The sequence below is a fragment of the Pavona decussata genome, unplaced genomic scaffold (assembly GCF_977016875.1).
Source record: "Pavona decussata unplaced genomic scaffold, jaPavDecu1.1 SCAFFOLD_114, whole genome shotgun sequence".
Lineage (NCBI taxonomy): Eukaryota > Metazoa > Cnidaria > Anthozoa > Scleractinia > Agariciidae > Pavona > Pavona decussata.
In genome coordinates, this window is record NW_028145528.1 from 3,307,177 (window position 1) to 3,374,906 (window position 67,730).

Consider the following 67,730-nt stretch of genomic DNA (forward strand, 5'->3'; position numbering starts at 1 on the left):
AGTAGTTAGGAACTGGCCTTCCATTCTATTCTCGCCTCGGTCATACAAAGAAAATAAAAATACCACGCAAATTAATCTTTCCATGTCTTTTTTCATTTTAATCTTCCTTGTTGAGATGAAAATACTCGAGCAATTGTGGGAACGACGGCGAATTGAGTGTTCTACTCTTCCTCTTAAAAGCCACTGTCCAAATATGTGCACTCTCATCGTTCATCACTTCCACACCTCGATGATTATTTACATTTTCTCATAACCTTTATTATTTGAGTTATCATCTTTTAAAAGCAACAGACTTTTTGCATTCAAGGCCATAATGAATTAAACTTCATATTCTAATTATCGATCGCTAGAAAATTCTCCAAAAATGCGCGCTCGAAATGTACAAGACGGTGTATTCTTCTAACCTACATAAATACAGACGGGCGTCTTAAGGTTCCTGAGAGAAAGTAAAAAAAACTCGGCACACAAAAGACATACAACCTGTGTATTACTTTTATAAAGTGCATTTCTTAACACACCTTTGATTGCGACGGAATATTCCTTTCGGGTGCGTATGGTTGGAGAGGGTTTATATGCTAGAAATACAAACAAAAACGTTTATGTCTTTCCAGAGTTCTATTGTTTCATTTTGAAACATTCAGTATCTCTAGGTAATTTTTTGTGCAATTAAAGAAATAAATTGTATAAGCTCAATCGGTAGTTAGAAATGTTAACTGTTCATATGCAGCTTTGCACTTTATCATGTGTAAACAGACTGGTTGCGCAACAAACTACGTTTGCTATTTTGGATACACTATATATCAATAACTCATATCAATATACAAAAGGGAAAAGGATAAAATACTGGAACCTTATTTTCTCTACTTTTTTCGTTGTCCTGAGATATTTCTGAAACAATTCTTCACAAACCACTTACTGCACTTTTCCAAAAACAACGAGTGATTAAGAGAATGTGTACAAAGTACGGTTAAAACTTGCATGACTTTGTTTCTTAAAAAAGAAGACACTAGCGCTGTTTAACTTTTCTGAAAACTGGGGCCACTTACATTCATACATAACCTTTATTTAACTTTTATTTAGTAGCACATATGGCTACTGTCTCAGAGGAAACTTAACAAAAAACTTACATGACAAAATAAATAAACAAATACAAATTACAAAGATTTCTTGTGATATATAGTTATAATGTACGTATTACGAAAGATACGGTATTTCCCCCGATGGGATTTGCGAAATAATTTCTCCATATCTTTTATTTATGTTAATAATTAAAGAACATCTCACCACTATGCTGTAAGGTCAAGCGGCACTCAAGTAATTATCAGGTATCTTGTTTGTGGGGCCAATAGAAAACAACCTCACAGGCTTGATTTGCAAGAGCGTTTAACAAGGGGGCGTAGTTTACCAGTAATAACATCACATTTTCCTGCCATAGTATACTTAAACTATCTCACAGCTATGATGTAAGGTTAAGAGGTACTCAAGTAATTATCAGGTATCTTGTTTGTGGGGCCAATAGAAACCAAGCTTACAGGCCTGATTAACAAGAGGTTTAACAAGGGGCGTAGTTTACCAGTAATAACATCACATTTTCCTGCCATAGTCTACATGCCCCTTGCCAATACTTGTGATGTCATACTTCCTTATGTTCCTTTGTTCTAAAAGCACTTGTGTTGTTAGATTTTTATCTTCAGAGTTTAGGTCGTTGCCTAGTTCATTGTATACACCATTATGTATTTGAAGGTAATAACATTTGCGTGCATCGCACTGGGAACTCTGGCACTGGTGAATGGAAAATCCATAAACACAGCAAATGGTAATTCTGACCTTTAAACGAATTTTTGAGATGTCTTACCATTGGTCCGATGGAATTCTATGTTGTCTACTTGAAGACGATTTTAAAAATCTGAAACTAAAGGAAGAGATAAACGAGGAGCAACATAGTGAGTTAGTCAAAGAATCAGAATCGCCAAACGAGAAAAGCGAGTCCAAAAATCGATACTAATGTATGGACAATGTAAATTGCCAATGCGTTTATAGGATAAGATGAGACCGTCATTTTCCTTTTTTGTAGACGAGTTTAAATGTATCAAACCAAATGAAAAGGTACGCAACAAAGCAACAACGAGTTGGTCCAAGAAGAACCAGAATCGCCAACTGAGAAAAGTGAATCCAAGAATGTATTCCATAGCGGACAAAATGTATGACTAGAGCGTGATTCAGCGTTTAAGAATCGTGAAAAGGACTTAGTTTGTCCAGTTGAACCAATAAATGGTTTTCCATTACTACTGGTGAATAAACAGGAACTTGATGGAACCCATAATGGTACAAAAAGCACGAAATTATATTTACCAGTTTGTCGAAAACCACCGCCATTTACAGACTGAAAAATAGTCTCTTTGGCCCAAGGGGGTGTAAGGGTTTAATGTTTTCGTTTTCGGTAGATTTCTTTTTCATTTTAGCTGCAACTATGCGTGTGAAACATGTAACTGCGAGGCGCGGTGTTGTAGTGGTTAGCACGTTGGACGTCAGATCTGAAAGTCGGTGGATAGACTCCTGGCTTCTGCCGCTGCACCCACCTCATATTTTTGAAGGCGAGGGGAAGGGGGGGGGGGGGGGTATCCTTCGATGCACTAGCATTCAATCCAGAGGGTAGGGAGGGAGTAGCAATACTTTTGTTTCCTTAATGCTAGAGAAACAAGGTTAAGCTCCAACCGTATGCGCCACCAAATCATTTTTTTAACTCGCTGAGCAATGAGGTGTCAATCTGTACTTTTGCAGACGAGTTAAACAATCTGGAATCAAAGGAAGATGCAGACGAGCAATCCAACGAGTTGGTCCAAGAAGAATCAGAATCACCAAGTGAAAACAACGACTCCGAAGACGGTTAGTATTTATGACGGTTCAGGCCTGATTTGTCATTTTGGTAACTTGAGAAGTTAACACCCTGTAGTTCTAAACCAGTAAAGTTAAATTAAATATTCACTGAATTGAAAACTGTATTCGCGTCTCTAGTCAATTAAAGGTATCTACTCTTGCGGTCAGAGAGATACAGTAATGATGGCAATAATGCCATAAATTTTGATGTAAAGGTCTTGTGAAATGCTCGAAGAATCCTGTCAGGATAGTGAAGTTTAATCCATTCATTCCTGCTGACAATCGGAATGGCCTTTGTCCTTCATGAAGAGAAAAGGGTTTTTAAAAACAGTAAAAAAAAAGCATACCACCAAAATCTTTCTCAGAAAAAAAATTCCCGAAAAAAACACTTGCAAGCTTTGTTTTCTTGCGACGTTGCGTATCACATTATAACGTAACCTTAAAACTAGGAACAGGTATTTTGGTGAATTGTCTAGTGAGGTCCAATCCGTGTGTTTTCTTAAGAATCTTAAATCAAAGAAAGAATTAGAAAAGCGAAAAGTTTGATAGATATAAATGAACCGTTTGTCCCTCGATTGTGTAGCATAGGTGTTGATCGCGACGCTTCGACCGCTATACTGCTGGTCTTCATCAGGCGATGGTGTCGATTGGCTGCGTATTTATATCAGTGGCACCGTGCTTGGTGGTGATTATCGATTTCGATCCCTACGTCGGGTGTTAGCAGAGTTTTCGATAGTATTTGAGAGTACCGGATCTATTCTGAAAATCACCGGATATAGATGTTCACGTCGTGGGGCGTTAAGCGAGCGCCGAAGGCGCGCAGCCGAACTTGCTAGGGAGGTTCGGACGCATGCTCCCCCGGGAAGTGTTGCGATTGATCGAACACTTTGAAGCGTTGTTTTCGACGTTCCTGAGACCGGAGAAGCAGCTTCCTATCCCTAGCTCTGGTCCTTTCTTGAAATAATTTATGATAAGAAATCCTTTTGGTTGGTCATGTTTTAAACTATAAATGTTTTTCTGATTGCACGTTAGTGAATAGCGAATTTTGTAAATCTGGTGTGCTGGGACTTTGTGTTTCAAAACTCTCAGATATTAAATTAGTCTTCATCAAGGTCTTTATCAGACTCAAAGGTTGAATCATCACATCAAAGTACCGGACATCATATAGCCTCCGGTCTCAACTGAAAACCCATTGTTAGTGACTGAAGGGTTTCGATCCTCGTTATACAGAATCCACGCTCTTCCCTCAAGGGTCCGCTGTGGCAACGATCGGCTGTTGCGCTGGTTGATCGTGGGCATCCCCGCTCCAGGAATTTCAATCAAAACTGCAGAAGCATGGATGCCCTTGATCAAACAGCACAACACCTATGCTACACAGTCGTGAGATAAACGATTAATTTTTATAAATCATTTTAAACGACGATGGTGACATATTTCGTGACATCTGCGCAGGCTTATATCTCGAGGCGAAATAGCGAAAAGTTGATCATTCTTGTAAACGGAAGTCAAAGGCTCGAGGCCCATACAAAAAATACACAGAGTCTTCCAAATGGCTGCAAAAAGGCATTGAAGAGGAAAGACTATATCAATTAAATTATGCACTTCAACTCTGAGAAACTTGTTGTCCTCAACTAATTACTCAAATTGTTTACTTTTTTAGAACAAAAAGAAAAAGATCCCTGCGTGTGCAACGGGAAGGCCCTAAAGGGAAGTAATCAAGCAACGAAGAAATCTGAATGCAATAAAAAATGCAGCACTCCTTGCAAAGACAGAGGAAAGAGAAGCCAATGTAAATGCCCAGACCAACTGAAAAACAAGTGCAACGATCTTCAAAACTCCGGGAGTGAGAAGAAAAGCAACTGCAAATGCAAAGATGGAGAAGGAAAACAGAGAGTCAGAGAAGCCATTCCTTATCCAGCGACGGCTACTTCTAGGACGAATGCCCTTGCGCCTTTGCTTGGTATAGGCAAAAAGGTCAAATCCAGCAAGAAATGTTGCTGCGATTGTTGTCACGACTGTTGCTGTGGCGACTGTTGTCATGACTGCTGCTGTGACTGCTGTCACGACTGTTGCTGTCACTGCTGCGAACCCTGCTGCTGTTGTCACTGCTGCGAGCCGTGTTGCTGCTGCCACTGCTGTGAGCCATGCTGCCACTGTTGTCATTGCTGCCATTCCTGCCCGTGTTGCGGTTGCGGTTGCGGCGGCGGTTGCGGTGGCGGTTGTGGTTGCGGTTGTGGATGCGGTTGCGGTTGTTGTAAGAAGTCAAAGGCACAGCTTAACTCCGCAGCTTTGGCGGCTGCCGCAGCGATTGCTGCCAAAAGCCCAGTACGCCATTAAAAAGCAACGTTTCACAAAATTTTTAATGATTTAACTACTTTGCTCCACGAACTCCGTCGAGTGAATTTTGCATTAAGGAATTAAGACATCGCAAATAAGATATATTCTCTTTGTGTGTTCTCTCACTGAAGAAAATAACACACTTAAAGAAAAAACGAGAGAATATAAATCTGCAAACTCCGTCGACAAACTGCAATGTTTAAAATACCATTTGAGTTTTTCAATAACTACAACAGACACTGAACTGTGTTTGCTTTTTTGAAGTAATATCCGCAAAAAGGTGTTCACCCAAGCTTCGCGTTTTGTATGAAAGAGCAAATGTACATGATTTCATGCACAAGGCTCATTCTAATAAGCTTCAAAAAGACACGTGTAAGCAAGGAAACTGACTAAAATAAATCCAAGTTAACGTTGTTCAGCTGCTTAAGATATTGAGTTAAATAAACTTATGAACCGATTACTTTACTTAGCCGCCTCTAACAAACGACTACCCACCACCCACCTTAATTAAGTAGAGTTCCCGAGAAAATGTCAGTTCGGCATTGTAAAGAATACTCAAAGATCACCTCTATTAAGCCACCGCTCCCACCTTCGCGTCGTTCCCGGCAATGAGTTATTTCTTGTTACGTTGTTTTGTACCCCGCGGACATACAAGCGAAGTCACATTGATGCAGTGAGGGATTTTGTAAAGGCATAACCCATAATTTCATCTTGTGATGATGTTTGTTATAATGGCTCGTATTTGAGTGGCACTGGTGAGGGTCTGTAGCGTTATCGAATGGGAAGGGGGACATACTAGTTGGTTAACACTTTCTACTGTAGCCAGTAACTCATGCATCCGCCCAGAAAGCGGGGTAATGCCGATAAATTATGGTAATTACGTAAAGAATACCGAAAATAGTACACATTTAGCTGAAGTATTTTTTGTTCCAACATCATCTAGACATGTCTCACATCAAAAGTAAAACGTCCGCAATGAAATAAATGCGATGGTATATTTTAAGCCTGGTGAATAGATGAGAATGATGTATTGTTAAGTGAGTGACATAGGCGGGTTTCCTTTCTCCGAGTATGCCTGTGTCACTCACTGAATAATACATAATTCTCAAAAGTAAAACACGTTGTCCCATGCCAATTATGAATCGAACCAACGTCTCCCCCGTATCTTGTCGGGTGCGATAAGCTGTACACTATCGAGGCATTACTATGCGGGCATGCGCGTAGTTATGGTTGTAAAAATGGCTTGTTTATGTATCATACCTGATACAACTGTCATCCGATTCTCGCAAAAGTTTGAGATGTGTCTCAGGGGTAAACAAATGCTAAAACCACAGATGTTGACGCCCCCTCCGCAGGGGCGACATACTAACACCTAGTGCGACCGACGTACTCTCAACGATCACCAGAAGCAATTATTGCTGGCTGTCATATTCGTGGGGAGAATACGAGTGAGTGTTTGTTTTAAAATGGCATAAATCCAAGTTTCTTTTTCCAAGCGACAATATTTCCAGTCCTCGAAGGTGGCCGTTCAACTGGTTCAATAGCACGTTAAACTGTATATAAGACGCCCTTCCCTCCCCGCCGAGCCTCCAGACTTAGTCACTAATTAGTCATTAGCGCTCGCGCAGACTTTGCAAAAAAGCCAAAAACAAAGCTGGAGAAGCATTGATTTGAAAGTTTTACGGACCCTAATATTCTTGTTGAAGCACACAATCTTTTCTCTTCAATTTTATGATGCAATAGTTTTTGTTTTTCATCTTTCACTTAATCTCACAATTTTTAGACAATTTTAAGAGACAGTAGTAGATCTTGATAATCGTACTGTCATTATAATTTATTCGTCGAGAGACGCCAAAATTGGCAGGCGTCAGACTTTAAAAATTGTTATGAATGCTCCATGCGAAATCTTAGTTCATTTTTTAGATACTCTAGAGGCTAAAAGTATAACGTGAAGACTATTTAGTACCCGGCAGCCTATCCCTTCCCCTCATCCTGGTACCAAGAGGTCACAAAACGCGCTCCCACAAAAAGATTTAGATGACGTCTCGTACTCCCGTAACTCCTAAAACCTTTTACGTGGGATTTCTTGTCATCGTTGTATGTATTACTATTCCGGAATAGGGTCAATCGAGCGCATCCTTAAATGCAGTGCGTACCTGCGCGGTACGTAGTGCTGTTTTCGTAGAAATGCCATGGTATGTGAATGCAAGATGTCACCAAGCAATTGTTCCAGAATCAGCTAAACTCCATGCAGGGAAGAAAAATAGAAGACTCGTAACCATACACATATGATCAGCGAGTAGCTTTATTGATCTAAAATGCTAAAACGAGACTAAATACAAACACTTAAGAGCGGCGGTCAGAAAATATCAAGCATTTGGTGGCAGAACTCGTGAAATCAATTTCGCTCATTTTTCTGGCTACAAAAAGCCCTTAAGTAGAGAACAAATTAGACGCCTTTAGTTTTCTTTAGGAGCGCTTAACGTTCTAGAAAACTGAGATAAACAAATTTAACCCGCGAGAATCCCGAAAGTACCCGCACGGCAGTGTGAAATTAATATTCTGAACTGACTCTTCCGTCTGGAAAGAAAGGAGATCCATGGTATTGTTATACTCGGTATTGACAGAGGAAGCACCGCACGTTTATAGCAGAGTTTGAACAGGACTTAACCATTATTAATTAAAGCAAACAGAGCTTAGGAAAATGTCCCTTTTCTAAACAGGAAAAATCCCGCAAAAACGGATAAATTTTAAAGATGGTCTTCGATATGTGGTATAAGGCCGATTTTTCTTAAACTTTGCCTTTTAAGTAATGTAACGTTGTTCTTGATAATGTATTAAAATCACCCTGGGTTTTGAATTAAACACTTCACACGACCGTTTTGAAGTCACCATAATTCGTTTAGAATTCCGACAACGGCTAAATAAACAACCGTTGTTGCGTTACCGTGGCAATGAACAGACTAATTTTACATATATCAAAAAAGCGTAATGAAAACGCATTTCTTTTAATCTTTACATCTTTTTTAATTACAATAAGGAAAAGTCCGGTTTTGGAACCGATTTTTCTCTTTTGCGGTGTGAGATTTTTGCTTATAAAACCATATCTAGTAAGGACCAGTAAGCGTCTCGATGTCCATTTCTAGAGTTCGCTCAGGTGTCAGATTGCCAATGAAACTGCATCAAAAGGAAATCTGTGGGGTTGAAGTTCTCCCCTATGGCTATGGTAAAATGCTCGCCGAAATAAAAATTGGAGACCGGTCAAACTTTCCTATTCTGTTTTTAATTCGCTAAATAGTTAGGGTTGCGTTTTACAAATTCCGAAATCAACAATAATCAGTGAATGTTAAATATCACGCATTGGTGTTTACTAAAGTAAATTGAATTAGTAAAGTTAAAGTAAGATAAATCCAATTACGGAAACTTGAAAATTTGTCACTTTAAATTTGGTTTGATATTCTTGTGTTGTCATGGAAGCATGGAGGTGTTCTTTTAGCTCCTTGGTCGTAGGTCCTTGCTCTTACGACCCCAAACGCTTTCCAAACTATTTTCAGTTTTTCCAAAATCTGTAATTCCGCTAGAAAATAAGATTAATAACCTTTTTTGCGTAATCATTCCGCAAAAACTGTATATCTTGATAGAAAAATTCGTGAAGCCATTAATATGTCGCAAAAAGTAACGTTATCTGACGTTTTTGGTGAAAACTAAACACTAAAAGTGACTTTCAAATTTTCTTATTTCTGAGGACGGCAGTTTTTTTACAAATTTGTCTCTATTGAATTTGTTAAAACTTGCGGATAGCGAAAAAATGTAATTTTAAGGTATGAAAAGTTCTTCTCTTTTAGCGGATGAGGAAATTCGTTCCTCAGAAACTGATATAATAGGTGATTAATCAGACGTTACCTTTCAACCATAAAAAAGGCATTGCCACATGCATAATTTTTCATGCATCAAAACCAAGGGTCCGAAATTCGGACCCTTGGTTTCGACTCCGCTAAAATCATCAAAAAACAAAATGCTGAATTTATTCAGAAACCAAGGGTCCAAAATTCGGACCCTTGGTTTCGACTCCGCTATTAAAAATCATCAAAAAACACCATGCTAAATTTATGTAGAAACCAAGGGTCCGAAATTCGGACCCTTGGTTTCGACTCCGCTAAAATCAGCAAAAAAACACCATGCTAAATTTATGTAGAAACCAAGGGACCGAAATTCGGACCCTTGGTTTCGACTCCGCTAAAATCATCAAAAAACACCATGCTGATTTCATTCAGAAACCAAGGGTCCGAAATTCGGACCCTTGGATTTGACTCCGCTAAAATCATCAAAAAAAAAAAAAAAAAACCATGCTGAATTCATTCAGAAACCAAGGGTCCGAAATTCGGACCCTCGGATTTGACTCCGCCGGCTAAAATCATCAAAAACACCATGCTGAATTTATTCAGAAACCAAGGGTCTGAAATTCGGACCCTTGGTTTTGACTCCGCTAAAAATCAAAAAACACCATGCTTAATTTATTTTGGAAAGCAAGGGTCCACAAATGTGGAAATACATTAATTTAGAAAGCCGTATTGCTAAATTTGGACCCTCGCATGTGACTTGCCTATCAATTCACTAAATACAGGGTGCCTTTTGATTAACGTTATTTGCCATATGATGCAGAATGCCCACTGATTGTTAGATAATTTACTTTCATGAGAATACTAATTCAAATGTCATCAATAATGCAAAATGTGCTAAGTTCCAATAGAATTAGATTTAATCACTGTGTCCCTGTTAGGTTCTCCTCTCTAGTCTTGTACGCTTTCCTTAAAAAGGCTTTAGTTCCTGGTAACAATTTGGAATTTTCGTCCAGTGAAAATCCAAAGCACTTGATACAGGTTTTTGGCAGTTGCTGCGTCCAGAGCTGGTTCTCATTAGACCCTCTGCGTGCAGGAAGTGTGTGTGGCCGCCATTCCTTATTATAAGAGCCCCTCCAGTAACAGATAACGAACCCATCCTCGTTAACTTCAAAAACCTTTCCAATAACTGGATGCTTGTGATAATTTTCGAGTTCCACTGCAACAAAATCTCCTTCTTGCAGTAGGTCTACATCGACGTTTTCTTGGACATCTTGTGCTCGCCTGGCAGGGTTCAGTTCTGTAAGGGCCTGTGTAAATCTGCCAGCGGTAAAGTAAGAGGAAGTGAAGTTTACATCTTATTTTATCATTTTTTTTAGTAATAAAAATGTACAGCAACATGATTATTAGACAAAAATCGTTACTTGCAGTCAACGCCATAAATAAATTTGTCTCAATATTTTGCCTCTATAACATTGACACGTTATTTAAATTTACCGAGGTAGGTGGTTTTTTTTTATTCTTTTATTTTTGCTTTCTTTTCTATTGCTGTTCCCCTTTCCCATTGAGCGAGTTAGAACGTAATTCTTCTCCCTGCTTATATCGTATTCTGTGGGTTTTATAAGAGCCGCTACAGAGAGAACACACAGTACGGTTGTTTCGCTTTTCACGTCACGGAAAACGGAATTTAAGAGAAAAGTGATATCGTGCTTAGAATGTTTAGACTCAATTATTATTGATTATGAATGATATCTACCTCTTCAAGAGGTGCAGTCTCCTTCTCTCGCAGCTGGGAAATATCATGGCATAATGGGGTTGACAGGCCTACGCGACTCTCATGCATGTGCGTGTTTAGCCTAAATAAGAGTTTTTCCCTCACGGGTTATGTCTTCCAAAGAATACCCTTTTCTCTATGAAAAGAGCGGTGCTTCCGCTAAAATTTTCTTTCAGCGCTGGATTTTCTTCTTATTAAATGCCATCTATGATTTGGAGGATTTGCGCGATGAACACTGAGCAAAGCCATGTGTTTAACTGTCGCATGTGTTATAATTGATCTCAAAGGTCATTTTGACCTCTTGTTGTTACGTTTCCGTTTAGCGACTGTCGTTCTTATGCCTTTGTGGCATTTAGTTTAGGCTTGGTATGGCTCATTTCAGTGCGTCTGGTGACAGTATAGCCTCTCTTTTTGTCGTTGTAAGGATAGGATTTGAACCGTGTAATAACTATACATTATCTTGCAGCTTTTGTCAGATTACCGGGCCCGGCTATTTGCTTTTGTTGCAAGATGCTGTGCTTCTTATCACGGTTATTTGTGCTTATAGAGCTGGCTATCCAACTAAACCAAGAATTTTGAAATAAAATGAATTGCCGAATTTTTAGCGCTGTTTTCTCGAATAATTTTTTTTCACTTGGAGGAGCCACTTCAAATTTGTTCGTTTGCCTTAAAAAAAATTTGGACAGTGGCTAGTGTAAACAACAAAAACGTGTCTGCGAATTTTTTCATTCGAAATATTTTTTCTCCGAGAGAGATTTTTGTACGATTACTCCACATTTTTTTCATCCTATTTCGAAAATGCTCTATAACTTTTCACTGCGATTGAATATGGCAAAACGCAGACACGTTTTTTTTAGCGCTTTGGGTCCGGAAACTGAGGAGCAAATTTTAAAAATTAGCAAAAAACAAAATTCACTTTGACTTGTAGATTTAAAAAAGGTGATTCGGACGCTCGCAATTAGAGGTCGTGAAAAATTCGACAATTCATTTTATTTCAAAGTTCTTGGTATAGTTTGATAGCCAGGTCTATAAGCTTTAATTTGATATGGGGGTTTAGGTATCTACAGTTTAAACTGGACGCGCTAGATTGCTTAAACGCGAAACACCTCTGAAGGTACCGGGTAACCTTAGTAGTAACAATTATAGACTTATCATTCTTGCTAACACACACAGATAATGTTTTTGTTTGTTGTTTGAAATGTTGGTGGCCAAGTCATTAAATAAGGTAGGGAGGATTCCGAGCGGTAATTGTAAAAGATGTTGTTGTTTCCTGCCGCAATAAACTTTGGCGGCGCGGAAAACAACTAACGGAAAACCACCGGCGTTTGCGGCGGGCTATTTGAATAGCTGCCCTAATTAATTTTATCTGTTAGAATTCTTGCCAAATATTCTTAAGCTCTCCCTTTGTCGTCAAATCAGTTATTATCATAGACTGTTTTTTTTTTGTCATACAATCGAGTGCCTCGATTCATTTATTGATAAAAGAGGCTAATCATGAAATAAACGACATATTTTGCCAGACAGAGGCAGCAAGCGCTGACTGATCAGCAGTTATCAAATTTAAACGGTGCGAGTGTACATTATACTCAAACACGGAAAGGCCTGCAGTAAACTCAAAATGAGCACAGTTTTGCTATTCTCGTAGATGACGGCCACGCCGGCTACTCAATTTTGTTAAATTAAAGTACTGATACGCGCTTGTAACACCATCTTGAAGAAATCAGGAGCGATTTCCTACCAGAAGTTTAATTACGTTCAGGATGAGAGATAGTTAGCCAGGGCAGAGTTACTCTTGTTTCCTTTATTTGTTTTTGTTTTTGTTTTTTTGTTTGTTTTTTTTTCCCCTCTTTGCGTCTTTCACTATACTTCTAGAGCGATTCGTACATAGCTTCTGTTTATTGTTTTCTCTTAAGCAGTTATTGTTTGCGTCAACATGAATCCTGAATCGCTATACTGAGCAAAACTAGAGAAATATGATTTTACCAACTCACACGTACGAGAAGAACTCAGTTTTCCTTGATCCCCGCTATTACTATCATCAAACCCAATTGCGTGCTCGCTCCCTAACAAAAAAAAAATGAATAAAAAAAGGAAAAAAAAATCAAATTAATGAAATGAAACAGTTACAAGAATAAAGCTCAACGTATTTAAAATTTTCTACAGAGTGTATACAAATACTTCATCCTGGATTTGAAGCACTCGACATGAAACATGCTAAGAGTGAACATGATTAAATAAAAGAAAGATCCTATTAATTCAATTTATTCTTTCATCTGCAGTTTAAATATATGTTTTATATATTCATTTTCCTTTATTCATACTTCAAGTTTTTATTAAGAAATCTGCAGCTCCCAGATGGCTTGACAGCTCAGTTGGTAGAGCATTGGGAGGGTCTTCTATTTAATCTGTCATCCGCAGTTCAAATTTATGTTCCATATATTCATAATGAGTAAAAACGATGTACGATGGAGGTGCAGAACTGGTTTTATCTTATAATATATTTTTATAGGATAATTTCTTTTATTCCATACAAACTAGCGTTTTGAGGTATAAAAAGAGTACTCTATAAAGATAGCCGGGACAGAGAATAGAAAACTCACTTATTCCGTAATGTGGAAACAAATTTAATGAACTTCATGACAGACTATAGAGACAAATGCAAAACACATACCGGGATATGATGATGACCTGGAGGAGTCACTGGCGTCATCAAATCCTATTGCATGCATTTCTGCTACAGAACAAATATTTCAGTAACAAATTCATTGAAAAAAACTCAAGAATTTATTTGTACTGACGTTAGTCCTGTTTTAAATTAAAGCTTTACTATGAACACAAACCACGCGAATGCGTAATTGTATAATTTGAAATTTCAAAAATGCGGTGCCAATCTCCTGCTCCGCACGCATGTTACACTCAAAGAACTGTTTATCGTTTGTGTCAAATAGAAATAAATTTTGCGAGACAACTCAAGGCATAAATCCTAATCCAATCATGGTCTACAGTGCTTTTAACTCCCTCAAAAAATAAATAAAATAAAATAAAGTAAAAAATGGAAGGGTATATATACCGGACTGTGTATTTGGTATTGATGAGTCCCGGCTGGAGTCATCGAACCCAATGGCATACTCATTTTCTGAAATAAACAACTGCACTTTAGTTTAAGGGTAACTCAAGACGATTCAAGACTATCCTCTTTTAAAACTGAAATGAATACACTGTTTTGTTTAGTAAGTAAACAACATTTTAATTTTGACCAAATGTTTTGAAAATGAACGCATTGAATACGAATAAAATAATATACTCGGAAAATTTTAAGGCTAACAATAAGCCAAATGAAGGTTATCGTGGTCAAGCCCGCATAGATTTATTGAAATACCGTACTATAGCAGGTAAGAGAACTTTACAGGCTCAAATTGCCCCAAAAATATTTAAATAAGAATTAGAAGCGCTCAGCCTTAGGCCCAAAATTAGGCGTTCTTACAAACAAAAAAAGAGTGTATTATAGTTACAGCATTAAATGAAAGGACAAAGATCACGATGCTACATAGTTACCAGATTTAACAGGAGAGCACGTTTTACTGGTTCCTTCTAATCCAACGGCACATATATCCTCTAAAATTGAAGTCAGTGTCAAGAACAAATTTTGATGTGAGAACATAGTTGTACGTTAATTAAGAGAATTCAAAGCGTTCTTGTCCCAATATAAGAAAACTTAAGCCAACAAGAAGTCATCAGATTAATAATGATTGAACCTTACCGTCGTCTTGAAAGAAAGTGCTACTTTCCACATTCAAGCATCTTCTGAAAGAGCAAGTAGCTGTTTCTGGAGCTTCTCTAATTCCCTTATTCACTGGCTCTTCCTTGAAAGGAGACGGGAAAGAACTTCTCGTATCCGAGTCTTCATCCATGATGAAAAGAAGCTGCCGCGTGGACCTCTAATAAGTCATTTTGTTGAGCAGCCGTTTTGGCAGCAAACTGTAACTGCTTTTTTGGTATTCAACAAACGTAAATTTGGTTACTCTTTTTCCGGCCACATCCGGTAGCACTGCGCCCGCGGGCCTTACAGAAAGGCTCGGTTGTCAATAATCCTGCCGCGAATAGCGACCGCATTCGCTTCCGTTCAGTGCTCTAGAAAAAGATAAAGACTGCTGCGGTCAACTGAAACCACGACAAAAAAGAAAAAAATGTTTGTGGCAAACGTGTTATGTCAAGATATAAAAGCATGAGGTTCCTGAACTTTTGTCCATTGGCCACCGCCCAATTTAGTGTAGAGCATTTTTGATCGACGGCCAAGTTAATTTGCAGATCCTACCCCCGGTTGACGAAACTGAGATCAGTATAGCTCGACAACACTTCATTCGCGATCGGTTAGCAGAAGATCACAAAAACGAGAATAACAATGCCCGAAACTTCAGTATGGTCCGATCGAAGGAGAAGATGTTTTTATTTACCTCGGTAAAGATAGACTGAAGTTGCAACAAGTTTATGGGAAAGTCTTGAGTGTTGAGAAATCCACATATAAGGGAGCGACTACCTTACAGGTAAGGACCTACCTCTTTCAGTTATATGGCAGTAATTATTCAACTGCATGCTCCTTGTCTCATGTTTGCAATTTTTTGACAAAAGTAAGAGCCTATGTGATTTGTGTTTTGTAGTTCCGTTTTGAGCCATGCCCAAAAGGATCTCATACAAAGTGCCATTTGAAACTTAAATATTTCAACCGCCATAACAGCGATGGAAATTTCAAGAAAATAGTAAAGGAGACCAGTCATGACGAATGGGTATTGCGATTCAATCAGGAAATCGAAAGGTTGAACTCCGTGAGCCGTACCGCTACCACTGCTGTAAATCAAGTTATCCAAAAACGAGAGAGGTCTCCATGAGCGCACGCGGCTGCGAAGATAATGAAGGTGACACTTCGTTGAACACATCTTCGGACAGAAGTTTAAGTTTACGTGAAAGCACCGATCTGGAAATCACCCACATAACAGGAGAGGCCAGCTTATCAGGTATGAAAACAAAAATATTATTAAGAACATCAAGAAGGCGAAACCCTTCCCATTTCTATCGGAATTACAAAGTGACATCATTATTTTAATCTTCGAGACAGTATAGTGCCATATAAAATAAAAATAACGGGACTTTTTGATCACATTTAAGATGCTATTAACAATTATTTAGAAAGACTTAGCAAAGGCTCTGAAAGAAGTCAAATTTCTGGATGTTTTGCGTTGCTGCCATGGAACTACACCGAGTGAAATTTTTCTGTGTTCACACGAAAGAATCGGAGGCATCTTAAAAATGTGTTATCTGTTATAACAGATAACTCCTATCCTGTCAGATGACTGATGAACAGTCTAAACGAAATCCAGGCTGAAAATTTGAAAGTTAACGTCACGGCTATTAGGCTACTGGTTGCGAAAATGGAATGTGGGGGAAAAATGGAAAAGTTGCGAATACATCAAACAAGTCAAAGAAATTTCGCTCGATTGTATAGTTCAGTTTGTCCTCGGCTATACAACAGGAAAAAATTGCTTTCCACGGACTTTTTTTTTATTTTGTTTAATGATTTTGGCACATGTCTGTTATGGAGTTATCCGGCAGGGAACACTAGCCAGCCAATTAACTGCTTTCTTGCTGTTAGAAAAAGAAGGGGGGCACCGCCTTTTCGATACTCGTTCTTTTTGAATGAAGACGTAGCGCTTCCTTTTGATCGAAAAAAAAAAATGGTCGTTTTGGTAGGACAACAAATGGTGCAACAGTCCTTCCGGTTTCCTTTCCACTGGATTTTTTTGTGAAAAAAAAGGAATAATTGCAAACGGATTCCTCTTTCTCGTTCTTGCCGAAATAAACGGAATATCACCGAACCATTTGCCTCATCACACTTACGTACCATGCTCCTTGGTGAGTTACGCGCTTTTTTCCCAAAATTTCCAGTGGAAAGAACCGTTCCATTTGATTCCCCAACGGAACTACTGTTTTTTTTCATATAAAATGAAAAGCACTTGAGAATTGTACTGTTACATTTGGCGGAAATTAAATTTTCACCGGTTATTCCTTGCAAATAGAGAGCGCTCACGGGAAATGTACGATAAAACATAGTTGCTGTAAACCTGGTTTAAAGGGCGCAAAACATAGGGGTGAGCGGTCTCTTCTCGACTGATTTGTCACATTTGCAATCAAAATCCTTTACTTTTAGTGGAGAACAGTAATTACAGTCATTTCCTGTACTTTAATATGTGGTCAACCAAGGTTAATGAGGTAAAAAAAAAAAAAGCCGAAAAGCCAGCAGCCAGACCCGAAGAACAAATTGGATAAAAGATAATTTAGATGTTAACATGAGTTTGGTTAGTCTCCCACGCGACTGGGAATTTGTCTCGATGAACGTTGGGTGACGAGACAAAGAACTGCAACGTGGGAGACAAGGGAATAGTTTTGCAGTAAACATAGATGTCGAATGGGTTGAACTGGCTTTGCCTTATAAGTTTGCAAACAAAACGCATCCTGTAAATCAGACATGATCCTAGAGATGACTACTTACACAGGAAATTTCTTATCTCTTTTAGCCGATCACACCAGCTGCGGTGGAAATGAAGATCCTCTCGCCTGTTCTTCTCCAGTGGCAACTGCGCAGACAAGTCGTAAAAGAAAAACTCTCGAAATCTCGCCAATACACCGTATTCCGAGTAAACGAAGAGATAAAGCGAGCGACAGCGAAGAAGAAGCCACTAGCGATGGACAGTTCGCTGAAATGCAGAAAAGATGTGAAGAATGTCGAGTCGAGGGTAAATAAATTTCACTGTTACTGTCAACCTTTGCGTGCCTGAAGTAAAAAAAATCAAGAAAATAAAAATGCTTATAGCCGAACACAACACAGCAAGCCTTTTAAACGGCAACGTATACTCCGGAAAAGCTAGGCTTGACTCTACATTATGCGAGCAGTTTTAGTGTCGAGGCAGAAGCATAAAGCATTTAACGAGGCATTTCTCCGACAAAAATATTTGTTAGTGACTTTTGTAATAGACCGATCTTTTTAATGAGAATGAAAAGCACAATGTGTAAAAGCCTCAGTAGAAACAGGCTTGTTTTAATAGTTCTAACAGTTTTAATATTTCATTTCAGGAATTCATTTCTTACTAATAGAAAAGCTGCAAACCCCGAGAGATGAAATCCTCATTAGGAAAATTGATTCAATTTTCCTAGAAAAGCTCCAGAAGGACATGGAAATGGAACCTGAAGTACGAGTGGATCGTCAACCATTTTAGTCGCTCTGGTGATTATGTGGTAGATCTTTTTTCGCATAATGCGGCTGCAATAGTTGCAACTATGCAGAGTGGCAGAAATGGCTTATATTTCGGTAAAGAGGAGGTGCAGGAAAACGTAAAATTCCACCTGGCTTCCAAAGTCCAGCCTCGTAAAGCCCAGGAAGGAAAAAATAAACCCGGTTCCTCTACGAGAAACTCATAAACAGCATTAGAATTTTTTATAGACGCCGGTGGTACAAAGGGTGAATATATAAGGGTGGTCTGTTTGATAAATTATTATCGATTGAAGTACGCAAATCATTTTGATAGAAATTTTTTTGTAATTAAATGACTTATCCTTATTCATCCTTTGAACAACTGGAAACAGTTTTTTTCCCTTAAAGAGTAGAGTTATTAAATGTTGCAGAATCACCTCTTATAAATAGTGTGTCAAGTAACCCTGCAATTTTGTTGACGGATAGCACTGAACTCACTTTTCATCGTAAGCACAAGTCATTTAAAAGAGATTTGAGGTTTGGCTTAAGGCAATTGTTCTATCTTCGGAGTTGAAGCGTTTTGTTTTTACAATAGATTTTTTAATCGAAGCAAGGGTCCGAATTTCGGACCCCTAGACTTAAAGTAAATTGTTTTGAAAAACGCATTTTCTGCGGATTTAGTTGAACCAAGGGTCCGAATTTCGGACCCCTAGACTTAAAGTAAATTGTTTTGAAAAACGCATTTTCTGCGGATTTAGTTGAATCAAGGGTCCGAATTTCGGACCCCTAGACTGAAAGTGAAGAATTTTTAACAACGCATTTTCTGCGGATTTAGTTGAGCCAAGGGTCCGAATTTCGAACCCCTGGAATTAAAATGAATTATTTTTAAAAACGCATTTTCTGCGGATTTAGTTGAACCAAGGGTCCGAATTTCGGACCCCTGGAATTAAAGTGAATTATTTTTAAAAACGCATTTTCTGCGGATTTAGTTGAACCAAGGGTCCGAGTTTCGGACCCCTGGAATTAAAGTGAATTATTTTTAAAAACGCACTTTCTGCGGATTTAGTTGAGCCAAGGGTCCGAATTTCGGACCCCTGGAATTAAAGTGAATTATTTTTAAAAACGCACTTTCTGCGGATTTAGTTGAACCAAGGGTCCGAATTTCGGACCCCTTGATTTAGACAAATAAGACTTAAGATTACTTAAATGGCTAATTTGTGAGGACAATAAAAATCACTCCGCTGAAAAGAAGTTTTCTTGATGTGTTAACTTTTTACTCCGTAGGAATCGACAAAAACTTAACTTTAAAAATTCATCTCCGCACAAATAGCATAAAAATGACACTTTCTTTGGAAAATTGAAACTTTGGAAAAACTGAAAATAGTTTGGAAAGCGTTCAAACGCTTTCCAAACTATTTTCAGTTTTTCCAAAATCTGTAATTCCGCTAGAAAATAAGATTAATAACCTTTTTTGCGTAATCATTCCGCAAAAACTGTATATCTTGATAGAAAAATTCGTGAAGCCATTAATATGTCGCAAAAAGTAACGTTATCTGACGTTTTTGGTGAAAACTAAACACTAAAAGTGACTTTCAAATTTTCTTATTTCTGAGGACGGCAGTTTTTTTACAAATTTGTCTCTATTGAATTTGTTAAAACTTGCGGATAGCGAAAAAATGTAATTTTAAGGTATGAAAAGTTCTTCTCTTTTAGCGGATGAGGAAATTCGTTCCTCAGAAACTGATATAATAGGTGATTAATCAGACGTTACCTTTCAACCATAAAAAAGGCATTGCCACATGCATAATTTTTCATGCATCAAAACCAAGGGTCCGAAATTCGGACCCTTGGTTTCGACTCCGCTAAAATCATCAAAAAACAAAATGCTGAATTTATTCAGAAACCAAGGGTCCAAAATTCGGACCCTTGGTTTCGACTCCGCTATTAAAAATCATCAAAAAACACCATGCTAAATTTATGTAGAAACCAAGGGTCCGAAATTCGGACCCTTGGTTTCGACTCCGCTAAAATCAGCAAAAAAACACCATGCTAAATTTATGTAGAAACCAAGGGACCGAAATTCGGACCCTTGGTTTCGACTCCGCTAAAATCATCAAAAAACACCATGCTGATTTCATTCAGAAACCAAGGGTCCGAAATTCGGACCCTTGGATTTGACTCCGCTAAAATCATCAAAAAAAAAAAAAAAAAACCATGCTGAATTCATTCAGAAACCAAGGGTCCGAAATTCGGACCCTCGGATTTGACTCCGCCGGCTAAAATCATCAAAAACACCATGCTGAATTTATTCAGAAACCAAGGGTCTGAAATTCGGACCCTTGGTTTTGACTCCGCTAAAAATCAAAAAACACCATGCTTAATTTATTTTGGAAAGCAAGGGTCCACAAATGTGGAAATACATTAATTTAGAAAGCCGTATTGCTAAATTTGGACCCTCGCATGTGACTTGCCTATCAATTCACTAAATACAGGGTGCCTTTTGATTAACGTTATTTGCCATATGATGCAGAATGCCCACTGATTGTTAGATAATTTACTTTCATGAGAATACTAATTCAAATGTCATCAATAATGCAAAATGTGCTAAGTTCCAATAGAATTAGATTTAATCACTGTGTCCCTGTTAGGTTCTCCTCTCTAGTCTTGTACGCTTTCCTTAAAAAGGCTTTAGTTCCTGGTAACAATTTGGAATTTTCGTCCAGTGAAAATCCAAAGCACTTGATACAGGTTTTTGGCAGTTGCTGCGTCCAGAGCTGGTTCTCATTAGACCCTCTGCGTGCAGGAAGTGTGTGTGGCCGCCATTCCTTATTATAAGAGCCCCTCCAGTAACAGATAACGAACCCATCCTCGTTAACTTCAAAAACCTTTCCAATAACTGGATGCTTGTGATAATTTTCGAGTTCCACTGCAACAAAATCTCCTTCTTGCAGTAGGTCTACATCGACGTTTTCTTGGACATCTTGTGCTCGCCTGGCAGGGTTCAGTTCTGTAAGGGCCTGTGTAAATCTGCCAGCGGTAAAGTAAGAGGAAGTGAAGTTTACATCTTATTTTATCATTTTTTTTAGTAATAAAAATGTACAGCAACATGATTATTAGACAAAAATCGTTACTTGCAGTCAACGCCATAAATAAATTTGTCTCAATATTTTGCCTCTATAACATTGACACGTTATTTAAATTTACCGAGGTAGGTGGTTTTTTTTTATTCTTTTATTTTTGCTTTCTTTTCTATTGCTGTTCCCCTTTCCCATTGAGCGAGTTAGAACGTAATTCTTCTCCCTGCTTATATCGTATTCTGTGGGTTTTATAAGAGCCGCTACAGAGAGAACACACAGTACGGTTGTTTCGCTTTTCACGTCACGGAAAACGGAATTTAAGAGAAAAGTGATATCGTGCTTAGAATGTTTAGACTCAATTATTATTGATTATGAATGATATCTACCTCTTCAAGAGGTGCAGTCTCCTTCTCTCGCAGCTGGGAAATATCATGGCATAATGGGGTTGACAGGCCTACGCGACTCTCATGCATGTGCGTGTTTAGCCTAAATAAGAGTTTTTCCCTCACGGGTTATGTCTTCCAAAGAATACCCTTTTCTCTATGAAAAGAGCGGTGCTTCCGCTAAAATTTTCTTTCAGCGCTGGATTTTCTTCTTATTAAATGCCATCTATGATTTGGAGGATTTGCGCGATGAACACTGAGCAAAGCCATGTGTTTAACTGTCGCATGTGTTATAATTGATCTCAAAGGTCATTTTGACCTCTTGTTGTTACGTTTCCGTTTAGCGACTGTCGTTCTTATGCCTTTGTGGCATTTAGTTTAGGCTTGGTATGGCTCATTTCAGTGCGTCTGGTGACAGTATAGCCTCTCTTTTTGTCGTTGTAAGGATAGGATTTGAACCGTGTAATAACTATACATTATCTTGCAGCTTTTGTCAGATTACCGGGCCCGGCTATTTGCTTTTGTTGCAAGATGCTGTGCTTCTTATCACGGTTATTTGTGCTTATAGAGCTGGCTATCCAACTAAACCAAGAATTTTGAAATAAAATGAATTGCCGAATTTTTAGCGCTGTTTTCTCGAATAATTTTTTTTCACTTGGAGGAGCCACTTCAAATTTGTTCGTTTGCCTTAAAAAAAATTTGGACAGTGGCTAGTGTAAACAACAAAAACGTGTCTGCGAATTTTTTCATTCGAAATATTTTTTCTCCGAGAGAGATTTTTGTACGATTACTCCACATTTTTTTCATCCTATTTCGAAAATGCTCTATAACTTTTCACTGCGATTGAATATGGCAAAACGCAGACACGTTTTTTTTAGCGCTTTGGGTCCGGAAACTGAGGAGCAAATTTTAAAAATTAGCAAAAAACAAAATTCACTTTGACTTGTAGATTTAAAAAAGGTGATTCGGACGCTCGCAATTAGAGGTCGTGAAAAATTCGACAATTCATTTTATTTCAAAGTTCTTGGTATAGTTTGATAGCCAGGTCTATAAGCTTTAATTTGATATGGGGGTTTAGGTATCTACAGTTTAAACTGGACGCGCTAGATTGCTTAAACGCGAAACACCTCTGAAGGTACCGGGTAACCTTAGTAGTAACAATTATAGACTTATCATTCTTGCTAACACACACAGATAATGTTTTTGTTTGTTGTTTGAAATGTTGGTGGCCAAGTCATTAAATAAGGTAGGGAGGATTCCGAGCGGTAATTGTAAAAGATGTTGTTGTTTCCTGCCGCAATAAACTTTGGCGGCGCGGAAAACAACTAACGGAAAACCACCGGCGTTTGCGGCGGGCTATTTGAATAGCTGCCCTAATTAATTTTATCTGTTAGAATTCTTGCCAAATATTCTTAAGCTCTCCCTTTGTCGTCAAATCAGTTATTATCATAGACTGTTTTTTTTTTGTCATACAATCGAGTGCCTCGATTCATTTATTGATAAAAGAGGCTAATCATGAAATAAACGACATATTTTGCCAGACAGAGGCAGCAAGCGCTGACTGATCAGCAGTTATCAAATTTAAACGGTGCGAGTGTACATTATACTCAAACACGGAAAGGCCTGCAGTAAACTCAAAATGAGCACAGTTTTGCTATTCTCGTAGATGACGGCCACGCCGGCTACTCAATTTTGTTAAATTAAAGTACTGATACGCGCTTGTAACACCATCTTGAAGAAATCAGGAGCGATTTCCTACCAGAAGTTTAATTACGTTCAGGATGAGAGATAGTTAGCCAGGGCAGAGTTACTCTTGTTTCCTTTATTTGTTTTTGTTTTTGTTTTTTTGTTTGTTTTTTTTTCCCCTCTTTGCGTCTTTCACTATACTTCTAGAGCGATTCGTACATAGCTTCTGTTTATTGTTTTCTCTTAAGCAGTTATTGTTTGCGTCAACATGAATCCTGAATCGCTATACTGAGCAAAACTAGAGAAATATGATTTTACCAACTCACACGTACGAGAAGAACTCAGTTTTCCTTGATCCCCGCTATTACTATCATCAAACCCAATTGCGTGCTCGCTCCCTAACAAAAAAAAAATGAATAAAAAAAGGAAAAAAAAATCAAATTAATGAAATGAAACAGTTACAAGAATAAAGCTCAACGTATTTAAAATTTTCTACAGAGTGTATACAAATACTTCATCCTGGATTTGAAGCACTCGACATGAAACATGCTAAGAGTGAACATGATTAAATAAAAGAAAGATCCTATTAATTCAATTTATTCTTTCATCTGCAGTTTAAATATATGTTTTATATATTCATTTTCCTTTATTCATACTTCAAGTTTTTATTAAGAAATCTGCAGCTCCCAGATGGCTTGACAGCTCAGTTGGTAGAGCATTGGGAGGGTCTTCTATTTAATCTGTCATCCGCAGTTCAAATTTATGTTCCATATATTCATAATGAGTAAAAACGATGTACGATGGAGGTGCAGAACTGGTTTTATCTTATAATATATTTTTATAGGATAATTTCTTTTATTCCATACAAACTAGCGTTTTGAGGTATAAAAAGAGTACTCTATAAAGATAGCCGGGACAGAGAATAGAAAACTCACTTATTCCGTAATGTGGAAACAAATTTAATGAACTTCATGACAGACTATAGAGACAAATGCAAAACACATACCGGGATATGATGATGACCTGGAGGAGTCACTGGCGTCATCAAATCCTATTGCATGCATTTCTGCTACAGAACAAATATTTCAGTAACAAATTCATTGAAAAAAACTCAAGAATTTATTTGTACTGACGTTAGTCCTGTTTTAAATTAAAGCTTTACTATGAACACAAACCACGCGAATGCGTAATTGTATAATTTGAAATTTCAAAAATGCGGTGCCAATCTCCTGCTCCGCACGCATGTTACACTCAAAGAACTGTTTATCGTTTGTGTCAAATAGAAATAAATTTTGCGAGACAACTCAAGGCATAAATCCTAATCCAATCATGGTCTACAGTGCTTTTAACTCCCTCAAAAAATAAATAAAATAAAATAAAGTAAAAAATGGAAGGGTATATATACCGGACTGTGTATTTGGTATTGATGAGTCCCGGCTGGAGTCATCGAACCCAATGGCATACTCATTTTCTGAAATAAACAACTGCACTTTAGTTTAAGGGTAACTCAAGACGATTCAAGACTATCCTCTTTTAAAACTGAAATGAATACACTGTTTTGTTTAGTAAGTAAACAACATTTTAATTTTGACCAAATGTTTTGAAAATGAACGCATTGAATACGAATAAAATAATATACTCGGAAAATTTTAAGGCTAACAATAAGCCAAATGAAGGTTATCGTGGTCAAGCCCGCATAGATTTATTGAAATACCGTACTATAGCAGGTAAGAGAACTTTACAGGCTCAAATTGCCCCAAAAATATTTAAATAAGAATTAGAAGCGCTCAGCCTTAGGCCCAAAATTAGGCGTTCTTACAAACAAAAAAAGAGTGTATTATAGTTACAGCATTAAATGAAAGGACAAAGATCACGATGCTACATAGTTACCAGATTTAACAGGAGAGCACGTTTTACTGGTTCCTTCTAATCCAACGGCACATATATCCTCTAAAATTGAAGTCAGTGTCAAGAACAAATTTTGATGTGAGAACATAGTTGTACGTTAATTAAGAGAATTCAAAGCGTTCTTGTCCCAATATAAGAAAACTTAAGCCAACAAGAAGTCATCAGATTAATAATGATTGAACCTTACCGTCGTCTTGAAAGAAAGTGCTACTTTCCACATTCAAGCATCTTCTGAAAGAGCAAGTAGCTGTTTCTGGAGCTTCTCTAATTCCCTTATTCACTGGCTCTTCCTTGAAAGGAGACGGGAAAGAACTTCTCGTATCCGAGTCTTCATCCATGATGAAAAGAAGCTGCCGCGTGGACCTCTAATAAGTCATTTTGTTGAGCAGCCGTTTTGGCAGCAAACTGTAACTGCTTTTTTGGTATTCAACAAACGTAAATTTGGTTACTCTTTTTCCGGCCACATCCGGTAGCACTGCGCCCGCGGGCCTTACAGAAAGGCTCGGTTGTCAATAATCCTGCCGCGAATAGCGACCGCATTCGCTTCCGTTCAGTGCTCTAGAAAAAGATAAAGACTGCTGCGGTCAACTGAAACCACGACAAAAAAGAAAAAAATGTTTGTGGCAAACGTGTTATGTCAAGATATAAAAGCATGAGGTTCCTGAACTTTTGTCCATTGGCCACCGCCCAATTTAGTGTAGAGCATTTTTGATCGACGGCCAAGTTAATTTGCAGATCCTACCCCCGGTTGACGAAACTGAGATCAGTATAGCTCGACAACACTTCATTCGCGATCGGTTAGCAGAAGATCACAAAAACGAGAATAACAATGCCCGAAACTTCAGTATGGTCCGATCGAAGGAGAAGATGTTTTTATTTACCTCGGTAAAGATAGACTGAAGTTGCAACAAGTTTATGGGAAAGTCTTGAGTGTTGAGAAATCCACATATAAGGGAGCGACTACCTTACAGGTAAGGACCTACCTCTTTCAGTTATATGGCAGTAATTATTCAACTGCATGCTCCTTGTCTCATGTTTGCAATTTTTTGACAAAAGTAAGAGCCTATGTGATTTGTGTTTTGTAGTTCCGTTTTGAGCCATGCCCAAAAGGATCTCATACAAAGTGCCATTTGAAACTTAAATATTTCAACCGCCATAACAGCGATGGAAATTTCAAGAAAATAGTAAAGGAGACCAGTCATGACGAATGGGTATTGCGATTCAATCAGGAAATCGAAAGGTTGAACTCCGTGAGCCGTACCGCTACCACTGCTGTAAATCAAGTTATCCAAAAACGAGAGAGGTCTCCATGAGCGCACGCGGCTGCGAAGATAATGAAGGTGACACTTCGTTGAACACATCTTCGGACAGAAGTTTAAGTTTACGTGAAAGCACCGATCTGGAAATCACCCACATAACAGGAGAGGCCAGCTTATCAGGTATGAAAACAAAAATATTATTAAGAACATCAAGAAGGCGAAACCCTTCCCATTTCTATCGGAATTACAAAGTGACATCATTATTTTAATCTTCGAGACAGTATAGTGCCATATAAAATAAAAATAACGGGACTTTTTGATCACATTTAAGATGCTATTAACAATTATTTAGAAAGACTTAGCAAAGGCTCTGAAAGAAGTCAAATTTCTGGATGTTTTGCGTTGCTGCCATGGAACTACACCGAGTGAAATTTTTCTGTGTTCACACGAAAGAATCGGAGGCATCTTAAAAATGTGTTATCTGTTATAACAGATAACTCCTATCCTGTCAGATGACTGATGAACAGTCTAAACGAAATCCAGGCTGAAAATTTGAAAGTTAACGTCACGGCTATTAGGCTACTGGTTGCGAAAATGGAATGTGGGGGAAAAATGGAAAAGTTGCGAATACATCAAACAAGTCAAAGAAATTTCGCTCGATTGTATAGTTCAGTTTGTCCTCGGCTATACAACAGGAAAAAATTGCTTTCCACGGACTTTTTTTTTATTTTGTTTAATGATTTTGGCACATGTCTGTTATGGAGTTATCCGGCAGGGAACACTAGCCAGCCAATTAACTGCTTTCTTGCTGTTAGAAAAAGAAGGGGGGCACCGCCTTTTCGATACTCGTTCTTTTTGAATGAAGACGTAGCGCTTCCTTTTGATCGAAAAAAAAAAATGGTCGTTTTGGTAGGACAACAAATGGTGCAACAGTCCTTCCGGTTTCCTTTCCACTGGATTTTTTTGTGAAAAAAAAGGAATAATTGCAAACGGATTCCTCTTTCTCGTTCTTGCCGAAATAAACGGAATATCACCGAACCATTTGCCTCATCACACTTACGTACCATGCTCCTTGGTGAGTTACGCGCTTTTTTCCCAAAATTTCCAGTGGAAAGAACCGTTCCATTTGATTCCCCAACGGAACTACTGTTTTTTTTCATATAAAATGAAAAGCACTTGAGAATTGTACTGTTACATTTGGCGGAAATTAAATTTTCACCGGTTATTCCTTGCAAATAGAGAGCGCTCACGGGAAATGTACGATAAAACATAGTTGCTGTAAACCTGGTTTAAAGGGCGCAAAACATAGGGGTGAGCGGTCTCTTCTCGACTGATTTGTCACATTTGCAATCAAAATCCTTTACTTTTAGTGGAGAACAGTAATTACAGTCATTTCCTGTACTTTAATATGTGGTCAACCAAGGTTAATGAGGTAAAAAAAAAAAAAGCCGAAAAGCCAGCAGCCAGACCCGAAGAACAAATTGGATAAAAGATAATTTAGATGTTAACATGAGTTTGGTTAGTCTCCCACGCGACTGGGAATTTGTCTCGATGAACGTTGGGTGACGAGACAAAGAACTGCAACGTGGGAGACAAGGGAATAGTTTTGCAGTAAACATAGATGTCGAATGGGTTGAACTGGCTTTGCCTTATAAGTTTGCAAACAAAACGCATCCTGTAAATCAGACATGATCCTAGAGATGACTACTTACACAGGAAATTTCTTATCTCTTTTAGCCGATCACACCAGCTGCGGTGGAAATGAAGATCCTCTCGCCTGTTCTTCTCCAGTGGCAACTGCGCAGACAAGTCGTAAAAGAAAAACTCTCGAAATCTCGCCAATACACCGTATTCCGAGTAAACGAAGAGATAAAGCGAGCGACAGCGAAGAAGAAGCCACTAGCGATGGACAGTTCGCTGAAATGCAGAAAAGATGTGAAGAATGTCGAGTCGAGGGTAAATAAATTTCACTGTTACTGTCAACCTTTGCGTGCCTGAAGTAAAAAAAATCAAGAAAATAAAAATGCTTATAGCCGAACACAACACAGCAAGCCTTTTAAACGGCAACGTATACTCCGGAAAAGCTAGGCTTGACTCTACATTATGCGAGCAGTTTTAGTGTCGAGGCAGAAGCATAAAGCATTTAACGAGGCATTTCTCCGACAAAAATATTTGTTAGTGACTTTTGTAATAGACCGATCTTTTTAATGAGAATGAAAAGCACAATGTGTAAAAGCCTCAGTAGAAACAGGCTTGTTTTAATAGTTCTAACAGTTTTAATATTTCATTTCAGGAATTCATTTCTTACTAATAGAAAAGCTGCAAACCCCGAGAGATGAAATCCTCATTAGGAAAATTGATTCAATTTTCCTAGAAAAGCTCCAGAAGGACATGGAAATGGAACCTGAAGTACGAGTGGATCGTCAACCATTTTAGTCGCTCTGGTGATTATGTGGTAGATCTTTTTTCGCATAATGCGGCTGCAATAGTTGCAACTATGCAGAGTGGCAGAAATGGCTTATATTTCGGTAAAGAGGAGGTGCAGGAAAACGTAAAATTCCACCTGGCTTCCAAAGTCCAGCCTCGTAAAGCCCAGGAAGGAAAAAATAAACCCGGTTCCTCTACGAGAAACTCATAAACAGCATTAGAATTTTTTATAGACGCCGGTGGTACAAAGGGTGAATATATAAGGGTGGTCTGTTTGATAAATTATTATCGATTGAAGTACGCAAATCATTTTGATAGAAATTTTTTTGTAATTAAATGACTTATCCTTATTCATCCTTTGAACAACTGGAAACAGTTTTTTTCCCTTAAAGAGTAGAGTTATTAAATGTTGCAGAATCACCTCTTATAAATAGTGTGTCAAGTAACCCTGCAATTTTGTTGACGGATAGCACTGAACTCACTTTTCATCGTAAGCACAAGTCATTTAAAAGAGATTTGAGGTTTGGCTTAAGGCAATTGTTCTATCTTCGGAGTTGAAGCGTTTTGTTTTTACAATAGATTTTTTAATCGAAGCAAGGGTCCGAATTTCGGACCCCTAGACTTAAAGTAAATTGTTTTGAAAAACGCATTTTCTGCGGATTTAGTTGAACCAAGGGTCCGAATTTCGGACCCCTAGACTTAAAGTAAATTGTTTTGAAAAACGCATTTTCTGCGGATTTAGTTGAATCAAGGGTCCGAATTTCGGACCCCTAGACTGAAAGTGAAGAATTTTTAACAACGCATTTTCTGCGGATTTAGTTGAGCCAAGGGTCCGAATTTCGAACCCCTGGAATTAAAATGAATTATTTTTAAAAACGCATTTTCTGCGGATTTAGTTGAACCAAGGGTCCGAATTTCGGACCCCTGGAATTAAAGTGAATTATTTTTAAAAACGCATTTTCTGCGGATTTAGTTGAACCAAGGGTCCGAGTTTCGGACCCCTGGAATTAAAGTGAATTATTTTTAAAAACGCACTTTCTGCGGATTTAGTTGAGCCAAGGGTCCGAATTTCGGACCCCTGGAATTAAAGTGAATTATTTTTAAAAACGCACTTTCTGCGGATTTAGTTGAACCAAGGGTCCGAATTTCGGACCCCTTGATTTAGACAAATAAGACTTAAGATTACTTAAATGGCTAATTTGTGAGGACAATAAAAATCACTCCGCTGAAAAGAAGTTTTCTTGATGTGTTAACTTTTTACTCCGTAGGAATCGACAAAAACTTAACTTTAAAAATTCATCTCCGCACAAATAGCATAAAAATGACACTTTCTTTGGAAAATTGAAACTTTGGAAAAACTGAAAATAGTTTGGAAAGCGTTCCCAGAGACAGGAGCAGATCAACTGAAGTAAACTAGTGCAAAAGGAACATCGCCGGTCACAAGTCTTCCTTGTCAATAGCCGATGTAGAAACCGAAATTGAACTTATTCTGACAAGAATGTGTATCTCCTTCACCACGAATGTTTATCTCCTTCACTTTTCGGAATTGACGATTTGTCTTCGACACCGTTTGTCTCTGGGCATTGGCTGGCGTCGAGGTCAGTTCAAATAAGTGTCAAATTTCTCCGCCGGTATCGAGCCATGACAGCCAGGCGCAAAAAGTTGCAAAACTAGAACGAGGACTTGGAAAAAATTCGTGGCATTTGCTATGGAAGAAACTAGGACTATTTATTCCAGTTTGTTCAGGTATGCATTTACATCATTTCCATTATCTTTTATGTATAGTAAACTGAAAAAACATTCGGTCTTTTCCAGCACAAAATATTAGTATTCAGATGTATTTTCAGTTCATCAGATGCGGAGAAAGCCGTTAATTAGATTACACGTGAAGTTTTCAGTGCTATTTATTTATTATTTTTATTTTTCTGTGCTTGGAACCCTAGTTCTAGTGCTACTGACTGTGGTGGACAACTTTTTGTTCACTACCTCGTAAAAAGGTCCTTTTCTTGAGCAAAGTAAGACATCATAGTTAGAGCTTTTCAAGCTTGTGTAACGTCCACGCTAAAGACTTATTTTCCTTATTAAAGGAAAGTATTGAAAACTTTTCAATTGACGGAAAAGAAGCCTGATCCCAGCTCTAAAAACTGAGTGTGAGGTTTGTGTCTTCGCCACGCCCTAAAGAGGCCTAATGCTAGGAGTTTTAGGTCTGCATGCACCGTCCTTTAATCTTTAGAACAAGGGAAGCAGCTTAGGATGGTCTAAGTGAAATGAAGAGGCTGAAATTAAAAAGAAATAAGGTTATGTATCTAATTAAGCCACCCCACCCCCCTTCCCCCTCTATCTTAGGAAGAAGTAAATTTTCGCTCTACACTTCAATCAGTGAGTGTAGGTTTTTAAGTCTGTTCCTCCGGTGTATCTTTCGCATTGACGGTTTTTGTTGCTGGTCGCTACGAAAAAGAAACGTCAAAAAAAGAACTACGGGTATTAGTCATTTGCGCAAAAGTTGTCACAAAGAGTTCGTTATTCTAGATAAGCAGCTGGTAAACGCTTCCGTAACAAGGGGAGGGGCAGGGGGGCTCGAGCCCTGACCCCCCCCCCCCCCGAATTTTAAGAAGTATAAAAAAAAAACCAATGTGTCAAAAAATAAATAATTAAAAAACAGTAATAATGTACAACAATCAATCTTAAATTCTGACGCTGCAAGTGCCTTCTCACAACCTTTAATAAATTGTTTATTACCTGACAGTTTCCTCCGCTAACATTTGGCTTTTATACAACAGCAGCAAAGGCAGTCCTTCCTTATGAATCGGAAATAAGAACCAAAATCCTCATGACCGATTTGTGTTAGTTAGTAGGGAGTTAAAGATAAGATGACGGTGATGGTAGCGAATTCGAAAACATCATAAAGAGAATTCGCGTTCTTTTAAACTTCATCGCGATAATTCCAGCTCCCACCTTTTTTTTTTTTTTTTTTTAATTTTGGGCGAATCTTCCTGCGGACGGATTCTTACTGCCTGATTCCAAGTTCACTGGAAAAATAGAAAGGGAAAGTTGTCGTCGTCTTTTTACGTCCTCCTTCAAACGTGAACAAGTTAGGCAATTTTACGTAGTAGTCCGTACAGTGTGGAGGGGGACAGGGGGGCGGGAGCCCGGGAGAATAGGGGGCGGGAGGGGTACGGGAGACGGGAGAGGAAAGGGCGGGAGGCGGGAGTTCTAAGAGGACAGGAAGCGGGAGAGCAATACAAAACGGTGAATTTCTTTACTTATTAGTGCGTTAGAATACTATCAAAAAAAGAACTCAACAATGTTGTACAATGTTATTTGTCTTCCATATAGCGTCCTCCAAGGCTTTACACAATATTTTATATCCGAGGGCACACGAAAATTCGTGCTCAGGCGATAAACAGGGTTACTTCCGGTGAAATTGTAAACCCTTCCGTGGTGTTACGCCATAGCTCATGAAATGTCAAGCGTGGCATGCGTACACGTGTGAGTGCCGCGCAAGTTTTTAGAAGTCTCAAAAGAGGTGAGCAAGGCGAGCAAGTACGCGTCTTGTAAATTTAGTATCAGAGATATAAAAAAATTAAATGTCGTCAAAGACCATTTTAGTAGTTCTTAGTATTTCACAGTGCGGTAGTAAGAAATCTGGGGCATGGACGACCTTCTTGGGAGTTAGCTCCCAATGACCGTCAATCAGACTGTACAAAAGATTTTGATGCATGGTGTATGGGAATTTGCGAACGGAATGCTGTTTCAGTGAGCACGTGGAGAGTGCGGAGTGGTTCGTTTAACGACACCGTTTTTCGTTTTGGACAAGGCAAAATCGATTCCTATTACAATAGGCAGCCAAATAGCATGGGAAGCAGTCAGGAGCGACTCTATAGAAAAGAGGAGTAGGATTAGGAGTAAAAGGAGATCAGTGCAGCCTCCTCTGCACATTGATGAAGACTTCTTTTTGATGAACAGTTTGTCCGGCCTAATTTCGGATGCTTTTTGCATTTCATGCAGTAATTCTTTCCTTAGAGCAGTAACCCAGAGATTTAAACCTTGGATTGAAAGTAGGTCCTAAAGTTTCATTTTACCATTTCCCGAACTAAAAGCAATTTTTTCACGCCGTTTTAGGGAGTAAGGATATTGAGAAAGATATCAAGATTATAATTAGTGTATCAAGTAAACGCGATGGATCCGCAATAAGGCGCCGAGAATTAGGCAGACATACCGAACTCTAACTGGGGCGTTTGGCTGCCAGCTCGCCATGTCTTACTTCCCCATTTGAATTACATGATCCCAACAAATGAATAATTAAGAAAGGCAACAACTATTACACTGCACGAAAAGAATGGTTAAACCGTCAAACAAGAAGAACATGTTAGTCAAAAATTAAATACAAACAGCGGTGATAAAAATAATAAACTTGTCCATTTTAGCTTGACGTAGCATATGAAACGTCAGGTTACATAAAATGCGCAAGTTTATTATGTTTATCACCGCTGCTTGTATTTTATTTCTGATTAAGCTACGATGGCTCAAGAACAAAAGTCTCTATGTTGGTCAAAACTTCATTAACTCAGAGTACAAAACCTATCAATAATGTTAACGCTAATCAAAATATATATTGTAAAAAAATGAATAATGAAAGGTGTTACTACAGCGGTACTGCAGTAATAGTTTTGTAAGGTCAGCGGATGCATGTCACCAATTTGCTTGGTGACCGCTCATCCTGGCTCGTAGCCGCCATGTTTTCGTTCTCATCACGAGTGTGATTTTGTTTGGTCTTTATCCGTGTAATCCTTCATCATCCACGTGTGTGGAAGGCCGTCTGAGTTGTTATCTTAAGTAAAAAGTTTTATCTTACGAATAACAATCAGTCTGTCTTGTCGAAACTCCTTTGGATGTTATAAGTTTGATGTGCGAAGGCAGCCACAATAACAACTCACGGAGGATGCGGTTGAAATAACAAGTCAAGTTGTGGTTCTGAGTGAAGTTTAATTCTACCGTAATGACTTTGTTGCTGGCAGCGACAACTTTGTAATGGATGCTAAAGAAGACGTTTGCGAGAATTCATCGCGTTTAATTGTTGAACTTACGGAGTTAACGAGGGCTGCCGAAGTGGGGGCATTAAGTGAACAGGAAAATGGTGAGCAAATGGTTGAAGTTCGTAGCAGGAAGCTAACTGAAAAGGGTCGGTACTATCAAACCGAAATCAAAGTTAAATCGTTCAAGTCTAAAAGGTCTACGTTTACAGGAACACTAAGGAATACATTGTTGCTTCGAGGACAGTGTAATGAATTATCAACTTGGAAGCAGGAATTTAGTAGAGCTCAAGTTCTGTGGAGTGAATTCACGGATGCGTATAACGAAATCAGAGAAATTGTTCAAGACGAGGAGTTAGCGAATGTCAGGGACATCTGGGAGCAAGTCTGTGGTGAGTGGTCTAGTTTTGAAAGGGATGTGAGGGATGAAATTAGATACTTGGAACAAACAGTTCTGGAGTCTGGTTCTGTCAGTTCTAAGGGTTCCAAGAAGAGTAAATTGACCAAAACCAATAAATCAAATGTGGATACTGTACTTTCAACCAAGGTAGATAAGTACAAGATACAACAGGAAGAAGCGGCCTTGAAGGTTAAGTTAGCCTTTGTGGAGCAAGAAAAAGCTCTAAAACTAGAGAAGTTAATGCAGGAACAAAAACTAGAAGAGCTCAGACTGAAGATGGAGCTTGAACTAAGCAGAGCCAAGTTAAGTGTATTCGAAGAGATTGAAAAGGAGCAAACACCCTCGCTTCAGGATGAAGACTTAGCTACTCTTCCTTCTGATAGTAAGGGCGAAGGAGTTAAAAGGTTCTTACAATCTCTTCCAGTACCTACCAGTGCTAATGTGGTCTCCACGTCAGTTCAGTCCTATGCCCAAGTTTCTCTAGCGCCAGTTTTAACAACTACATCCACACCTAAGTCAACCACATGTAATTTGCGGGCATCAGCTCCATCGTTCTCTCCAGCAGCTGTGACAAACTCAGTATTTACTGTTCGTCATTTTGAACATAGACATAGCCTTCCCACTCAAGGAGAAGTGCCTAGTTCTCAAACTGTCACACCAACAAGAGGTGATCCTCCTGTAACTATCCCTTTTAGTGGTCCATCACCAATTATGTCAGCAGTTGTTGCATCGCCTTCAAGCTACCAGTCTGTTCATCCCCAAGGTCAAGCAAACTCCTTCAGTGAAGGGTGGGAAAAGGTAGCATCATCACTGGAAAAATGTATGGACAAGTTAACTGAAGCTAACTTAGAACAAAGTACTGTGAGCAAACAATTGTTTGTCTCTGGACAGCTTCCAAAGATTACCATTCCAATTTTTAGTGGTGACCCCCTGCAATACCCAGTTTGGAAAAGTGCTTTCAATGCTCTAATTGACTCGAGACCATTAGAGGCAGACATCAAGTTGAATATGTTGAATCAGTATGTATCAGGAAAGCCAAAACAAGTTGTGGAACACTATCTTCTGATCGGAACAGAAGATGCTTACCAGAAAGCCAAGTCCGTACTGCAGGAAAGATATGGAAATTGCAATGTTGTTAGCTCAGCCTTCATCAACAAGTTAGATAAATGGCCCAAGATAGGTCCTAAGGACGCTGTTGCTCTGAGAGAATATTCTGACCTTCTTGATAAAGTCTTAGCTGCCAAGGAAAACATTCCAGCACTTTCTGTACTGGATTATGCGAAAGAAAATGTGAAGCTATGTGCTAAACTTCCCTACTACTTAGAGACTAAGTGGAGGGATGCAGTTAATCATTGGAGACACACCCATGGAGAAGCTAGTTACCCTACCTTTCTCAAGTTTGCGGGTTTCATCAGAGATGCAGCAGATAAGGCGAACATTCCAGAGTTGGAAAGCCTGTCTACATCTAGCAGTCCAAGTTTTAACAGCAGACAGAAGCCAGATAGGAACAGGGGTAGTTCCCTTGCCACATCAGTCTCGGGCCATAGCAACCGTGAAGCAGATTCTAGTAGTTCTAGTAAATCAAGTCGCCCAGGTCCAGCCGATGTGAATAAGTGTCTCTTCTGTGGTGCAGTGCACAAGTTAGATGACTGCAGTGATTTTTGCAGAAGACCTTTCAGTGAAAGGAGAGATTTCTTCTTCCGTGAACGTTTATGTATGGGCTGTGCAGCCAGTAACAGTCATCAGGTAGCGAACTGCCGAAAGAGATTGAAATGCAGAACATGCTCAGGAATGCATCCCACATGCCTTCACAAGGAACAAACACAAGACAGTGTTGCCGTCTCTAATTGTATGAGTGTATGTTTACTTCCTGATCAAAGCAGTGGATTTGATCACACCATGATTGTACCAGTGTGGGTCAGGCCAGTGGGAGAGCCAGACAAGGAAGTGTTGCAGTATGCAGTTCTCGATGACCATTCAAATGTCAGTTTTGTGTCTCAAACTCTTTGTGAACGGTTAAATCTACAAGGCCCGTCAACTGAACTTCTGTTGACAACAATGCAAGAGCAGAATGCACACGTTCAAACCAGCAAGATCACTGGGCTAGAAGTTTTGGATTATCACAGGGAGTGTGTTGTAAAAATGCCAGTGGCCTTCACCCGAGAACTTGTTTCAGCCAATCGATCGCAGATTCCCAAACCTGAAGTGGCCAGAGAATGGCAACATTTGAAGCCCATTGCCGATAAGTTGACACCGTACCATCCAGACGCAGAGATTTCTATCCTGATTGGAAACAACTGTCCGAGAGCTATCCGACCAAGAGAAATAGTTGCCGGTGAAGATGATGAGCCGTATGCCCAAAGAACCGTACTTGGCTGGGGAGTGATCGGAAGAGTCTGCAAGTCACGTGATGAGGAAGACAGGGACAGGGGTGTGTGCAATAGAATTACAGCTTCAGAAGTCCATAGCCGCTTTGCGTTCACTACGAAGGCCAAAGAGATTGTTGACCCGGAGAAGGTTCTACATGTGCTAGAAACTGACTTTGTTGAGACAAGTACTAAGAACAAACCTTATTCCATAGAAGATGAGAGATTCCTAAGGATTCTAGAGAACGGAGTGAAGAAACGACCAGATGGACATTATGAAATGCCCCTTCCATTGAAGTCAAACAATGTGTGTCTACCCAACAATCGCCAGCTTGCTGTAAAGAGGTGGAACCAGCTGAATGCCAGATTCAAGAAGAATCCGAAGTTCTTTGCAGACTACCAGATCTTTATGAAGGACTTAATTTCTCAATGTGCAGAAAGAGTTCCTGTAGATCGTCTTGAAGTACAAGATGGTAAAGTCAATTATGTCCCACATACAGGAGTCTACCACCCAAAGAAACCAGGACAGATCAGAGTGGTGTTTGATTGTTCAGCCCAGTTTAACGGAGTCAGCCTCAACGACAACTTGCTACAAGGCCCTGACTTTATGAACGATCTGTTAGGAATCCTGTGTCGTTTCCGCCAGGAAAGCGTTGCATTTATGACGGACATCAAGAGCATGTTCCACCAGTTCGTAGTTGCTGAAGAGCACAGAGACCTGTTGCGTTTCTTGTGGTGGCGGGATGGGGACCCGTCAAATGAAGTAGTTGAGTACCGTATGAAAGTTCACCTGTTCGGAGCCAGTAGTTCCCCAGGTTGTGCGAACTTCGGGCTTAGGCGAGCAGCTGACGATGGTGAAGAAGAGTTTGGTGCGGATGCAGCTGCGTTTATACGCAGGGACTTCTACGTAGATGATGGGTTGAAGTCCGTTTCAACAGTTCCTGAAGCCATCCAATTGATCAAAGCCAGCCAAGCCATCTGTGACAAAGCAGGGCTCAGATTACACAAGATAGTGTCAAACAAGAAAGAAGTTCTTGAGGCTATTCCGGTTGATGACCATGCAAAGGGAATCAAGGAACTGAACTTAGCCGTAGATCCTTTGCCTATTGAGAGAGCCCTGGGTGTGACGTGGTGTGTTGAGAACGATAGTTTTCGGTTCCGTATTGACTTTCGTGATCGCCCTTTAACTCGGCGAGGTGTCTTGTCGACTATTGGTTCTATCTATGATCCTAACGGTTACATAGCCCCTGTCACACTCAAAGGAAAGCAGATACTCCAGCAGATGTGCAAAGATAAGTTAGACTGGGATAGCCCTGTCCCTGAGTATCTACACCCACAGTGGGAAAAGTGGCGACAAGAAGTCGTAGAGTTGGAGAAGCTGGAGATACAGCGATGTTTCAAACCGAATAACTTTGGCTCCGTGAAAGCTGTGGAGATGCACTACTTTTCAGATGCTTCAATGGAGGGCTACGGTCAGTGCTCTTATCTTAGACTGATTAACGAACATGACCAAGTTCATTGCTCTTTCGTTGTCGGAAAGGCACGGGTAACGCCTCTAAAGCACAAGACCATCCCAAGGCTGGAGTTAGCAGCTGCTACCACCTCAGCAAGAATAAGTGAGTTTGTGAGAAGAGAGTTGGAGTACCCAGAGATCAAAGAGTTCTTCTGGACAGACAGCCGAGTAGTTCTCGGATACATTAACAATGAAGCTAAGAGATTTCACGTTTATGTCGCTAACAGGGTGCAGCAGATCCGTGACCTAACTGATCCTAACTCGTGGTTCTATGTTGACACAAGCAACAACCCAGCAGATTACGCGTCACGAGGACTCACAGCAAAGCAGCTGGTAGAAGGTTCGCGTTGGTTAACCGGTCCTGAATTTCTATGGAAGAGCGGACCCTGTAAACCTGAAAATGTGGAGGTGTCTCCCCTTCAAGAGTCCGACCCGGAGGTGAAGAAAGTGTCCGTATTGATTACGGAAGTCAAGAGTGTTGTTCCCTTTCCTGATCACTTCGAGACGAGCAGACTGGATGGTGTATCCAGCTGGTACCAAGCTATGAAGGTCATAGCGCTATGTTTACGACTGAAGTCCAAGTTTCAAAGAAGAGAAGTGAAGAAGCCCAGGAAACCAGTGACAAGGTCAGGGGCAGATGCTGAGAAATCTGTGCAAAAGGTTGCACTGTCAGAGCTTCAAGGAGCAGAGAAGACCATCATCCGGTGTTTGCAGTACGAACATTTCTATGAAGAACTTCAAATTCTCTGCAACCTGAATGTGACTGACGGAGAAACAAACAGAAGTCAAGCTAGAAGAAGAAATCAAGCATTGCGAAAGTCCAGTTCGCTGTACAAACTGGATCCCTTTGTGGACCAAGATGGTCTGATTCGTGTTGGAGGACGTATCAGAAGAGCAAATTTACCAGTTGATATGAAGCATCCAGTCATTATTCCGCGAAAAGGTCATTTGACTGAACTGTTGATTCAACATCACCACTTGAAAGTGAACCACATGGGTCGCGGGATAACGCATAACGAGCTGCGCCAGAATGGCTATTGGTTGATCAGTGGATCTTCGGGAGTGTCAAGATTCATATCAAGCTGTGTAACGTGTAGACGGCTACGTAGACCCACAGAGCAGCAGAAGATGGCTTGTCTTCCTGTGGACAGACTCGAACCAGCACCTCCATTTTCCTATTGTGCAGTTGATTTCTTCGGACCGTTCATTGTCAAAGAAAGAAGGAGTGACGTTAAACGTTATGGAGTATTGTTCACGTGCATGGGGTCAAGAAGTGTTCATCTTGAGACTGCCAATTCACTGGACAGTTCTTCCTTTATCAATGCGCTGAGTCGTTTCATGAATCGGAGAGGCGCTGTCAGGCAGCTGAGGTCTGACCAAGGGACAAATTTCGTTGGTGCACGGAATGAATTGAAGTCAGCTTTATCTGAGATGGACCAAGATCACGTTCAAGAGTATTTGCTAAGGAATGGATGCGAGTGGATCCCATTCAAAATGAACCTGCCCCACTCTAGCCACATGGGAGGAACCTGGGAAAGGTTGATTCGCAGTGTACGCAATGCATTGGAACCACTGTTGTTGAAGGCTGGGAACCAACTCGATGATGAAACTTTGCGCACATTTATGACGGAAGTCGAGTGCATTATCAACTCAAGACCTCTCAGTGTTGACTACCTATGTAATGCAGATGCACCAGAGCCGTTAACACCAAACCACCTCCTCACTATGAAGCCAAAACGAGTGCTACCACCACCAGGAGAATTTCAACGAGCGGATGTGTACTGTCGCAGGCGTTGGAGAAGGGTGCAGTATTTCGCGAACGAATTTTGGCTAAGATGGCGCAAAGAGTATCTTCAATCGTTACAAGTCAGACGGAAGTGGGTTCAGCCAAAGAGAAATCTTACTGTTGGTGACGTGGTGATTTCCAAAGAGAATGAGGGAACCCGTAACAAGTGGCCGCTCGGCAGAGTAGTGCAGACTTACCCTAGTGAAGATGGTTTCGTCAGAAAGGTCAGGTTGCTGATGGCAGACGGAGATTTGGATGATCGTGGCAAACGCCAAAGCCCGCCGTCATATCTAGACAGACCTATACATAAGCTTGTTCTACTGTTGACGGCAGGTGAAGTGGTCGAGGAGGATGTCCTTCACCGGGAGACCAGGGAAGTCCCCATCGAGGAGCCAACGAAGAACACTTGAAGAGCGACATGATTATGACAGTGAACATTGCAGTTGAACGTTAAATTTATTAACTTGTTGATCATTTCAGTAACTGCTGCGGAGCAGTTATGTGAATTTTCGAGACACTACTGTTTGCGGAGCATTTAACTACTAGTTTATTGAAGTTTAAACCTTTAAGTTTATTGTTGTTTGTAACTGCACGGATGCAGTTGAGGAGCCATGTTACTACAGCGGTACTGCAGTAATAGTTTTGTAAGGTCAGCGGATGCATGTCACCAATTTGCTTGGTGACCGCTCATCCTGGCTCGTAGCCGCCATGTTTTCGTTCTCATCACGAGTGTGATTTTGTTTGGTCTTTATCCGTGTAATCCTTCATCATCCACGTGTGTGGAAGGCCGTCTGAGTTGTTATCTTAAGTAAAAAGTTTTATCTTACGAATAACAATCAGTCTGTCTTGTCGAAACTCCTTCGGATGTTATAAGTTTGATGTGCGAAGGCAGCCACAAAAGGCCTGAGAATGGTACGTCCTGGTACAGCTTTATGACTAATACGGCTTTTAAAGCCTTCTAATTTACTTGGGGACGGGAGAAACGCGAAAAAGGGCGGGAGGCGGGAGGCAAAGGTACGGGAGGCGGGAGGTTCCGACCCCCCTGTCCCCCCCCCCCTACAGTGACGGCAAAGGGTCGAAAAGAAATGTACCACAAAGTGTGATGCAAGTGCAAAGTTATTGTTTTGCTTACTACATCTGCTCTTTTTTTGATGTTCTCAACTTGCTTCCCCCCCCCCCTCCCAATCCCAGTTGTTTTAGCCTGACTACGGGCCTGTTAAAACAATTCTTCCCGTCCCCCACCCCTTCCCTAGTGCCTGCTGCCATATCTCAGTGACAATCTAACTAATTTGCATATTTGCTGTCACGCAACATTGTTAGACATGTCTGAATCTTTCCGATTTCTTCTCTTCCCGTCGATAATGGATAAAAGGAAGCGAGGGGAAAACAGAAATCTTTCTGATAAAGCAAGATAGGAGCATTATTGAAGGCCTTGAAGCTGCAATTGGCAGTTTGCCCGTCGCATCGGGTTGTTTGCACGGGCAGTTTGATTCCGCCAAACGATGTCGTGGTCGAAATTAGCCAACTTTAACGACCTTTTGTGAAACTCTCAATGGAGAACCCAGCCTGATATTAAGGTATGAAGTACATCAAGGCAATTGTTACTGAAAGCCAAAGTGTGAGAATATTTCGAGTTATACCACATACTAAAATGTGTGCTTGACCTTTGGCACCACATTACAGAGTTCGCCAGCTGTAAAAATATGTCGCAGGTTTTAAATTGTTTAAATTTGCCAGATAACATTAGAACCACAAATTCATCGGTTATCATATCAGAAAGAGATTGTCTTTCGATATAAGGAATCCCGATTGTCGTACGCTTCTTCTAAAACAAACGCCGAGACAATTAAAAGTGGTGATTTTCCGGTTTTAAATTCAATCAATTTTCAGGTCACAAGGCTTCGATCGATTTTCCTGATTTTCTCAAAACGCAAATGTTTCTGGCCAATTTAAGCCACACCATGATTCTTACTTTAGTAAAACCTTATTATGGACAAAAGATGAAAGAAATCGACTCTGCTAAGTTTCGCCAGAAAATTCAGATTTTGCTTGATTTTTCCTGACCGCCGCTCTTAAATAACTTATGAGATAAGGCAATTAAATAACCCTCAACGTAAAGATGGATCAATAAACATCAAGCTTTCGTTCTACTGTCTTTTGCCCATCCCACTTGAGCTTACTCAGTGATGCGATATCGGAATTCACACAGCATGGTTAAATGTGTAAGAAGAAAGGAAATGTTTAGTTTTTAATGATTAAACCACTTCAACTATTCACGAAAAAAGAGAATCATACTAGGTAGTTCATCTAGTTAAGAAGCTAGCTGGTCCATCGAGGATTACTATCGTTGTATTTTGTTACTTTTGCAGGTACCCTTTTATTAAAGGCATATAATTTGAGAGAAGCACCTCGACACTTACTGCTTTCTTAAAGCAGACAAAAAGGAAGCAAAGTATATCAATCGAATGACGATTAGTCTTAAGAACACTGCATCTTCACACAGTATGGTAGTTTTCCTTCTCAATCCAATCAATTTTAACGAAAACAAACAACCAGAACAATTAATTTACAACCAATAACTTTTGAAATAGATATTAGCACAGGCTCCATAACCAAGAAAAAAATAACAATTGTAGTAAAACTATAGAATTTGAAATAATCATCTAATATTTCTTCTTATCTGACTGTTTTAGGACATATTTCAAGTTTAAATTAATGACGAAGTGATAGTACACTTGACGTGTATGATGTCAGGCAGTTCTTTAAAGAAAGTACCTGATCTGAGGCAACAGCTGCAGTTCTCTACTTTTCTTAATTAATATAGTATCCTCTTCCTTTGAGCAGAGAAACAGGATTGGAGGAATTCACCGACGTATCGAGAGGTCACCAGCTTTGGGTGCATTGACTCGAGAGCAATTACATCATCAGGGTTAGATCTTAATAGCCAGATTCATAGGTTTGTTTTCTTGGAGCTTAAATTGTGTCACCATGAAGGCGACAAAGTTTCTTTGCCTCTTTGTTTTCTTAACCAGCGTTTCCTTACTGGTAGAAGCAAAGTCAATTCAATCACAGAAAGGTAAGTGTATCATTTTGAAATGAGCGGAAGTCTGTCACTTTTTATAGAGCGCAAGAGAGAGCGAGTTACTAGATTTCTGGATTTTCTCATGCTTGCTTTCGTTGAATAGGTTGCCTGTTTTCAATTACGAGTCAGTCTTAACGAATATCTAATAACGCTTCTAAAATTTTTGTGTGTTTTCAATTGGCTCAAATATTAAACGAGTCTCCTTTATTACCATAAGAACGAGCTGGTATCCGCGTGTTGAACAACGTTCCAATTAATTGTTTTGTAGGCGATTAATATCTAATAACAAAGCGTGGTCAATGTTCTAAGTGTGTTGCAAAGTTATTACTCTCTATGGTTGCAGTGATTTCTCATCTTACGTTCTTAGCAGTCCCTTTTTGGAAATACCTAAATTCGCAGGAAAAGGACGAATACGAAACTAGGTGGAAGGGGTATTAGGCCTACCAACATAAATTGTTTTAGTGTCCAAGTGAGGGGCTAAAACACAAACAACTAGCAGCTTTTCTTTGAAAAAGATACCTTTCAGTTCTGGCTATCTTTTAACTGCTGGTAAATTTACAGAAATTTGTGGTTATCAATACAGTATACTTCAATCTCTTGCAGATGGGTTAAAAAATCTGAAGTCAAAGGAAGAGGTGGACAAAGAGCAACATAACCAGTTAGTACAAGAAGAATCAGAATCGCCAAGCAAGGAACGCGAATCCGAAGATGGTTAGTACGTACTAACCTTAAGAATGGTCGAAAAGTTACAAATCGTCCAACTAACCCAGCGCTAAGATAAAATATCACGGACGTACTTAGAATTACAGGGGTATTAAACTAGTTACACATGTCTCGCAAGGCGTCAATAAACCAAGATTTATTACACCTCAACAATAGCAACAGACGTATATTATATAACAATGATGCAACCAGAATTCCAACCTTTCCCACCAGAATAAAGGGCGGGAGGACCGCGGAGTGGGGTTGGTGAACGAAGAATTGAGTTGTAACATTTACTTGAAAGTGCAGATCATAGATGATGATGATCATAATAATAATAATAATAATAATAATAATAATAATAATAATAATAATAATAATAATAATAATAATAATAATAATAATAATAATAATAATAAAATCTTTATTTACATATTCTAAGCTATTTACAAGTTTAAAGTTCTATTTTAAAATATCTAACTCACAGAAAATTTGCTAAGAAAGGTTTGACGCATTAAAAAGATAATTAACAACAAAGCTTAAATTATGCCAGAAAATCACCCAGCAAAAATTCAGAGCGTGACAGCATCTCGTTTCTTCCAAAATCAATGGACACACGCTTGGCCAGCGTTTAGGCGGCAGTCATAATAATAATAATAATAATAATAATAATAATAATAATAATAATAATAATAATAATAATAATAATAATAATAATAATAATAACTTTATTGAAGCGTCAAAGTATTTAGTCCTGTGGACTAATCGGGGAGAAAAAAAAAAAAAAAACAACTCAGATAATAGATAAAACTATGTACAATCATGCTAAAACTACCTTAAAAATTCGAAAACAAATTCATACATCCTATGGTGCAAGTATAAATCTATGCAGTTCTAAATTTACAACTATAAAATGAATAAAATTCAAGTGGAACAAAGGTTACAACAGTTATCGTTTTTGTTCAGGATTGCATCAAGTATCCGCAGATTTCTTTTAAAACTTTGTAGACTTGGTGACTCTCTAATATATAACATCAATTCAGTCCATACGTATGGTCCCAAGAATCGTATTGAGTGTTTTCCGTAACAAACCGTGTTGTACTGCGGGATAATAAAATCAAAGTTCCTACGGAAATTGGTCACAGAACGCAACGATAGTGCTCCGGATGCCCTTTAAGTAGGCCCCTATCTACCTCGTGAGATCGAGAATTATTGCATCACTATAGTCAAGCAAATACTGTTGCAATTAGTCGCACACGTAATTTAGCTCAATTCATCTTAAATTGCTCGCCGCTGTTTAATAGCATCATTTTTTGTCAATACTGGGTATCTTGACATAAGCCTATTGACCGATTAGCTCTTTCGTAATCTTAAAGTCTACTGGGCTTTGAGATATGCTCAATTTAAATAAGTAATATTTCATACTCCTTTTACAGATACCAAAAAGACAGCAGATGCCAACAAATGCACTTGCGAAATAGTAGCAGAAGACAACCAGAAGAAATATAAATGTGCAGAAAGATGCGACTGTTCCAAACAAGATTCCACAAAGTGTCAGAGTGACAAAAAGAGTTGTAATTGCAATCCAAGGAGTAAGACGGGAAAAGCTACCAAGTCGAGGGATTGCCAGTGCAAGAAAGCCGGAGAAAGGTCATGTGAGGATGGTAATATCAGCAATGCCACTAAGAAAAGCAACTGTCGATGCAGCCAACGTTCCAATGCACAACAAGCAGCGCTTGCACAAATGTCAGATGATCCGGGTATCTTAGCAGTCGCGCCACTGTCTCCGCAAGCAGCGGGCTGCCAGGGGATGCGAAAAGGAAAGGGCTCCAAGAAATGTTGCTGCTGCGACTGCTGCCATGATTGCTGCTGCCACGATTGTTGCTGCCACGATTGCTGCTGCCCTTGCTGCTGCTGCCACTGCTGCGAACCGTGTTGCTGCTGCTGCCACGAGTGCTGCTGCCCATGTTGTTGCCACTGCTGCCATTGCTGCCCTTGCTGCTGCCATTGCTGCTGTAAGAAATCGAAAGATGCCCCTCTAAATCCTCAAGCGATCAACCCACTGATAGCTCAAGCTCAGGCCAAACCCCAGCATCACTGAAGGCAATCATCCTATGCCGAAAGTCACCTTCTTGGTTGCATAACCTTGTCTTTTAACAAAATAATTCCAACAAAAACTCTGTCATTGCCACAATATTATGAAGAAAATAACATTGCTAATGTAAAGTGGAATAGCAGTTGAAAATAAAAAAAATAATCATTGTTCTTCAAATTTTGTCGGATTGTACGTATACTAAGGCATATAAGAAGGCAGCTATTGAGAAATAATTCCTTGTTGGTTTTGAAAATGGTACCTGAACACAGGCATTTCATTGAAAATACCCACAAAACAAGTTTTGTTCACTACCACAAATAGTTTTAAGAATTTACAGCCCGATAATTTCACAGATTTTGTCCAATGAATAAAAATTGTGCCGACAATGAAAGTTTGTACAAAGTGCTCACGTTATTTTCCCTATCTGAGCGTGATGGCATTCAATATAATAATGCGGAAATACCTCAATTTAATTTAACCTTTTACCCCATTTTAAATGTGAATTAGGGAGAAACGAAGACTCGGAAAAAATCCGAGTCTGAACCCACGACCCTCCGTGATCTATATATATTATTACATTTCGCTATTTTCAACAAATAATCAGGAAAAGATTTAAAATGTGACATTGTCGTAGAACTGCTGGAGTGCGGTACTCAGTTGAATTAGGCAATCTACGCAAAAAAATAAGACGTATACAAGGCCTTTAAAAATATCAAGCTAATGTTTTCCTGCAATTGAAGCAAACAGTTGGGTTGTTTTGATTGCAAGAAGAAATTCAGGAATTGCAAATACGAAAAAATAATTCAAAACAATTAAACAGAAATGGCCACTGGAATAATATTAATTCTTGATCCAAAGTTTACTTTTTTCTTGTTTCTTGTTTTCGAATTGGTTGCATGTTCCTTGAAAAATTAAAATGACCAATTCTAAATTCTAAGTCACAGTTGCTAGTCCCGTCAAAAATGGACTTTAGTGATGGAAATTTTTCAGTGAACCTTGAACAAGTGTCGTCAAAAAGGTTTGCATCGATTGTTTGACTGCTTGGGTAATAACAGGTGTGTGATACGGTAATTGGTCTTACTGGTGGCAGGTTTATGGGTCACTGTCTTCGTACGCGTCAATTTTACATGGTGAATTGTTCAACACTTGCTGAAATAAATGAAAATGAAAATACCGGAAACCAAATTTGTTGAAGAAATGAAACAATAGCCTGGATACATAAACAATAACAAAACGTCTCACAGTTCAACAACACTGATTTTAAATATTTCTCATTTCTTCTCATTGTTTGGGTGTAGAACAGCAAAACTTGATAATACTAGTGAGACTTGAGACAAATCTAGCAAATCATTACCTGTACAAAGGTTTGCAGACACGTATTTCCAGAGAACCTTAGCAATTTAGTTAAATTAATGACTTAGATTATCTTGACAGATAATTTAAAGAATTTTCAGTTGAAAGATTTACAATAAAGGTGAGGTTAAAAAAGAAGAAGGAAAAAAAAAAAAACGTATGAGAGACCGATTTTCCTCATGGTCCTTTTTTTTTTTTAATAAGCGGCCCACACTGTTTATTCACTACTTCAATCTTGCTGTTAGTTTGGCTTGATTGTCCACTTTTTCTTGACTTCGTAAACCAATAGTTTTAAATTCACCTCAACTTATTGATGATTTAAAGTTTAAAGTGCTATTTGTTTGCTATGAGAAGAACAAAAGATTATTTGTTTAGCGCATTGAATAAGTTCAATATTGTTTCTCGCCGGAGGTGTGCATGCCTTTGCTGTGTCTTCTGGTAATTGCCATTTTCTTGTGATCAAGTGTTCGTATAACACACATCAATCAAAACTTCTGACCTCTTAGGTTTTATTCCAAACGTGGCTTCTCGCAAATAAAACAATACATATTGTTCGATTTCATGGAAATTTTCTAATTTTCGCGTTAAGCAAACCTCCCCCCATTTAGCAAAGTTTATGAATATGTTGATCCCGTTTTGTGGTAAAATTGTCACACGCCGTTGATTTTAAAACAAAGAGATAAATAGAATCCTCTTTCGAATACACGCAGGTGTTGGGTGGTGCATTCAGGTGTTCTGTTTAATGCTTGAATTGATAAGAAAAAAGACTTTTGAAAATTTAATGAGATATAACTCAAGTCATTATTTACATCGAAACAAAGCCACATTGATTGCTGTTTTTTCTTTTCCCAATGTTATTTTAAACGTAAGAACCTTCTGCTTCCATTGTGAACAACGGGAAAAACAACAAAAAGCAGTTTGTCGAATAAAGAACTTTACTGAATCCAAATATGGTGATAATGAGGTTTCACCTTTTTACCAATGACCAATCATCCAATAGAATGCACAGAAAAGTAATCACACAATAGAACACCTCAACCAACCAGATTTGAGATAGTAAATATTTTAAATCTTACCTAATTTCAAGTCATTTTATGGGAATCGCAGCCTATGAGACAATAGATCAGGGTGAGAAGAGCAAGGTACATTGTTGTTGTTTACGATACCTCAATTACTTGCACCTAAGGCTTAGTGGAAAACAGTAGCTGAAGATGATGAGGACTACCGGTTTATTGGTAGTTTTCACGTTATTTGTCATCCTTCATCAAACGCCTGCAGTTCCTGTGGCATCCTCTTATAGATTAGAAAATGAAAATGTTATGGAAGTAACGGAAGCCAAGGACAAGAGCGACGAGGCCAGTGACGAGGAGAAGGAGGAAGATGACAATGATAAGGAGGAGGAGAAAAACGAAGACACAGACGAAGAGAAAGAAGGAAAAGAGGATGAAGAGAAAAAGGACGATGAAGAATCTAAGGATGTTGAAGAAAATAAGGAGGATGAGGAGAGAAAAGACGACGAGGAGGCCAAGGATGACGAAGAGAAAAAGGACGATGAAGAAAGCAAGGACGATAAGGAGGAGGACGGGCAGGAACCTGACTTAAATGAGGAGCAAAATGATGAGTCTTCTGGCGAGGAAAGTGTTGATCTTGACTCTGATCACCTTGTACTTCAAGGAAGTGGTAGCGGCAAAATCAAAGGAGTCGTGATTGAAGACTCAGAGAAAGAGAAGGATAAGCCCGAGAAGCGATCAGTAGTTGATCAGAAGAAGCCTTCAAAGGCCACGCAAGGTAATAATTCCCCTTGTTCTCAATAATAATTGCTTAAGCTTAGGTATAAAAATGGTTTCTCGGGCATCACAGGACGAGCACACATCTTAAGGCTTACGAGCAATCAAAAGCTGTTTATATTATCAAGATATGTTGGATTCCTAACAAAGTTCACTTTAAAGGAAGTATATATAGTTGATTTTTATAATTTACTGTTTAAGAGGAAATATGCCATTATAAAGACTAAGTAATTAATATTTTAAAATAGCTGTCGGGCAATGTCTTGATTGTTATGGCTTCTCATCTTTAAGAGACAAAACAAAGTAAATCTCAATCCTACGCTTAAGCCTAAAATATCTAAATATGGTTATTAAAAAAATTACGAGCTTTAGTAAAAGTAAAAGGTGTGGAAATAAATTTCCCCTTTGTTAATTGAAGCGTGAAAAGATTACAGGTTAACGGCCACCTGCTCCGATGAACAAGAGATGAACTTATCTATATTTTGTTCATCGTGCTCCAGTTTTCAGGTCAATCAAAAAAAATCTAACCTGATTACGGCAATCACACCTTTTCCCCGCTATGCAATCATATGGTTAATGTAACAGTACTTCGAACTTCTTCAGGTTTTTCCTCCAAGTGACTAAAAGGTGCAAATCAACAGCCCACTCGATGGGCAAAATTCTAAAAAGCACAGCACAAGTTCCTTAATTCCATGACAGCTTAAATTGACGAACAAACAATTTAAGCTTTGAAAATAACAGTTAAATAAATAACAACTTGTCAAAATAATGTTTTCTTAGCCTGGTTATATAGTGACTACACCGACAATTTATTAATATCAAAATTAAGTAAGATAGTAGGTTAACCTGGATAATATTCCCCAATAGTGAACAACCACACTGCCAATCCACCTTTTCCAAGAAAGGAAACTTTCCAAACAATAATTTTAAGGGATAAAGCCTTGCATGAACTAACGTTGTAAATTTGCATGTTATATTTTTGCATGCTGCATGATACTACTTGCATGAACAGTCCGACAAAAACGTCAGTGTGGTTGTGGTTGCTGCTGCGGTGACCAGCCTGCGCCGGGGAACATCTGCGGTAATTGCTGTGGTGGCTTTGAGGCCCCCCAGGTTTGTGGAGGTTGTGGTTGCTGCCCATCGCTGAACTTCCCAGTCACGTTTGGAGCATGCGTACCAAATCCGTGCTGCTGTTGTTGCAAAGAAAAACCAGAAAAAGGCAAATGTCAGTGGCCTTGCATGTGGCCCTGTTGTTGTACATGCACCCCTCCTGTGTTTTCATTCAAGCCTATCGATCCTAAACCGATTGCCAAATGTCCTGCTTGTCATGGATGCTGCTGTGGATGTAAAAAGAAAAGCACAGGTTTGTAGATTATTTTGCTGTTATTGTTATTGCTATGTCTTTGTCTGGTACTGTTGTATCGATTTGATGCGCAGCATAGGCGCATGCAGTATACCATCCTAAACTAACAATGATTATAGTCATTCGCTACAACGAGAGCTCAAACTTAAACCAAAAAAAATCAAAAATAATTTTGGTCAATACGGGAAAAAACCCACTTAATTGAGAGCGCAACGAACGACGGAGGTGTTTAATACAACCAAACTCCTGCGAATGTGGTGAAAACGTCTACCTTTCGCACTTTTGACCTAAAGAAAGCTGCGAAAACTAACGCGTCTAATTTAAACTTCGCAAAGTAACATAAGATGACGTAAATGGTTGAAATTAATCCGCTCACAGCACTCAAAATTTGTATAAGGTTTCGCCCTATGCACTGTGATGTGCACTGTGACGCTCTTTGAGCTATTTAAACTTTATACGATATAACAAAACAAATCTGTCAATTATATAACGGAGAGCAATGACAAAGATCCATATTAAAACCGAAATATATGTCCACCGCACGCAGTTATAAGAAAATTTAAGCTTTCTACTCATGACTAAATTCGTAAACGAAACGACTTTACTCACCAAGTTCTGATGTGCCTCGATTTAAACTCTGGGAAGTCAACCGAAGTCTAGTTTAAAAGATTTGACAGTTTGTTTGTTTAGGGAATGACCAAGCTAGCGCAACGAAAAACGCGCGAAAAACGATACGCATTCACCTTATTTAACGCATTACTTCTACAGCTGGTGAAAAAAACCGGATACTCGTAATTTGATTGGCTTACGCCACTTGATAACCTCTTTGAGGTTTAGATATCAATATCCCTAATTTGCAAGAGGAAGAAACAAACTGAAGATACCATCGTGAATTTGGCCAAACGGCAGACATTTTGACGTAGTCAAGGATTGTAAAGACATCAGAATGATCTCCTGATCAAATCACCTGTACATTTCGGTGTCTTCATTTATTTATGTACAAACACCATAGTTTACTGAATGTGATATAACTAATCACAAGACTTATTCCTAACACCGCAGGTCCTTCCAAGAGAAATGCCATTGAAAAGCGTTGCGGATACGGCTGCGGTGACTGTGGTGGCTTTGGCTTTGGCTGTGGCTATGGCTTAGGCTATGGTTATGGACCTTATGGTGGATCCCCTTATGGTTATGGACCTTTTGGTGGATATGGAGGATACTTCCATGGTGGCCCTTTCCCATTTTACTAAGTAAGTGCAAGACGAATATTCTTCTTACATTTCTGAACTTAGGCGGTAAATGTTTACTAAATGATAAAGACATAAGAATAGATATGTTTTAGCTTCTTATTTCTGTCGCTCAAAACATAATTAAGGTAAAAAGAAACATTTTTTGAAAACATTTGAAATTCTACTACATTCTTGAAGATGATTCTCGTTTATAAATTACTTGCTCCAACACAGTATAAAACGCACGCCTGTTTTTGTGCGGCAAATGCCGAGAGCACTTACAAGTTTTCGGGCTTCAAAATCAGTTGCCTCTTATGAAGCGTGCTTAGCAGGAGTGCCAAAGAAGAAAAGAATTTCAGAGAATAATCACAAAGATCAGGCAAAAGTAGCGACTTTTAGTAAGCCTACAAATACAAAGGTGACTCAACAAGAAAAAGAGCAGAAGAAGACAGCGTAAAGAGATACAGTTTAAAGAAAATCGTTCTATTTCGTCTTTATCACTTTTCTTTTTTCTTTCATTCTTTTTTTTTTGTCAATTTGGCACCAGGTATTGCAAGCAGTCGTATTAAGGGGTTTAATTTATCACAAAAATTACGGTTCAGGACTTTAAAAAAGGGGCGTTTCCTACATAAGCAAGATGGTTGGATAAGTTTTGGCGAAGATTTAGGTTAGAAAATAGGTTCTGTTTGGGTCACAGAAGAGTGGTGGCCATAACAAGGGTAGCTTTAATTCCGGGGGGGGGGGGTACTCCCTTATAAGAGGCTAATGGGGATGTGCCGATGGATGGGGTTGCACTTTCATGACTGGAATGACTAGAGTGGGGTTGCATTTTCAATAGAGTTACTAGAATGGGGTCGCACATTTTCGGATTTTTGGTGTAAGAAAATTCTATTAAGTAGGGATTCAAAATGGTCTCGGTTAAAAAGTTCAGAAAATTGTTGTTTATTAAATGTAACAATCACCTCTCATTACATTCCGTTCTTGAAAGGAGATGCATAAATAGAAAGTGACTTATTTGGGATCGCGAAAATTACATTTTCCCAAAAAGTGACTAAGATGGGGTCTACATCTGGCCACAAAATAGACTATAATGGGACAGGGGCTCTGAGAGGCCAGCGGCATATACCCAGCAAAACTGAACCCAAGTACCCCCCGGGCTTTAATTGTAGCTCTTTCCAATTCCTAAACATTGCAGATCGATACAACAGGTGTATTGACTTGTCTTTTGCTTTCCTTTCAGGTACCCGGTGACCCACTCAGTAGGTCAACTTGTGAAGAGTTGTTTGAGGCGCAAGCCTTGTTTCGCCGCTTTTGAGCACAAGACCTTGCATGGAAATGATTATGTTGTAAAAAAGATACAGATTGTAACAAAAAAATCGGTAAACATCGAAAAATATAAATAATCGTCCAAAGAAAAAGACAAAGACGTCTACATGAATCCGACGAAACTGCGCCTGCTAAAAAATCGTCTTCTTAAAAAGATTTTTCATCGCACAGAATTGCAACTTTCGAACACTATAGATCTTCGGGCAACCTGTCAGTAAATAAAAGAAATCAACTTTGTGGTGTCTGTTATTCTCTTCCCATGAATTCAACTTCCTTATCTATCTAAATTAACTAATTAATGTCTTTTTCAGGAACGCTAAGCTGTTAGTTACTTTACCTTTTGTATGAACAATCCCCCAAGAATCCCACCCTTGATCCAACTCTTTCATCAATGGTGACGATTTGTTCATTGCCGTCGGGTGATGAACCAGTGCGGTTCGCTGACAGAAAATCAATTAAGTTAAACGTTATAAGGAATATTAAACGGGAAAAATGTACAAGGATATTCTTTTTTAAAGTTATTGTTTATCGGTGTCCATTTTTTTCTGCTGCCGTTTTTCGTTCACATTTACCATGATCACGCACTTTCCCACTAAATATGAAATGGTGGTTTTGGCTTCTGGTTCTGGCTTCTGACATTATGAATTGAGGAAAAAAAAAAAAAGCATCGCCCAGAATGTCATTGTCTTTTGCGACATGCACTTACAGTGCTCGAGTTTTTGAGACACGGCATAATAATTTGCATAGTCAGAACTAGCTTACTGTGATTGGCCTGCAGACTAAACAAGTTTTTCTACGACTTCGGTTAAAAACGCTTTTTAAAGCTAATCGGTTGTTAACGAGGTTCTTAGAAAGCAAGCATTACCTGCTAGTTTTGTTGCTGCTGTTGCAACGTTCTCTTTTTGCGAAGCGAAACTTACGACGAGCGCAAAGCGTTTATATAAGTACATTAAAACTGATGCTCACGCGTTGAAAATAAAATTATTGAACAGGTGTAATATTCGGTTTATTTTGTGTGTTGGCTTGGAATCAAAAACTCCAAAAAACTCCCTCTGACCACTGGACGGCAAAAAGATAGCTTAAAGATTTGACAGATCGTGGCAAACGAGAGCGAATGACAATTCAGTCGTGTTCCGATATTGGCAGAGGCGCTGTTGGTCAAGATTTTTCCCCTTCAATTAACATTTCATTGTACAGTTAAGTGACAGGTCATTCACAAATCGGACAATGAAGACAGTAGGTGAAACTCAAAGCTAAAAGCTTTCAACTAACTTTTGGCTATGCTGTTTTCGCAAGAATCCAGTATTGAAAGTAAATTTAGTGGAAGATAATTGTATTTTGCTAAAAATGTACAAATATTGACTCAATTTACGAATTACTGAATTTCGGATCCCATTCGGTAGTTTCAAATAAAATAAAAGCTGTTGAAAGCTGCCCTGCCTACGTTTAGTCAAAGCATATAGCGAGCAGTGTAAAATGTGCAAAATTTGTTGAATTACACTTACAAATTGTCGACGACGATCACCTGAAATATCACAGAAAGGTCGGTTATATTCCCATCTGAGACTGGTCACCTTTTTCTGCATAATAAGGGATCCAAGAATTGCAACCATTCCGTCCCAGCGAATGTCGGGGCACATCAAATACCGCTTACCCTGGTTTATGCTCGCTAGCTACTCTTCGTTTATGCTGGTGAGTATGTTGTTACGATCTGCCCTTTCACATTGCTTACAATTGATTTCACTTACTTTGGCAAAACCATAGACAGGGCAGCTTCGTCAACACCAACAATCCTATTTGCGCACTATATTCTAGCAAATCTGCCACACATTTGTAAGGCAGATAACGAAACTTTGGTAAAACGAAGCTGGCCTGTTTATGTGACTCCGTTCTCCATTTCTTCCTTCCTACACGTTACATACAATAAGTCATTTATTCTTATGTTAACAGCCCGACGTTCTTGTTGTGGTTGCGGATGCTGTAACTGCTGCGGTGGCTTTGGATGCCCGGAATGTTGTCATCATTGCTGTGGAGGATGTTGTGGATGCGGTGGCTGCGACTCAATGACGTTTCCAGTCACTTTTGGAGCATGCGTCGATAATCCATGTTGTCAGTGCTGTAAGAAGCCGCCAAAAAAAGGCTTTTGCCAGTGGCCCTGTATGTGGCCGTGCTGCTGCGAGTGCAAGGTTCCTCAGTTTAAATTGAAACCATTGAAGCCCAAAGCAGTCCCTAAGGAATGTCATGACTGTTGCCATGGCTGTGACTGTTGCCATGGCTGCGGCTGTTGCCATGGCTGCCACTGTTGCCATTGCTGCCACTGTTGCCCATGCTGCTGCCGAAAACGCACAGGTAGCAAATTAATACAGGACACGACATAAGTTGCCGCAGAAACTAGCAATTCTTCAAAAGTACCCTTGGTATAGCCAGAGTGGTTCAGCTATAGACTTTAAAAACCAAATATTAATTTTTACTTTGCAAAGTAACAAAGACAAGCAGCACATAAGATGAGCAGACTGCTTACTCATCAATATATCATCGATATCCGTGTACCGTTGTTTAGCAACCGATTAATGATGATCGATGATCTATCAGTAACATAGGTTTTATGAAAGTAACCGAATTTTAGTCGGTCACGGGTTCTAAAGAGATTTGACTGGAAATTTTAAGCCGCCATATGAAAGAAGAATGAAACCAAATTTCGAACTAAACATAACAAGAAATCATTTTGAAATAGATGCAAATAGTGGAAAAGATTAATCTTGCTTTGAACACTAAACCTTGTGCATACAATGATCCAGCTGTAACTTCATTGTAAAACTTTTCTTTTCTTAGGAAATTGCAAAAAGCGATGTCTTCTTCCACAAGCCATCGAAAGTATTCAGCCTTTTCCTTACGTGTACGGTCCTGTTGTACCCTTTTATTATGGAGTTCCATTCGTGCCGAACTACCCTTATTACTACGTCTGAAAAGAGTAAGTCAAGGGACCAAGCAGTAGGATTATAGGTTTAATTTTTACTTGGAATTTTAACAAACGAATTTCAATATCACAGAAAAGTTAACCTTTAACCACAATATGATGGCAACCTGTCTGGGAAAATGTATATGCAACTGTATGGCAATACAGTTGCAAATTTGATTGAATGGATGGTTGGCTTTTTTGTGGACTGATTGACTAGTCAATAAATCGATTAACTGATTAATGGGTTGATTGATTGACTGATTAATGGCTAGAGTGCCGAGTGAGTGAGTGAGTGGGTGGGTGAGTTAGTGAGTGAGTGAGTGACTGACTGACTAATAAAATGATTGTTTGATCCTGGTAATACCTTTTCTGTAAAGGGTAATATCCAACTGTAATAACATAAAAACAACCAAAAATACTTTATTAACGTTAAGCAATTTAAAAGGTCATGATGATCGTTAATTTACTTTTTCCGTTTACTTGCAGGTCATCGTTGAAGACATATTGCTAATGTTGAAGTAGAACGCAGTTACAACAAATCATTTAGAGGAATACTGGACCCTTTAGAATAATGTTTAGATTGTTAAAATTGTAGATTTAAAATTAGTTAGGATAAAGAAATTGATTATAGCATAGTTTTATTTGCCCCGAAGTAAAAGGTTTATTTTCGGTAAACATTTGCACCACTCGTACGAAAAGATATAAATTTCATGAATAAAAGAAATTTGAAAAGTATAATAAAGAAATATTTAGCGCTACAACTCATTGTTGTTTCACTTATTTAACATAAAGAGCAGCATTAAATGGCGTAATCTGCGTAATCGTTTACGTTAAAAGCTTTCACCTAATTCCGTTCGTTTAAAATGTTCAGTTAATATAAGGCAAATGTTGCTGTGTAGTAAGCATTAAATGTCTGCCAAGTAAAAATGTGAGATTTCAAATATATTTCCATAAATTGTAACATATGTTTTATTGTTGTGCATCATTTTTGTACTATTTTGTTCTTTTTAACTTCTATTCTTATAGAGAAGCGATGCGGATGCGGCGGATGCGGTGGATGCGGAGATGCCTTCGACTCCGGCGGCTGTGACTACACGGGGGGCTGCGGTGGAGCATACGGAGGGGTTTACGGACCAGGAGGCGGATGCGGGGGATGTGGATGCGGAGGTGGATGTGGAGGAGGACCCAGCTGTTGTGGAACGAACGACTGGTGCGCTGCTGGTACGATGTGTTCCAACTGCAAGGGAGGATTCGGTCCCCCGATCACATGCTCCGGATGTAACACCGGCTGCTGCCCAAGTCTCACTTTCCCTTGCGCTTTTGGAGCCACTGTCAACAATCCCGGTTGTGAATGCTGCAAGGAGAAGACTCCCCCCGGGAAGTGCAAGTGGCCATGCATGTGGCCTTGCTGCTGCACCTGCACTCCACCCAAGTTTGAATTCAAACCTCTGAAGCCTGAGCCTGTTTGCCACTGCCCATCACCACACAGCCACCACACGGCCTGTGGACACCATTGTCTAAAAAGAACATGTATGTTATTGCTATTTTCCCGTTAAATTTATTCAAGTTAACAGAAAGAACTCACAGGTCTAGTATATATCTTTTACTGTATTCCAGGTTGAGATGTAAATTACTACGAAACTTACCTTAAGCTGGAACGAAAAGCGTAAAATAATCTAAGCACAGTATTACTGTTTAGATTTAATGAGGTCGAAACTTTGTTAGTGGGAAAAGTTCTCTTTTACTAATGGCTACCATTTCTTCTGTTTTTGTATATCAGCTAAGCAAGGCCCTGTGAAACGCAGTTTGATGGAGGAGCAGCTGTCTGTTTACATGCAAGCTCCCTACAGTTATGGCTATGCACAGGTCTACAACCCATTCTTTTATGGAGTTCCTATGATGCCTTTTCCAAGACGATTTTAAACGGATCAAAAAAGGTACTTCTTATGGCAAAGAATTCATTTGCGGTAAAATATCTAAATGTTGTTATTAATTTTCATCATAATTTCAGCTTGATTTGGCAAAAAAATTTCTCAGACTCAAACACAACGTAAATCCCTTTCTAGAATTAATCCACGTATTGGTAACTTCTACAGCTTGTCATGAAGGCCACATTTAAAAACTGAAATCAGTGAGAATATGTTCTATTGTTAAGAATCGTTTAGCGCTTTATGTAGCAATTGGGACTATTAAATTCAACTCACAATTATAATGGGCGTTTGATACCAATGTGGATGCCCATTGGAAATGTACTGGGGATACCTATACACATTGACTTTTCCTGTTCTGAAGGGCTTTTTTCTTTCATTATTCTTTCAGATATCGCGGCTTCATAAAGTGGCATCAGTGTCCACAGATAACAAAAGCAACGCTTCAAATTAACCAGGAAATGTTCAACAAATGAAGAAAGAAGAAAGATTCATTGCTTTGCAAAACAGAACATTATATGCTTAGAAAGAAACAAAACCTTTTCAGAAACATCGCCATGTGTGGCGAATGATTGTTTACACAATTTTAATAACAGAATTTGCTCAATAAATTGAACAGAGATTTAATACGATTTTTGTGTTCTTGTCATTTCCTAGATTTTCATCGCATCCGGTAAGGCAAACCAAGCCACCCTTTTCTTCTTCTTTTCTTCTTCTTTTACTAAGTGGTATTGAGTTTTAATATTCTTACGTCAGGCTCCTTTAATGTTATGAGTAATTGACGTCCTGAAATTTCTTTGTTAATTCTGTGACTCTTGTTCCTTTTACTGAACAAGTGATATCATTTCTATCCCTTGCATCTCTGTTTTTTTCTTTGTGTGTTTGCCAACTTGGCGGAAACACATAGCACTTCTAAACCACTCGATATAAATGCATGGAGTATTTCATTCAAAGACAGTGCGGCATTTGATGACAGCTACTAAGCAACATTTCTATTAAGGTATACTTACTTTTGGAGTTACTTTTACTTTTTTTTTCATCCTTTTATAACAAGTATTGGATGTTCACTTTTCAAATTTGTACTGTCTTTATTTGATAAGAATTCACATGTTCACACTCACCTTTCTGTGGGGAAATTATTTACAACTCTCAGGATATCGCTAAAAGGCAAATATTACGGCTTTTTAGGTACTTAACGTATTAGCGAGTTTGATTTTGGCTATCACTTAGAAGTCATTACCTATCTTATCATTTTTGCATTTTTTCCAGAGAAACGTCAATTCTGTGGAGGATGTGACGGTGGATGTGGAGGGTGTTGCGGGCCGAATGACTGGTGTGCTGGCGGTACCATGTGCTCCAATTGCAAAGGAGGTTTCTACCCACCAGTGACCTGCGGAGGATGCAATACCGGATGCTGCCCTGGTATTACATTCCCTTGCGTCTTTGGTGCCAGTGTCAACAACCCCGCTTGCGAATGCTGCAAGGAGAAGACTCCACCTGGACAATGCAAGTGGCCATGCATGTGGCCTTGCTGCTGCACCTGCACTCCACCCAAGTTTGAGTTCAAACCTCTGAAGCCTGAGCCTGTTTGCCACTGCCCATCACCACACAGCCACCACACGGCCTGTGGAAACCATTGTCTGAAAAGAACATGTAAGTCCTGGAAAACGTCTGTCCGTAAATTTTTGAAAATGTTTTGCTCCATGAGGACGCCCTCTCGAGTTCCACACGAAACGACACTATACTTACAAGGGTCATATATACAGAATATGGTACGTTTTGGAACGCACTCCAATAGCCTTTCTGTTGTTTGGCATATAAACTGTTTGATCCAGTTAGAGAGAAGTGATCGAGTCTTCTTCCGTGAAATTAGCCAGAGAGAGAGAGAGAGAGAGAGAGAGAGAATCGATAACGAGACACGAAACGAAAAAAAGTTGTATGTTGGTGCATTTCTATTCACATCCCTGATTTCAAAGGTGGAAACATCAATAGACTTCTTTCATTTGATCCACAGCTAGAAGCGGCCCAGTAAAGCGAAGCCTAATGAATGAAGGCCCTTCTACCTTTCTGCCGACGCCTTACAGTTATGGTTACGCCCCAATTATCAGCCCATTCTACAATGGTGTCCCAAATGTGGTTTTCCCAAGACCGTATTAAGACGGAACTAATGTGTTGAGGTACTTAGAGTTACAAACCACTTAAAAAGTCTAAAACGTACGTTAGTCGGATATATACTCGTTAAATCACAGAGGTTTCGTTTAATTTTTTCGTAACGTAAGAACGATTTTGACAATATTTATGCACGAGAAAAGTATCTTAATCATTTCATGTCATCATTTTGGAAGTGGAATAATCGTGTGTGAAATGAAATGAGATTGTATCAATGGAAAATTGGTTTTGATTCCTTCTCTCTCGTTTTATTTTTCAGTTATATCTACCTCTAAAGAGTGAAACAAGAGTTATTTAGCGTACAAAAACTTCAGTAAGATCATTCTACAAGACGCTAGGAGAGGATTTTCATTTCCAAGAAATGAAATTGCGTTTTCTTGTAACCTAAGAATATATATTTGTAATTTTAAAGTTTGATGACAAAAATTGAATAAATTGTTTAGAAATGATATTTGTTTGCGTCTCATTTTTATGATCGAGTAAATTATATTAAATTAATATGTACACCTATGGATTTGAATAAATTGTTTAGAAATGATATTTGTTTGCGTCCCATTTTTATATCGGGTAAAACATAATTCATTAATATGCATATCCATGGATTTGACTTGCATTAGAGTCATCAAGGACGAAGCAAACTCACCGGCACAATGTCATGGAACTACACACCATATTCACCAAGGTATCACGTGTCATTGTCATGTCATTGTTATCACTTCATTTAGCCACTAATCCACTTAGTCACTAATACATTAAACATTGTTCTGTGGAAACTGCAAGGCTAATCTCTTAGCATAACGTGGGTACTTTATCAAGCTAAATTGTAACTGGCTAAATATTCATGGTTACTTCAGTAATAACGTATGGTAAAATAACATAAATTTTGTCAAATCGAGTGGAATGATTTCTAAATAAAGTGATAATTTACTTATTCGTACTTAAGCTGAGCAGTTTCAAATAATAACTTGTAAACTTAACGTTAAATAACCCACAAATTGTTGTTTTATATAAAATCATAGCAAAGCTTAAAAAGTTATACGTGCGTTGTTCACCTTTTTCGTTCTTATCTTCGCAGCTAAACGACATTGGGGTGTCGGACACGGCTACGGCCTTGGCGGATTTGGCGGCTTTGGTGGATGTGGTGGATTTGGCGGGTGTGGTTGTTGTGGCTGCGCAGAAGGTACCATGTGCTCAAACTGCTGTGGTGGTTTCGGTCCTCCAGTTGGCTGCGGATGCGGTGGTGGTTGCGGCCTTTCATTTCCGTGCACGTTTGGCGCTTGCGTGAACAATCCTTGCTGTGAATGCTGCAAAGAGAAGCCACCGAAAGGAATGTGCCAGTGGCCATGCATGTGGCCCTGCTGCTGCCAGTGTAAACCTCCCGAGTTTAAGTTCAAGCCCCTGGAACCCAAACCTGTATGTCATGGTCATCATCACTGTCATCGCAGATCACGCAGCCACAAGAAATCGAGTAGGTCATTTTTATTTTAGATGATTGATTACTGTAGTGTATGTTAAAGTTAACTCATGGACATCCTACTCAGAGTTAGTCCTGAAAAGGAAACGGGAGAACGCACGAGGCAGAAAAAACAATTTTCGACTTCGGCGAGAATGGAGCCAATGACCTCGGGATGAGAGCAAGTCGCGGGTGATAATGATAGTAACTGCGGCAAATGTAAAAGTGAAAGATGCAAATTATTTTTTGTATTTTAACGTACACTACTGAGTCAATTCTCTGATCCATCATTTGTGTCATTGATGCAATTTTGGGTCTAGTTAAATTGACTTAGTCCCTTATTGCAATAGCAATCAGCTGCCTAAGCTTCGAACAAATGCTGGACGTAAAATAAACACCGTCATTTCCAATAAGATCAGAAGGCGATTGTTCCGAATTACGCCTTTCTGTACTGTCATTTTATTTCCCGATCTGGCCCAGCGTTTATCCGGGGTCCGGCGTTTGTTTGAGAGTAATCTACGCTGTGATGTTTTTGAAATTCCTTTCCTTCCAGTAACAGATTTGCAACATGTTTAGCAAAAACCGACGGCTGTGATTTAACTCCAGTCTTACAATGCGCAACAAGTATATAATATCTTCTTAAGTATATGAATTATGACTACATTTTTTTTTACCTTGTGGTTTAACTAATTTTGTGGTATTATTTCGTCTTGTTACACAGAGCAAGAAGGTCCTGTCAAACGCACTATGATGAAAGCTTTCAAGGAAAGTTCGTTTCCAGCCGACTATCCTCAATTCACAACATTCCAAGGTGGCAACGTTCCATTCAATGGACCACAATATCCAGGTGGGCCTGTTCCATTCGGTGGAAGCTTTTTCCCCAGAGCTAACTCTCCATTCATTGGCCGTCCATTTCCAGTTGGCCCTTCTCTGTTTCCAGCCGGAATGCCTCCACTTGAAGCCCGCTCCTTACCAATGAGTGGCCCTATATTCAGTGAACGTTCGTTCCCAGGTGCCAAATTTAAATCTGATGACAGTTCGCTCCCAGGCGCTAATTCTCCGTTTGATAGCCGTTCGTTCCCAGCTGGACCACCCTCCCCTTTCCTTGGACCTTTGTTTCCGGGAAGCCCATCTCCATTCAGTGCAGCTTTATTTCCAGGTGGCAATTCTCCATTCCCGAGAGCAGCTTATCCTACATTTACCTTTCCTACTGTGAACAGTTTTCCCTTGAAGCCTCAAGCTATTCTTCACGTTCCTGCGAAGAAGTCAATACCTTCGGGTGCTCAGGTATGTCAGCCAGGATGTTCTATTTTGTGTCAATCGACGTAAAACATAACATCTTATTACTCAACATAATTCGATGTTTGGCCTTTATTTCTACCATCATCACAAAACTGAATGAAACGAAAGTAAATGGAAATATTGTACATTCCACAAGCTTAAAAGAAAGCAGCGCAAAATCGGAACGTCGGTTATGAACAAGACCTATGAACAGAATTAATGGAGAAACGACGCTGAATTGAGAAGTTGCGCAAAATACCAATGCAATGTTATTGCTCTTTGTAAGGTAATTCGAGAGCGACTTAGATTCAGGATTCCACGCTTTGGATACCAGATTCCAATGACTCGATACCGATTTCCACGTTGGTGGATTCCGGGTTCCAAAAGAGGCTGGATTTTAGATGTTAGGCTCTATCTTTAAGCGCTTTGTATTGCATTTTTCCAGATATTACAGGAAGAGACTTCAGTAGTGGTTCTTTGTATTAAGTAACGCTTCGCGTAAGAACTATGGTGGAGAACAATAGGCCGCGGCAACGAGAGCCGTTTTTCTCCCGTGTTGAACTAAGGTGTTATAATCTCCAAATGAGCTTTCTCATTCGGTAAAACGCTATTTGGCGCGAAATTCAAATGATTTGAAGAAAATTTTTTATGTTGGAACCCGAGCAATTCGCTGAATTTCGCATATTGCATTTACATTCTAATAATCTTTGCATAGCCGAAAAGGAATAGAAATCGTATGTGGGGAAATGCGTGTTTGGTTGATGACGGCCCGGAGAGTGGTATTTTTACCTTTCTTTCGTCAAAATTTTGACAGATTTATAAATAATTTACAGTAAAGTTATGCAATCCAGTGTTTACTTGTTCAGGATACAATCACCAGATATGAAATGTTTCATAGCATTTTTGTAATTTATTTTCTTCTCTATAGTTATTCCAAATGATTTTTGCTCGCCAGACGTTATTATTATTTTCTTTATTCATTGTCGACTGAATATCGCCGGCTAACGGAGATCAAAATAACTTCCAGAATGGCGTATTTACCGCCTCAACACTTTCTGAATATGAAGAAAGTTTTCGGCAAACAACCATATACGAGTGGTCTCGTAACGTCCAACATCTCTAAATATTACGACTATAACCGAAAATTTTCATATTTTGCGTCAATGAAATCAACAGCAACCCCGAGGGATTCTCTAAGTCTAAGAAAGTGCTTGACGCGCACAGGCCGACGCAAGCGGCAATCACGGACTCTCAACAGCCAACGAAACCAAAAAAAAATTACAACATCCGTAAACAGGCAATATTGAATGAGTCAGTTAAAGCTGTAGCAACAACCGCGACTACAAAAGCAGATCCTCATACAGTTCCTCTTCAAAAGCTGACAACACGGACAGTGCGTTGCATTCATCTTCTGTTTACAAGTCTAGTGTACCACTTGAAACGGAGTGAACCGTCTTCGTAAAGGTGGATTTCCACTGTCGCGTAAATTTTACGTGCGTACAGACGTGAATTTAGCTGGCTTTACGTACGTAAATGGAATAAGAAGCGATATATGAGCCGCGTGCGTAAACGTAAAAAGTTGAACAGCACTCAACTTTTTACGTTTACGCACGCGGCTCATACATCGCTTCTTATTTTATTTACGTACGTAAAGCCAGCTAAATTCACGCCTGTACGCACGCAAAATTTACGCGACAGAGGAACAACAATTCGTCTGCAGAAAATCTATATCCATGTGCCACAATAGTTCGTACATTTTCATATGAGCACAAACAAGCTACCGCCAAAATCGTAATCTTCTCGCAATTACCTGAAATGTTCGCATATTCCAGTCGACTGAGGGCGTTTTTTCCGTGAAAAATGGTGCTCTGATCAAGAAACGCACAATTGGAGATGTCTAAGTATTCCAAATCACTGGCTTTGTTGACGATTTGCAGACGATTTGCAGAAGCTGTTGTGGACCGCGCTTGCCGACTTCAATTCGATCGACGACCCGCGTATATCGCCAAATCCCCACTCCGAATGAAAAGGACAGCAGCATACAGCCGCAAAAAGGCATAATACACTAAGAGATGATCAATTTCAGAAAAGATGGACAATTACAAGAAAATAATGACTCAGGAGAACTCTTCTTTTTCGCGTCACAGCAACAATCAAAGATGGCGGAAGATCACTGAACGTTCTTGACGGACCGTAACCATGGTTCCCCACATGCGATTCTCTTAAAATTTTCGTGACACATAGAACAATAGTTATATTCCATATATGGAACATTGAAAGGGAATTTTTGAATATTTTACTGCCATTTTTTAACATTTTTTTATTTCTAGCCAATCACAAGGCTAGATTTTAATTAGTTAATTGGAAACAGACAACCGGTTAATTCACGCTGTGTTGCCGATTTTTCTATAGTTCTTACGCGAAGCGTTACTTAAAAGGGAGTTGTGCCAAAAATTGAATGTGTTTCCATGGATGTGTGCAGGTTTTTGGTTTCTCCTATAATAAGAAATTCATTCAGGGATAAAATGAGACTTTGGCTTATCTTTGAGGTATAAAAGAGAGATGCGCTTTTTTAAGCTGCAAAAAGAAGGCAGTAGCTGACAGAACTGCACCACGAAAAGTCGTCAACAGATCAGCTATTGCGACTTAATAAAATTAATGATAATAAAAAAAGAGTTTAAAGAGTGGAAGAGAGCCTGGAAAATGGTCAGAAATGCGTGTAGTTTTTGTATACTAATTATCCTCGCGATGCGGTTGTGTCATCCAACACAATAGTTTTCACACCGGATGTGTCGATATTTCCCAGGGCAGGTTGAACGAAAGAAACGTGTGTGAGGTCGCCAGCTCGGAACAGCGGCTTTCGGGAAGCTACGGAAAGGGTGAAGAACCATTGTTACAAGAAGTGGATTACAGCAATGTTGACTCTGACTCCAATCGTTGGATTCTGGTTTCCAAGAGCTTGATACCTGATCCTATAACCCTGAATTCCGGAATGTAGATTACCCTACATAGTGGAATTATGAAATTAGACCCGACCGGACGTCTACTTATTACTTTATTTAATATTTTATTTTGCTTGATTGTATTTAAGGTTTCTATAAGAGTACAAACTGGTGCTGACTCGGAGAAAAGAACCCCAACTGATGAAATGGAGAAGCAAGAAGAAGAAAATGGAGATCAAGAACAAAAACCAGAACAGGAACAAGAACAAGAAGCCGGAGAAGAAGAAGAGGAAAAGCAAGAATGAAGATATATTTTGACGATTCTAGCTGGTGCCGCCTTTAACTGTAATCCTCCAATCTCTGTCGAAAGTGAAGGAGGAGAGATCAATGCTTACTTCCAGATCACGTTTCGTTAATGCAAGAGGGACATTTTTCTATGATACCCACTCATGTATTTGTTCATTTTTGGAATTATTTACCTTCTGTAAGAAAAGAATGAAATAAACTTCTCTAGAGCCGTAGTGACAAGAAATTTGAAAAGCATAATAAAGAAATATTTAGCGCTACAACTCATTGTTGTTTCACTTATTTAACATAAAGAGCATCATTAAATGGCGTAATCTACGTAATCTTTTACGTTAAAAGCTTTCACCTAATTCCGTTCATTTAATGTAAGACAACTGTTGCTGTGTAGTAAGCATTAAATGTCTGCAAAGTAAAAATGTCAGATTTTAAATATATTTTAATAAATTGTAACATATGTTTTATTGTTGTGTATCATTTTTGTACTATTTTGTCCTTTTTAACTTCTATTCTTACAGAAAAGCGATGCGGATGCGGCGGATGCGGTGGATGCGGAGATGCCTTCGACTCCGGCGGCTGTGACTACACGGGGGGCTGCGGTGGAGCATACGGAGGGGTTTACGGACCAGGAGGCGGATGCGGGGGATGTGGATGCGGAGGAGGACCCAGTTGTTGTGGAACGAACGACTGGTGCGCTGCTGGTACGATGTGTTCCAACTGCAAGGGAGGATTCGGTCCTCCGATTACATGCTCCGGATGTAACACCGGCTGCTGCCCAAGTCTCACTTTCCCTTGCGCTTTTGGAGCCACTGTAAACAACCCCGCTTGTGAATGCTGCAAGGAGAAGACTCCACCTGGACAGTGCAAGTGGCCATGCATGTGGCCTTGCTGCTGCACCTGCACTCCACCCAAGTTTGAATTCAAACCTCTGAAGCCTGAGCCGGTTTGCCACTGCCCATCACCACACAGCCACCACACGGCCTGTGGAAACCATTGTCTAAAACGAACATGTATGTTATTGCCATTTTCCCCTTAAATTTATTAAGTCAACAGAAAGAACTCCCAGTTCGAGTATACGTCTTTTACTATATGCGAGGTTGAGATGTAAATTAATACGAAAATTGCCTTAAGGTGAAACGAAAAGCGCAAAATAATCTAAGCACAGTACATGTATTACTGTTTAGATTTAATGAGGTCGAAACTTTTTTAGTGGGAAACGTTCTCTTTTACTAATGGCTACCATTTCGTCTCTTATCTTCATATATCAGCTAATCAAGGCCCTGTTAAACGCAGCTTGATGGAGGAGCAGCCGTCTGTTTACATGCAAGCTCCCTACAGTTATGGCTATGCACAGGTCTACAACCCATTCTTTTATGGAGTTCCTATGATGCCTTTTCCAAGACGATTTTAAACGGATCAAAAAAGGTACTTCTTATGGCAAAGAATTCATTTGCGGCGGAATATTTAAATGTTGTAATTAATTTTAATCATAATTTCAGCGTGATATTTCAAAAAAATGTCTCAGACCCTAGCACAACGTAAATCCCTTTCTATAAAATCCCTTTTTATATATTCACTGAGAATATGTTCTATTGTTAAGATTCTTATGTAGCAATTGGGCTGTTAAATGCAACTCACAATAATAATGGGCGTTTGAACCAATGTGGATGCACATTGGAAATGTACTGTGGATACCTATACACGTTGACTTTTCCTGTTCTGAAGGGCTTTTTTCTTTCATTATTCTTTCAGATATCGCGGCTTCATAAAGTGGCATCAGTGTCCACAGATGACAAAACTAACGCTTCAAATTAACCAGGAAATGTTCAACAAATGAAGAAAGAAAAAAG

At 39.3% G+C, this 67,730-nt stretch overlaps 9 protein-coding genes across 15 annotated transcripts in view; 7 read left to right on the plus strand and 2 right to left on the minus strand.

Annotated features, from left to right (window-relative positions):
- Positions 1 to 1,565: 1,565 nt before the first annotated feature.
- On the plus strand, positions 1,566 to 5,645 carry LOC146470251 (uncharacterized). The gene is made up of 3 exons (XM_085122309.1): positions 1,566 to 1,816; positions 2,782 to 2,886; positions 4,538 to 5,645. Exons 1-3 carry the CDS (start codon positions 1,732 to 1,734, stop codon positions 5,212 to 5,214), a joined length of 867 nt encoding a protein of 288 aa, XP_084978435.1. The 5' UTR covers positions 1,566 to 1,731; the 3' UTR covers positions 5,215 to 5,645.
- Positions 5,646 to 12,289: 6,644 nt separating this feature from the next.
- On the minus strand, positions 12,290 to 15,644 carry LOC146470252 (uncharacterized). Of its 2 annotated transcripts, XM_085122326.1 has the most exons (5): positions 14,588 to 15,644; positions 14,383 to 14,442; positions 13,898 to 13,963; positions 13,499 to 13,558; positions 12,290 to 12,890 (listed from the first exon to the last, which is right to left on the minus strand). In XM_085122326.1, exons 1-5 carry the CDS (start codon positions 14,736 to 14,738, stop codon positions 12,736 to 12,738), a joined length of 492 nt encoding a protein of 163 aa, XP_084978452.1. In that variant the 5' UTR covers positions 14,739 to 15,644; the 3' UTR covers positions 12,290 to 12,735. The 2 variants fall into 2 exon arrangements, with proteins under 2 accessions (XP_084978452.1, XP_084978453.1); XM_085122327.1 differs by lacking the exon at positions 14,383 to 14,442.
- A 1,624-nt stretch (positions 15,645 to 17,268) lies between these two features.
- Positions 17,269 to 18,390, plus strand: LOC146470253 (uncharacterized). Its single transcript, XM_085122338.1, has 2 exons — positions 17,269 to 17,615; positions 17,953 to 18,390. Exons 1-2 carry the CDS (start codon positions 17,348 to 17,350, stop codon positions 18,093 to 18,095), a joined length of 411 nt encoding a protein of 136 aa, XP_084978464.1. The 5' UTR covers positions 17,269 to 17,347; the 3' UTR covers positions 18,096 to 18,390.
- A 4,608-nt stretch (positions 18,391 to 22,998) lies between these two features.
- LOC146470254 (uncharacterized) lies at positions 22,999 to 26,368 on the minus strand. Of its 2 annotated transcripts, XM_085122323.1 has the most exons (5): positions 25,312 to 26,368; positions 25,107 to 25,166; positions 24,622 to 24,687; positions 24,223 to 24,282; positions 22,999 to 23,614 (listed from the first exon to the last, which is right to left on the minus strand). In XM_085122323.1, the coding sequence occupies exons 1-5, from the start codon at positions 25,460 to 25,462 to the stop codon at positions 23,460 to 23,462; spliced, it is 492 nt and encodes a 163-aa protein (XP_084978449.1). In that variant the 5' UTR covers positions 25,463 to 26,368; the 3' UTR covers positions 22,999 to 23,459. The 2 variants fall into 2 exon arrangements, with proteins under 2 accessions (XP_084978449.1, XP_084978450.1); XM_085122324.1 differs by lacking the exon at positions 25,107 to 25,166.
- Positions 26,369 to 27,992: 1,624 nt separating this feature from the next.
- On the plus strand, positions 27,993 to 29,114 carry LOC146470255 (uncharacterized). The gene is made up of 2 exons (XM_085122336.1): positions 27,993 to 28,339; positions 28,677 to 29,114. The coding sequence occupies exons 1-2, from the start codon at positions 28,072 to 28,074 to the stop codon at positions 28,817 to 28,819; spliced, it is 411 nt and encodes a 136-aa protein (XP_084978462.1). The 5' UTR covers positions 27,993 to 28,071; the 3' UTR covers positions 28,820 to 29,114.
- Positions 29,115 to 33,841: 4,727 nt separating this feature from the next.
- LOC146470256 (uncharacterized) lies at positions 33,842 to 40,744 on the plus strand. The gene is made up of 2 exons (XM_085121897.1): positions 33,842 to 38,590; positions 38,627 to 40,744. The coding sequence occupies exons 1-2, from the start codon at positions 33,842 to 33,844 to the stop codon at positions 40,316 to 40,318; spliced, it is 6,441 nt and encodes a 2,146-aa protein (XP_084978023.1). The 3' UTR covers positions 40,319 to 40,744.
- Positions 40,745 to 42,079: 1,335 nt separating this feature from the next.
- Positions 42,080 to 45,964, plus strand: LOC146470257 (uncharacterized). The gene is made up of 3 exons (XM_085122310.1): positions 42,080 to 42,984; positions 43,594 to 43,701; positions 45,129 to 45,964. Exons 1-3 carry the CDS (start codon positions 42,897 to 42,899, stop codon positions 45,791 to 45,793), a joined length of 861 nt encoding a protein of 286 aa, XP_084978436.1. The 5' UTR covers positions 42,080 to 42,896; the 3' UTR covers positions 45,794 to 45,964.
- A 2,274-nt stretch (positions 45,965 to 48,238) lies between these two features.
- On the plus strand, positions 48,239 to 60,350 carry LOC146470258 (uncharacterized). Of its 5 annotated transcripts, none has more exons than XM_085122292.1 (4): positions 48,239 to 48,928; positions 54,796 to 55,194; positions 55,678 to 55,816; positions 56,291 to 56,633. In XM_085122292.1, exons 1-3 carry the CDS (start codon positions 48,352 to 48,354, stop codon positions 55,809 to 55,811), a joined length of 1,110 nt encoding a protein of 369 aa, XP_084978418.1. In that variant the 5' UTR covers positions 48,239 to 48,351; the 3' UTR covers positions 55,812 to 55,816; positions 56,291 to 56,633. The 5 variants fall into 5 exon arrangements, with proteins under 5 accessions (XP_084978418.1, XP_084978420.1, XP_084978419.1 ...); XM_085122293.1 differs by lacking the exons at positions 54,796 to 55,194; positions 55,678 to 55,816; positions 56,291 to 56,633 and adding exons at positions 59,002 to 59,385; positions 59,747 to 59,909; positions 60,161 to 60,350 and having other exon boundaries at positions 48,241 to 48,928; XM_085122290.1 differs by lacking the exons at positions 54,796 to 55,194; positions 55,678 to 55,816; positions 56,291 to 56,633 and adding exons at positions 56,831 to 57,334; positions 57,585 to 57,741; positions 58,124 to 58,364 and having other exon boundaries at positions 48,242 to 48,928.
- Positions 60,351 to 60,440: 90 nt separating this feature from the next.
- The window catches only part of LOC146470259 (uncharacterized), a 7,433-nt gene continuing 143 nt past the window's right edge, over positions 60,441 to 67,730 (plus strand). Inside the window, exons 1-7 of the mRNA XM_085121922.1 lie at positions 60,441 to 61,369; positions 62,076 to 62,641; positions 65,727 to 65,875; positions 66,254 to 66,270; positions 66,399 to 66,890; positions 67,149 to 67,305; positions 67,633 to 67,730. The exon at positions 67,633 to 67,730 is cut by the window's right edge and continues 143 nt beyond it. Of these exons, the coding sequence (XP_084978048.1) occupies positions 61,087 to 61,369; positions 62,076 to 62,641; positions 65,727 to 65,875; positions 66,254 to 66,270; positions 66,399 to 66,890; positions 67,149 to 67,291 (1,650 nt within the window). The 5' untranslated portion in view covers positions 60,441 to 61,086 and the 3' untranslated portion in view covers positions 67,292 to 67,305; positions 67,633 to 67,730. The remainder of the gene's footprint in view (positions 61,370 to 62,075; positions 62,642 to 65,726; positions 65,876 to 66,253; positions 66,271 to 66,398; positions 66,891 to 67,148; positions 67,306 to 67,632) is intronic.

Excerpts from the sequence above, each read along its gene's own strand:
- LOC146470251 (XM_085122309.1), top strand. The coding sequence starts at position 1,732 with ATGTATTTGAAGGTAATAACATTTGCGTGCATCGCACTGGGAACTCTG. Across the intron at positions 1,817-2,781 it reads ATCCATAAACACAGCAAATG|ACGAGTTAAACAATCTGGAA; the intron begins GTAATTCTGACC and ends GTACTTTTGCAG. Across the intron at positions 2,887-4,537 it reads AAACAACGACTCCGAAGACG|AACAAAAAGAAAAAGATCCC; the intron begins GTTAGTATTTAT and ends TTACTTTTTTAG.
- LOC146470252 (XM_085122326.1), bottom strand. The coding sequence starts at position 14,738 with ATGGATGAAGACTCGGATACGAGAAGTTCTTTCCCGTCTCCTTTCAAG. Across the intron at positions 13,559-13,897 it reads AATACCAAATACACAGTCCG|AAATGCATGCAATAGGATTT; the intron begins GTATATATACCC and ends GTTCTGTAGCAG. Across the intron at positions 12,891-13,498 it reads CAGGTCATCATCATATCCCG|GGAGCGAGCACGCAATTGGG; the intron begins GTATGTGTTTTG and ends TTTTTTTGTTAG.
- LOC146470253 (XM_085122338.1), top strand. The coding sequence starts at position 17,348 with ATGATCCTAGAGATGACTACTTACACAGGAAATTTCTTATCTCTTTTA. Across the intron at positions 17,616-17,952 it reads TGAAGAATGTCGAGTCGAGG|GAATTCATTTCTTACTAATA; the intron begins GTAAATAAATTT and ends ATTTCATTTCAG.
- LOC146470254 (XM_085122323.1), bottom strand. The coding sequence starts at position 25,462 with ATGGATGAAGACTCGGATACGAGAAGTTCTTTCCCGTCTCCTTTCAAG. Across the intron at positions 24,283-24,621 it reads AATACCAAATACACAGTCCG|AAATGCATGCAATAGGATTT; the intron begins GTATATATACCC and ends GTTCTGTAGCAG. Across the intron at positions 23,615-24,222 it reads CAGGTCATCATCATATCCCG|GGAGCGAGCACGCAATTGGG; the intron begins GTATGTGTTTTG and ends TTTTTTTGTTAG.
- LOC146470255 (XM_085122336.1), top strand. The coding sequence starts at position 28,072 with ATGATCCTAGAGATGACTACTTACACAGGAAATTTCTTATCTCTTTTA. Across the intron at positions 28,340-28,676 it reads TGAAGAATGTCGAGTCGAGG|GAATTCATTTCTTACTAATA; the intron begins GTAAATAAATTT and ends ATTTCATTTCAG.
- LOC146470256 (XM_085121897.1), top strand. The coding sequence starts at position 33,842 with ATGGATGCTAAAGAAGACGTTTGCGAGAATTCATCGCGTTTAATTGTT. Across the intron at positions 38,591-38,626 it reads TGTCCGTATTGATTACGGAA|ACGAGCAGACTGGATGGTGT; the intron begins GTCAAGAGTGTT and ends GATCACTTCGAG.
- LOC146470257 (XM_085122310.1), top strand. The coding sequence starts at position 42,897 with ATGAAGGCGACAAAGTTTCTTTGCCTCTTTGTTTTCTTAACCAGCGTT. Across the intron at positions 42,985-43,593 it reads GTCAATTCAATCACAGAAAG|ATGGGTTAAAAAATCTGAAG; the intron begins GTAAGTGTATCA and ends AATCTCTTGCAG. Across the intron at positions 43,702-45,128 it reads GGAACGCGAATCCGAAGATG|ATACCAAAAAGACAGCAGAT; the intron begins GTTAGTACGTAC and ends CTCCTTTTACAG.
- LOC146470258 (XM_085122290.1), top strand. The coding sequence starts at position 48,352 with ATGATGAGGACTACCGGTTTATTGGTAGTTTTCACGTTATTTGTCATC. Across the intron at positions 48,929-56,830 it reads GCCTTCAAAGGCCACGCAAG|AGAAGCGATGCGGATGCGGC; the intron begins GTAATAATTCCC and ends CTATTCTTATAG. Across the intron at positions 57,335-57,584 it reads CCATTGTCTAAAAAGAACAT|CTAAGCAAGGCCCTGTGAAA; the intron begins GTATGTTATTGC and ends TTTGTATATCAG.